At 42.9% G+C, this 71,491-nt stretch overlaps 5 protein-coding genes and 1 long non-coding RNA gene across 6 annotated transcripts in view; 2 read left to right on the top strand and 4 right to left on the bottom strand.

The window, feature by feature from the left end:
* LOC143517318 (AT-rich interactive domain-containing protein 1A-like) overlaps window positions 1-10,139 on the bottom strand; it is a 19,033-nt gene extending 8,894 nt beyond the window's left edge. The window contains exon 1 of the mRNA XM_077009697.1: window positions 8,900-10,139. Within this exon, the coding sequence (XP_076865812.1) occupies window positions 8,900-9,805 (906 nt within the window). The 5' untranslated portion in view covers window positions 9,806-10,139. The remainder of the gene's footprint in view (window positions 1-8,899) is intronic.
* Window positions 10,140-39,605: 29,466 nt separating this feature from the next.
* Window positions 39,606-42,914, top strand: tbxta (T-box transcription factor Ta). The gene is made up of 8 exons (XM_077009694.1): window positions 39,606-39,919; window positions 40,264-40,528; window positions 40,646-40,780; window positions 40,890-40,951; window positions 41,071-41,132; window positions 41,279-41,452; window positions 41,651-41,774; window positions 42,001-42,914. The coding sequence occupies exons 1-8, from the start codon at window positions 39,735-39,737 to the stop codon at window positions 42,263-42,265; spliced, it is 1,272 nt and encodes a 423-aa protein (XP_076865809.1). The 5' UTR covers window positions 39,606-39,734; the 3' UTR covers window positions 42,266-42,914.
* Window positions 42,915-48,073: 5,159 nt separating this feature from the next.
* On the bottom strand, window positions 48,074-54,796 carry nudc (nudC nuclear distribution protein). The gene is made up of 10 exons (XM_077009693.1): window positions 54,733-54,796; window positions 54,571-54,645; window positions 54,188-54,265; window positions 53,831-54,046; window positions 53,432-53,500; window positions 53,166-53,279; window positions 52,306-52,500; window positions 51,869-51,952; window positions 51,563-51,681; window positions 48,074-48,382 (listed from the first exon to the last, which is right to left on the bottom strand). Exons 2-10 carry the CDS (start codon window positions 54,643-54,645, stop codon window positions 48,331-48,333), a joined length of 1,002 nt encoding a protein of 333 aa, XP_076865808.1. The 5' UTR covers window positions 54,733-54,796; the 3' UTR covers window positions 48,074-48,330.
* A 1,479-nt stretch (window positions 54,797-56,275) lies between these two features.
* On the top strand, window positions 56,276-57,832 carry nr0b2b (nuclear receptor subfamily 0, group B, member 2b). Its single transcript, XM_077007827.1, has 2 exons — window positions 56,276-57,358; window positions 57,519-57,832. Exons 1-2 carry the CDS (start codon window positions 56,800-56,802, stop codon window positions 57,755-57,757), a joined length of 798 nt encoding a protein of 265 aa, XP_076863942.1. The 5' UTR covers window positions 56,276-56,799; the 3' UTR covers window positions 57,758-57,832.
* A 3,670-nt stretch (window positions 57,833-61,502) lies between these two features.
* On the bottom strand, window positions 61,503-65,627 carry kdf1b (keratinocyte differentiation factor 1b). The gene is made up of 5 exons (XM_077009692.1): window positions 65,417-65,627; window positions 65,199-65,270; window positions 63,532-64,451; window positions 63,085-63,153; window positions 61,503-62,398 (listed from the first exon to the last, which is right to left on the bottom strand). The coding sequence occupies exons 3-5, from the start codon at window positions 64,430-64,432 to the stop codon at window positions 62,295-62,297; spliced, it is 1,074 nt and encodes a 357-aa protein (XP_076865807.1). The 5' UTR covers window positions 64,433-64,451; window positions 65,199-65,270; window positions 65,417-65,627; the 3' UTR covers window positions 61,503-62,294.
* Window positions 65,628-66,750: 1,123 nt separating this feature from the next.
* Window positions 66,751-69,043, bottom strand: LOC143517312 (uncharacterized). Its single transcript, XR_013131918.1, has 3 exons — window positions 68,915-69,043; window positions 68,786-68,841; window positions 66,751-68,657 (listed from the first exon to the last, which is right to left on the bottom strand). It is a non-coding gene; the product is annotated as an uncharacterized LOC143517312 (long non-coding RNA).
* Between the last annotated feature and the right edge of the window lie 2,448 nt (window positions 69,044-71,491).

Genomic DNA, 71,491 nt, shown 5'->3' with positions numbered 1-71,491 from the left:
GCTGTGTGAGGGGGCGTGGCCGCCGTCCTGGACGCCCACCACAGGCTGTGTGAGGGGGCGTGGCCGCCGTCCTGGACGCCCACCACAGGCTGTGTGAGGGGGCGTGGCCGCCGTCCTGGACGCCCACCACAGGCTGTGTGAGGGGGCGTGGCCGCCGTCCTGGACGCCCACCACAGGCTGTGTGAGGGGGCGTGGCCGCCGTCCTGGACGCCCACCACAGGCTGCAGTTTAGTTCCTGTACATCTACATCTAATTTCAGGTGCCACTGTACAACCTGGTTACAACTGGATCAGGTGGGCTGGATTACATAAGTCTGTAGATTCCCAAAACCCTAGAGCCTGACAACACAAAAAAATACACTCTCTCTTTTTGAAACAATGACATTACTAAGCAGAACTTGCTTTTTTTTTTTATATTTGCCATTTTACAGGCATTTGACAGTCACATGGATACACAGAGATGTGTTGTAGCCCATATGTAGATTGGAAGTAGGGAAACATTTATAGACACCAGAGTTAACATTAACCACACAACAGGGTTTGCACTGGAGTGAGAAGGTCTTTCAAACTCTGGACTTTTTGCCAGAACAGCATAAAGATCTGAATCTCCTAGTTCTGTCTTTAAATGTAGTTTTACCACCCTCTGGCCCAATGAGAGTGAAATGAATTAGGTATGGGTGTATAGGAATGAGTACGTCTTGGCCCTCCTTAAATACATTTTAGAAGAGCTTTAGTATGAACGATTACATATTATTACATCATTTCCTAGCCAAAGTATACCAGCCGTTTATGAACATATTGCATCAAGGTTATTGCTCTTGACAATATGGAGTCAAATCTTAAACAATCTCCCAAGATTCAGATTAACTAGGTCATGTTTGCTGAGAAACAATGCAACATGAACCAAGATAAGATGAACAAAACCCAGGACAAGATATTCTACCACAGTGTCAAGACACTCATGATACAAATCACAAGTTAACAGACTTCACCATTACAGTTCGTCTGAATGTACTGTGAACAGGGCAGGCAGGAGGAATATGGGCTTCACATAATGTGTAAGAAACAAAAACAGCTTCATAAAATTAACTAAATATCATTAAGAAAAATACAGGATCTGAGGCTTGAGGAGACTGTTTTACCTACCAGTCCTGGACAAGAAAAAAACTTTGCTACATGCTTTGATTATAGAAAAACAGAGAACAATATTGCTGTTCTACATTTTCCAAAGGGAAAACACAATTTCACCAGAAACTAACGAATTTAAACTTGGCACACAGCATATAGCAAAACATTCCAAAAAGCACAGCGAGTAAAGTAGTGGAATACCACAATTTTCACTTTGTACTTGTACAATCGTAAATGTTCAAACACGACCAAGGCGCTACAGCTGGGGCTTCATATTCACGCTACCTTCCACGTTCAGCCGCGCTCCTCATGCCGTTCTCGCTAGGGCCCCGTTTAAAGGTTAATACCATTTCCCCCAAAACACACACGTTATGGAAATTAAATCTACAGATGCGGCCCAAAAGTTTAGAGAAGGAAATTACTATGCTAATCTGGTGCGTTTTGAAAGTAAATGTCAAAAGAAAAGAAAATATATTACCCTCATTTTTAAAATGCATCTTAAACCTGACATTTCTTCAAATCACTGGTAGGGTAGCAAAAACTTAATCTTTTTTTTTTTTTACCTGGTCAAATAGGCCAAACCTAAGGGAGTCAACTGCTGCATCCACAAACGGTGCGTTTCTCTTCCTCTCGAGGATCCAACGCAACTCTTGAACGGATGGCGATTAGCTACCGAGAGTCATGATGCATTGTAGAGTAGGAACAGCCCAACTTCCATCCAAGGCTTTCACTGCCTGACACACCCAGGATAGGCTACACATGACAGTCCTTTGATCTTTAACACAACCTGGAGACTACAGACGTGATGTGAGGAGAGAGAGAGATACGTGAACTGAACAGAGAGAGTGAAGGAAAACACCAGAATGAGAGAAGCTCTCCGGTTACAGAGAAAACTAAATGCAAATATAAGAATTAAGGATTTAAAGAAGTTTTAAAACGCTGAATATAATGCTTATTATAGATGGCAAATAGCTGAAAGTCAGTCAAAAGAGATTAAAAGGAAAGAGTTAGCCCATGTACAAGAATGTAGAAATAAAGGAAATAAACGGATGAAGATTTAGAGTCAGTGGAAGATGCAGTGTGGCATCAGAGCGAATGAGCAGGGGCCCCCGACGAGCAGGGGCCCCCGTGTGTGAGGAGGCAGCAGGCTCAGAACAGTGGTCTGAGCTGGGACCTTGGCCACTTCCGAGGAGACAGAGTGCCAGTGGCACGTGGAGCACGAGCAGGTCAGAACGGCTCCTCAGGCGTTCGCCGGAAACACAGACGCACACACCGTCCCAGACACCCACATACACAGCTGTCACCACCAGACAGCAAAAGGATGATCCACAACAAACCCCGCACATACCTCCAAAAAGCCAGACACGCACAAGCGCTCTCTCTCTCTCTCTCTCTCTCTCTCTCTCTCTCTCTCTCACACACACACACACACACACACACACACACACACACACACACACGACAGCATGTTAGGAATCATTACTCAGCAGTGCAGTCAGCACACTGTGGTGGCAGAGGCAGACAAACCTTCACCAATCACCCTAAAGCCCAATGAGCTAAAGCCGCCTACATTAAGGCCAGGAATTCCCTTCATGGCCACTGTTTCCAGTGAGGCGCGCGCACAGACAGAACAGCAGAAGCTCCAGCTCCCGCACTTTCCTTCTCAGACTCATCAAGTGCCTTCTTGGCAGGTGTTTATATAATAAATGTATTTTATATGGAGCATAGACGGAGAGCAAGCAAAGCAAAGGAGTGTGTGTCGAGTCCTGCGTCCGGCCCCACAGTCGGACACACCGCGTAAGCCGCAAAAACGTCGAACCTCGGGTTCAAAGAGCGGCGTGGCTGTCGGCCGACCCCTCCGACACACCCAATATCTGTGGGAACGCTCCACCATCGTGGAGAGGTTTCATGCTCTGGCATTCTAATCTATTTTAAGTAATAAATAAACAAAACCGTTAAAACAACAGTTACATTTAAATAATCCATCGAGCCAGACCCGTCAACTGCTCATCCATGTTAACCACGTCACAAGCCCAGCCAGCTAGTTTATGTATCGTTTGAACAGTAAACAGCACTTTGTTTCCCTCCTTTGTCACAGCATGTGTTTTAACGAGACAATTACAGATCACTGTAAGGCAAAACACACTGGCCACGCCCCTCCTCACTGGCCACACCCCTCATCACTCAATCAGGGTGCATAACGGTAACAAATAAGACCGTTGAGGAATAATGCATGTGTGAAACCTTGAAGAAATAATTCCTAGTGTTTCAAAAGTGAACTCCACCAAAACAACTGTATTCCCAACCTGATGCGAATACTAAACTGTCCGGTAATTCAAAAAGCCGATTAAAGATTTGGACAAGTGGGAAAATGATTGTCAAGCATTAGACTGCAGAAGTTCAACTAATACAGAGCAGGCCCAAAGCCCAAATCAATTTTAATATCGGAGTCCTTGGTCTTGATTTGGGCTTTGCCCTATTTGCAGCAATTTCAAGAGGGGCAAATGATCAGACCTTTTCAAGAAACAATTATCAAATAAAAGAACCAATAAAAGTTACAGTTAAATTAACAACTGTCAAATGAAGCATGTTTTTAAAAAGTAATAAAATTCTATAAGTTCTATACACAAAGGATATTTGTTTTGGTCTTTAAAATGATGTGATGCCTTACCAATCAGACTTAACAAGATCTGACTACAGAGCAGAATGAGGGGAAAAACATTTTATATTTCTCTCATGGCTTTTTGACCATTTCCCTAGTCATAAACACTGATGCTTTTTACAAATGCGCATAACACAACTACAGCAAAGTTTTGCTCCACACTATCCTAGCCCGCACCACCCACCCCTCACACTGGTTCTACATGGGACACCAAAAGTGTGCACAACCAAGTGATCAGTGTGAGGACACACACACACACACACACACACACACACACACACACACAAACAGGAGGGGACCAAGGGCACTTCAGTCTCACACAGGCAAATAACGCAGAGTGGACACTACAGGACTTCCAACATCTCGGATTCATCCCACTGCAGGACATGTAGTGCCTGGGGCTGGTGTACAGCAGCACAGTACACAAGTGACCACAGACCAGGCCCAAACGTTCCAAGACCTGTCAACTGTGGAGATCCCAAAAGAGCACCTGATCCGTAAACATCGCCTTATGCACTTCAGGAGTCTATATCGGAACGGGGCCTTAAAACGTAACAATACTGGTCATTTATACTGGCATTTGACACAGAAATTAAAAAAAATTTAGAAGAAGAGAAAGGAAACTGTGGACAAGAGCTGGGAGACATGACCAGCCGGGAGACATGACCAGCCGACGATTCGTCAAACATAGCTGGAGGTACAGTGCAACAGAACACCGTAAAACGGCTTAACTGATTGAATCAGATTCATTTTCAAAGTTTCAAAAACTGTGTTTCGCGTGTCTCGTCCTCAATAGCGCTAGCGATATCAGCAATGGTTATGCATTTTCTGCAAACAAGACAGCTCCGTTTGAAACAAAAACGCATCCATTCTCACCTATCGCTAAATAACCTAATGTCTAACTTTGTTTTTGAAAGACATTATATAACTTCACTCATTCATTTGAATATCCGTACATTTACTCCGAGGTTTACAGAAGCGTAAACTCTACTGCATTCTATTACAAATGATGTCTATTAGGTCAAGTCCATTTTACACAGTGCTCAACTGTTGATGAGAATTAAGACAAAAACTAAGGAGCTGGAATAGCAGAAGCCAGCTGTTCCCTTTAGCTTTTCGCAACGTATAAACAAGTATAAGACACATATAATCAGAATTCTTGTACGCAGAAGAGGCAGTGGCACGATCATTCCAACAGACTTCTCTCTCACATTCTGACTGGCGGTTGCTCATCTTCTGCCCGACACAGAAATACTCGCGCGAGGTTTAACATGATTCATCGGTGAGAATTTCAAACGTGTTCGAAAATACCGGAGGGTCTGCGGGCGGCGCATGGAGTGGGCGGAGCATGTGGATGAACCTTTCACACTACACCAGCATCGTCATGGCTTCACGCAGCCATTTGTCGCCGAGCCTAAAAATTCACCTGTGACAGCGAAATCGGGGCTAAACCTCGGAAGTGTGCACCTTAGCTCAAGTCCAAATCAACTCAACACATTTAAAAAAAAAGTTAAATAGGTGTAATTAAGACTTGCATTTAGTAGCAATATCCAGAAAGCACTTAAGTTACCTAGTCTGCTACAATGCATTTTAGCCAACTGTAGGTGGCTAAAATAATTCCATAACGGTTTTAATGAAACACCGATTTGCCTTAGTCTTTTAGCTTTGGGAAATTGTAACAATAATGAATGCTATCGTAAAAGCCATTCTATTTCTTTTACAGGTTAAGTGAAGTTTGGTATAATTTTGCCGAGAGATCGAGTCAACATAACCGTAGGATTCAGCAGCAGAATATGTCCAGAAGGCATCATGATCTCAGACTGTAGCGGAAAATGTCAGAATACAGTTTGTGTAAAATGTGATTAAATACATAATAGCTAAAATTCAAATTGGCTTTTACACCATCTTGGCTATAAATGCTAGTGGATGCATCATTGTTTCCTCTGCTAGCCAGTTACTTTAGAAACTTGACTGTCTAGCAAATGTTTCCTGTATAGCTCGTATTAACAGTATTCTGAGCAGGGATTTCAATGTAGGATCAATAAGATTTAATATACAATCTGAATGAAAGAGTACAAAACCTGAAAGATGCAGTTATGAAAGCATATCTGGACCATATCTCCCATTGGCAAATGCTTCACTGTTAAAAGTCTGTTCCTATTCCAAATTCTAGGTTTCCTTCATAGTGTGGCTCAGTCTCAAGGTGAGGGCGTTTAAGCTGGGTTGAGAAGACACGGCTGCTTCCCATCTACAGCTGCTCAAGAATCCTAACTGATGCTTGAAGATTATAAAAAAAAGAATTTAAAAAAAATTATATACTAAACTCATTTTGAAAAAAATGAAGAAAAAAAATGTGTGCCCGTCCAAAAACAGTCAAAATACAGCCTGTCAAATATCTGCAATACAGCGATGTATGAAATGAAGTCCTAAACTAGGGAATTTACATTCTTGTTTTGCTGCTTAGGCACAGCAAAAATATTCTATTTGTTAGCAACTCTTCATGTAGACTACACTTTAGTGTCTAATCCGAGTGGTTACAGGCAGATAAAGACTAGCTTAATCCCAAAATATCCATAATAGTCATATTTATATACTCACATTTCAAACATCACGTTTCACATCTCATTTCATACAAGACAAGGGAAAAAAAGGGGTTTTAACACAGGTGAAGAGTCAATGCTAGCTACTGTTTTAGTCAGATAATCATATTAAATCTATCTAGCTCAGGTAGATTTCATAAAACTGCCCTTTAGCAAGTTAAAAAAGCTTGAGTGTACTGCCTGTTATAACAATGCTAATAAGATCAAATATATGTAGATATCTGACATTTTGATGAGAAAGTGTAAGCGACTCCATTAACCCCCCCCCCCCCCAAGTACTGTGCATTATACAAGCTTGCAACTGTACAAATAAAACATCACGAAACCACAACAGCGCAGGAGTAGAATGAATTAGAAAAACACCACCACCTTCAGATCAAATTAACATGGAGTGCATCAATGTCCACTCCACCAAACACAGGCTTGCCCATTTAAAACATAAAATGGCCTGGATTTGATGTTTTAATGTGCATATGCATTTACACATGACAGTCACTTTGTATTTAGTTTCTCAAACCAGAGTGACTACCAGAGTGAGCTGTACAATTCCAGTACCTTATCAGTGTATGTGCAGAGAGCCGCCTTTTAGAAAGATGATGTCACAAAGTTGTCACAAATTGCAGAGCATTTTAAGCCCTGGCTTCAAGTTGTCCCCTACACACAGCAAGAAAAACCCAGACATGACACTGGTGCACTGACTATGGCAGGAGGCGTTTTTTTTTATCGTTAACATCTCCAAAATCACAAATGACTTTGCATGATATCAGTTTAAAAATAAACCGGGCAATATATATCCAACAAGAAGCAAAACTGCTAACAATATGCATAAATACTACTTGGACTATTTCGAGAGCATGCCTGGCTACAAGCTTATTAGTGTTGACATGGTTACACGTTCAGAATGAGAATGCATAAGAAGCACAAAGAAGTGACACTTGGCTGACATCCACATGGCTTGTAAACACAGCCTCAGTTTGTCAGGACGACACTTTCATAAAGTAAACTGTTCTTGGATCAGTATGTTGCGTAAAATGGAACTGCCACACCTAGTGCATCTACTGACATGATCAGAAGTGAAAGCTTTGTTCAAATCAGTAAAACATATCTAGGACCTGAAATCAGTATAATGTTTTGGAAAGATGGCTTGGGTGTAGTTAAAAAAAAAACATTTGAAGTAGGCCTTACTTATTAAAATGAAGCTCAGCCCTGTTATTATAACACAAGGGAAGCTTATGCACACTATATTTCAGTTGCTACTGTAAACAGTGCTTTACTAAATCTCTCAACAGGGCAAAACTGCAGTATTGCAATAACTGTCCACATCATGTTCAAATGCACATTTAGACACACCAAAGTGAATGCAGATCATAATGTGATCAGATAAAGCGCAGATATTCATCATATATACGTTTTATGCACAGACACCAAATATGTACACGCATGCGCTCTCTCCCTCCCTCCCTCCCTCTCCCTCACACACACACAGTAGGTAAATAACTCAATAAAATACAAATTTTGTTAACATAATATAAACTGACATTTTAATAAGATCTGTATGTGTCTTATGCACATCCAAAACGCCAACGTTTGGACCAGTACCTTTGGAGCAGTAGCGGCAGCTCGTCAGCAGGGCTCTTTGCGGCATTACATTAGATGCAATTATAAATGGCCAAGAGCAGGAGATGGGAGCCAATCAGATTTCAGCTCGCATGTCAACCCAAGACCAACTGTCTCCTGGCTTTGACAGAAGGATTTTACCTCCATAATTCAAATCCCAAAGCAAAGCAGGCTGCATTTACTCAAATCATCGGCCGTGTTTACCGGGCGACACAACAGCGCTACATTACGGCGTACACTGCCGAAACAACAATACTCAAAAGAATTAATAATGCCTACTTAAAATCAACAGATGCTCAAGTCTACTAGCGAAAATGTTATGAACATTTCGGATATCAAAGCGTATTTTCTACAAGAAATACTTTGGCCATTTTGAGAATCTCAGCAATGGCCACGCGTATGAAATAATTCGCCTTTATCAAACATATCGAAACAGACATATACTGGCACTCATGTTACTTTATACAGCCTAAGGAGCGTTTGTTTCTGAACGATGAACCCCACAGCCTTATTCTTCAATACTGACCATAAGAAAGAAAGCGTTTGCGCAGCCTTTTTTGGTGCATTCGAGTGCCTCTGCTTCACAAAAATTACCATTTCTGCTCAATTTCCATAAGCAAAGTCATGCCCCCTCGCACCCAGTCCATGCAATACCACGATCGGTCAACGCATGCATCCAGAAGTGGAGACGTACAGTAAAATTACACTCTGTTTTAGCACATAAAAGCTCCTCACACAGATTGTTAGAAGGAAAACACAGGCAGCCATTTTAGAGAAGACACACAGAGAAACAATGGCAGGGCCACAGCAGCTCTGTGCAGCAGTGCAGGTCCCTGTAAACTCACTGGTCTGAACCTGAGGGGGGGAGAAGTACTCAGCCTGACAAAGTTTACCTGGTTTCTGTTGAGCGGTTGTCCAGTGTTTCCCGGGCTCATGGGGGGTGGATGGTGGCTTCTTTGTGGCCAACCCGGATGGCCCCCACCATACTGATTACTGCTGCCCATGTCCCCTGCTCCCTTGCTAGCCCCATCCTGATTGTTATAGTCATTTGGTGGGTAATTCTGGTAGGTTCTGGTGGGGCTCGGAGACGTCAGGAGCTGATTTAAAGTTGGGGTTGAAGTTGGCTGAGCGTTTCCCATGTTATACCTCTGGTTGTTGTAAGAACCGACCATTGCTGTAGTTCCTCCTGGTGTCTGCTGCTGCTGCTTGCCTGGTTGTCCCCCAGCCGGCGGAGGCTGGTTGTTTCGCGGGGAACTCATGCCGTATCCTTGACCCGGATACGGCGTCCGGTTCGGGAATGGACTATAGTTGTTATAGTGGTTGGGGAAGCCGTGGTCGTGAGAGTTGGGCGGGTAGGGGTCCATCATGCTCCCCGGCTGCACCGCCGGCCCCGCTGCAGCTGCCATGCCAGGGCTTTGTTGTCCGCCATGTTGATGAAAAGGGGCCCGGTTGTAGTGCTGGTAGCCGTACGGAGGTGGAGGGAAGGAACCCGAGTGGTGGTGAGCCATCCCGGGATGGTTATTACCTTCGGCTCCCCCGGAATCATTCTGGTTATTATTATTGTTCACCCTGGACGAATTCCCGTTGCCGTTCTTCATGTCAGGCTCCCCTCCTCCCCCTGCATTTCCGACATCGAGCCCGTCCTGCAGCTCCTTCTGCCCCGGAGATCCACCGTCTGCTCGCGACTCCTTATTTTCCTGCTGCTTCTCTCCTGGTACCGACTCCTCTTGTGGGTCCCGATCCGGCTTTTTAAGTTCGGCGGGCGGGCTTGTGTTGAGAGTGGCGACCTGAGCGGCCATGATATCCCTCTCTCTCTCTCTCTCTCTCTCTCTTTCAAAGCGAGTCAGTCACAATCAAGCTCCCAACAGCATTGAATATAAATACAATTATTTATAACAATGTGCCCGTGTCCCGGATCATGCCCCCTACCTCCAGACCGGATCCGGTCTCGTCTGCAGTTTCGGAGTAAAAAAGTTACTTGAAGAATATAAATAAAGGTCCCGGGAATTAATTTAACCGACAAAAATGTGGGGGGGCCTCTGTTACAGAACGACAGTGTGAGCGAGAAACCGATCAAACCAGCACGAGGCTCCGCGAGACACAGCCATTTTACCGAGGCGCGCGGTCACGTGTAATACACGGAGTGGAGCACAGCAGCGGATCCGGAGTGGGGAAGGAACATGGCTCAGAAACGTAGAGCTAGCGTAGTTTCACTTCGAATATTGTAAAATGAATAAACACTACGTTTATACAGGACAATATTTGAAAACATTAAGACTGAGTAACCTACGAAAACAATACCGAATCATTTGTTGTTATATTTTCTTACGTGCGTGACACGTTTTATATAAATAGGTGATTCATAATGAACAGGAGGAAAAACAATAAAATCATTGTAGATTATATCTAGGTGCTTGCTGTAGGCTCACTTATCCCTTTAAGCTGGCTAAAAGTGTACTTTTACATGTGCAGACAGTAAATTTGGGGGCTAATAACTGCAGCATAAAGCTTGATCTGTGGAGAGGAAAGCATGAAATTACAGCCAGCGTGCGCTTCTGAGAGAGAGAGAGAGAGAGAGAGAGAGAGAGAGAGAGATGATAGAAAGGGAAGGAGGATGGGGGATGGACTGAGAGCAGGAAGTGAAAATGAAAAAAGTGAAATGCAGTGCAAAGACGGACGGAAAAAAACTACTTATGCCTCAGCAACCAAATCTGCCATACTACGTCTACGCAGTAAAATAAATGTTCAAATCACAATGTGTTTAAATACACAAATAACTGGTTAGTTCGAATAAAGCAAACAACCAAACGAGAGCAGCCATGGTGCCCCCCACCCCCCCACTCTTCCAATGCGCTCTCTCGCTTCTCTCAGTCTCTACCCACCCCCTCTCATTCTCTGCCTGCCTGCCTGCCTCGCGCGCTCTCTAGCTCGCTCGCTCGCGCTCTCGGCAGCGCAGCCTCAGTGCTTGCAAAAGCAGCAGAACTTTGCTATCGGAGTGTGGGGGATGGGCAGCGAAGCACACAGCTCGGGCGTAGCAGCGCTTTTTCCCCTTCACAATGCAGAGTCTCTTCTGCTACATTCGCCAAACAACCTGACCTTGCTCTCTGCACAGAAACAGGAATCCCCCTCAGTTTAAGTTTTTACTTTTGTTTAATAAAACAGGAAAGGATGCATTGGTCGCAATAGTCAGTGACAAATACAGTGTGTGTGTGTGTGTGTGTGTGTGTGTGTGTGTGTGTGTGTGTGTTACTCCTTTTTTGTATGTGTAGGAGGAGGTCAGCTGTTGACTGTAGCCTATCAGCAGAACTATGAGCACTGGACACAGAGTAGAGAGGAGATAACAGGAGAAATCTCAGTCTTATGAATGTTATGTTTATTTATCTGCTTAATTAAATACTATAAGACTTACTTCTGAACAGTCGAGTCGAAGATATTTACCAACAGAAATACGGAATGAAATAGCTTTCATTTGTAAATTCATAGAATTTTCATATTATTTAAAAGCAGGATTAAAGCATTAAATCAATACTAAAGCACATACTTGTGAATGAGGAATGATTCAAGTTGAATGCTAAGAATCCCACACAAAGACCATTAGAGCAGGAGCCCACTGAATGCCATTGACTTTGGGAGGCACTCTCCTTTGAACAGACTGGTTTAGGCTGAATCTGGGCCTTTACACTGGGAAACAAAGTTGTATAGCAACAGAAATGCTTGTCCGAGGCCCTCTCCACTAGGAGTGGATGAATCACACTCACACCTACATGCCCACATTTTCAGATTTGCATTGCTTTTCTTGGTCAGTCTGTGCACAGTGATAGATGGAGATGCAGGACATGATAGCTTTCAGCTCTGGTTTTTGAAACCCTTCTAGTTCGGTGAAGAGGAAGCAAGACTTCTGAGCGCCGGCGAGTGTGTGTGCCTAGGTCGCCCACCTGGGTGAGCTGCTTATGTGGGGAGCGGGACACACCCTGTCTGTGGCAGTGGCTTGATTTAAAGCTGTTTACTTTGTCCCTCTCCACCACCTCCCCACAGACCTGACCATGATGCATCACCCACAGCCTGCAGCCGTGGGTCTCCCCGTCGTCACAACGACAAGCCTGGAAGTCAGCCAGCAGGGATCTGGCCCAAAGTCAGCTTTATTCTCAAGATTTACACCCTTACTTAAATATCGAGAACCATTGCATGCAAGGGTGGTAGGTAGAGGCAATATATCACTAGGACCTGTTGATAGCATTTGAGCATCTACCTGTTAGCATAGAGAAACTCTTTTTTGTTCATTGCCTCTAGAGGAATAAGTCTGTTTTTGTAATGGCGCTCATGCAACAACAATGCAAACCTGTTGTAATTTGCTCAACCACTTAGCTAACATTACAACAGGTGCCATTTAAATGCCAAAAAAGCCACCTTGTATTTGGTGGTGTTTGCCACAGTGGTGTGGTGATACTTTTTTGCTGCAGCTCATCCCAAATAATGACTAACTGCGATGCAGTGGTCACATTTAAAGCTCTCCTGTGATGTGCAGAGTCTGTGTCTTCGGGTATCCTGATGCACGACACTATAACATGCTTTTATGCTGGATGTCTTTTTAAGCTGGATGTCATTTTATGCTGGATGTCATTTTAAGCTGGATGTCTTTTTAAAGTTGGATGTCTGTTTTAAGGTGGATGCCTTCATATGCACCAAATGTTCACCACCAGGTGAAAAGTCCATCAACATTATTTTATGCAGTTCTATCAAGCCCCACTGGTTACCTGAGTATGTTTACAAGGAACATAAACATGACCTACTTATACAAGTCAGCCTCAAATCTGACTAAACCCTCAAGTGCTCTCCCAGGTTGTTCTCAGGGCATTCCTGGGAATGACTCGCTGCATTTTACTCTGGAGCACATTTTTGATGAAAGCTCACCAAATAGACACATAAAGCCAGGCTGTTTGCCCATTGCTATGAGGTTGAACCGCATATTTAAGTTCACAGCCGAAATGAAGTATCCTGAAGTTGCGGGCTGGCCTCCATCGGCCTAGTTAACCGCACAAGGGTGCAGGCCCACTACAATCGTAGTTTCTCCTTCAACTGTAAGTTGAAAAAGTTCACAGAGCTGGCTTGTTTAACCACAGTGAGGTTTTTCTGGTCAGTGACAAATGGTAAAAAAATAATGAATGGTAATATTTGACATAGTCAACCTATGGTGAGTGTGTCAATCCGAGCAAAAGTTCATTGATGACAGTTCACTCTTTTTTAAATCTCATGGGAACCAGTCTGGGACCTGAGCCATTCAATCGCCAAGACAACCCAGTAATGTGGAATGGAATTTCCTAACGAGAGTGGAGTCAGGTTTGGCACAACAGGAACACACACACACACACACACACACACACACACACACACACACACACACACACACACACACACACACACACACACACACACACACACACACACACACACACACATACACACCTACACACATATTTGAGAGCCTAGCTCAAAAGCTATCCCCTCCCTCTCTCCAGACACATACACACACATAGCATAGACACACACACACACACACCTCGAATTTCATTCATGCCATTAGGCAACATGCTGTCTTAGTCGTGCCAGCTCACAGGAACCACTGAGGACACACCCCCATGGGAACTTCCATGCACATGTGCACACTCAAATGCATACACACACACACACACACACACACACACACATGGTTGGGCTCCTTCCAGCAGGTTGCTGGGCAGCTGTGAAACACATAGTCTGGAGTGTGCTCAGGAAGGAAGTGCCACTTTGAGAACTGCAATAGAACCTCAACTCATTCCCAGACAGATAATCAGCACAGTCAAGCAGCAGATATACCTGTTCTAACACACACACACACACACACATGCAAATGTCTAAGCAACGTTCTAAGCAGAGAGATCTCTTTTCCTTGGAAGTTTTTGGATCATTATGCAGTATGTGGGGTATTATGGTGTAACCAACAGATAACAAGAAGACCGTTAAGCATTTGGTAAATACACATCCCAAATTTGCATTATAACTGACCTTTCAGCTCTGGAGCCATAAAGATCATTTTGCACTGATCTTCCAACAAAGTGCTTTAAAAAAATGAAATCATCTAATCAACTAAAACGCAATTGAAGTACCTTAATTATCATAAAAGAAAATACATGATTATATTGAATGTCATTGTATTATGGCAAGGCATACGGAATCTCTGTAGGATGTCAATAGCATTCCTATACCTGTCAGATATTTAAAATAGCATTGAAAATAACCAATAGTATCTTTACAACAGTCATATCCCAGACAGTGCTATCAGCAGCAGACTCAAGCACAGCTCACTTAAAAAAAAGTAAAGTAAAACCCCGCACAGTTCCCAATGCCACCCTGACAGCTTTATCGCTAAATGCTAAGTGGCCATTAAATCTCCTTTCATAGACACAGTGTGATCCCGATGTGCCACATCTCCCCAGACGAAATCCTCTTCACTCCAAAGGTGAAAATAGTCCAGTGGAGAGTGTAACACCCAGCCTGGTACGCTTTCAAACCAGGCTAACAGGACAGACTCGGGTGCAGAGGAGCACGGGCTCCACCAGTTCCTGTTCCTTTCAGGAAAAAAAGTCTTTTTGCTCTTTTTTTTCTTTTATCTGCAGCTGCAATTTGCCTAGGGCATTTTCCCTGACATTCTTGAAAATCCCTCATTTTATGAAATCCACAGCAAAGAACACATTTCCAAACACTGCCGGTTTCTCTTCGGCAGAATGAGGGAGCGTAGGAACCTGTGAAGGGACTTTGTGGCATCAATAAAGCCCTGCAAGGTTAAGAGCACTCACACAGGCCTGGTGGCGCCGTCTCTTTCATCCCAAGCCCTGCAAAGTGCACTGCTCTCGTCACCAAGACGGAAAAAATATATACGTCTGTGTGGTCATGAAAGATGGTATGGGCTTTATAGTCCACTCTCCTCTATGTGAAAGCTACACTCACCTGTCTTCTTTCTGATCTTATTTGCACCCACAGCATTCTGCCAGTCCGTATTAAGCACCACTTATTCATTTGATTTCAGTAAAACACAAGAAAGCTGAATTATTCACTTTTCATTCTATGTAGGGGAGACAAACTTTTAAATGATATACATTACATACCAAGTTAATATTTTTTGTATATAAGAAGTTTTTGTCTCCTAGGAATTAATCTTAAGAACCTTTAAGCAGTGATCACAGTGATAATGTTACAGTTTGTTTGTGTGTGTGTGTGTGTGTGTGTGTGTGTGTGTGTGTGTGTGTGTGTGTGTGTGTTCTTCTCCCTTTCACTTTCCCTCTCTGATCTGACTGGCAGATGAGAGAGAATGGCTGGGTCAGGCGTGAGGTAACGAATGGGACAGGTAGTGCCAACAGCCTTCAAGCGTGGCTACCATGTCCAGGCCAGAACTGAACCTTCCATGGGGACGGCAGACACATGGGGGTAGATTGAATGATTAAGCTGCCAAAGGCTGAGCATCGGCCCTGAATGGCCTGTATCAATCAGCAGCCTGACAGTGTGTGAAGACGAATGCAGTAGACAAAAAAGAGGTCCGTCCGACAGCAGGCGGCCCGTTTTCCCAGTGGAAGATCCTTATTGGTAATCGAGGACATAACAAGCACACACTCACTGGCCACTTTATTAGGTACACCTGTCCAACTGCTCATTAACGTAAATGTCAAACCAGCCAATCACATGGCAGCAACTCTATGCATTTAGGCATGTACACATGGTCAAGATGATCTGCAGTTCAAAACGAGTATCAGAATGGGGAAGAAATGTGATTTAAGTGACTTTGAACATGGCATGGTTGTTGGTGCCAGACGGGCTGGTATTTCAGAAACTGCTGATCTACTGGGATTTTCACACACAACCATCTCTAGGGTTTATAGAGAGTGGTCCGAAAAAGAGAAAATATCCAGTGAGTGGCAGTTCAGTGGGCACAAATGCCATGTTGATGCCAGAGGTCAGAGGAGATTGGCCAGACTGGTTCAAGCTTATAGATCGGCAACAGTAACTCAAATAACCAGTCGTTACAACCGAGGTATGCAGAAGAGCATCTCTGAATGCACAACACGTTGAACCTTGAGGTGGATGGGCTACAGCAGCAGAAGACCACACCAGGTGCCACTCCTGTCAGCTAAGAACAGTAAACTGAGGCTACAATTCGCACAGGCTCACAAAATTGGACAATAGAAGTCTGGAAAAACGTTGCCTGATCTGATGAATCTCGATTTCTGCTGCAACATTCCTATGGTAGGGTCAGAATTTGGCATCAACAACATGAAAGCATGGATCCATCCTGCCTTGTATCAACAGTTCAGGCTGGTGGTGGTGGTGCAATGGTGTGGGGGATATTTTTCTGGCACACTTCGAGCCCATTAGTACCAATTGAGCATCGTGTCAGCCTACCTGAGTATTGTTGCTGACCATGTCCACAGTGTACCCATCTTCTGATGGCTAATTCCAGCAGGATAACGCACCATGTCATAAAGCACGAATCGTCTCAGACTGGTTTCTTGAACACGTCAACGAGTCCACTGTACTCGAATGGCCTCCACAGATCTCACCAGATCTCAATCCAATAGATCACCTTTGGGATGTGGTGGAACAGGAGATTCACATCAGGGATGTGCAGCCGACAAATCTGCAGCAACTGTGTGATGCTATCATGTCAATATGGACCAGACTATCTGAGGAATGCTTCCAGTACCTTGTTGAATCTATGCCACAAAGGATAAAGACAGTTCAGGATGCAAAAGGGGGTCCAACCCAGTACTAGCAAGGTGTATCTAATAAAGTGGCCAGGGAGTGTATATCATCATTTAGAAGTTTCAGGATGGCAGTGATGGTAGGACTGCTTGACAGTAAGGTTTTTAAGGTTAAATACAACCCCACACAGTAAAAAAAAGACCCACACTGAGCTAAACATGATCGTGTTAGATTCAGGTCATCCAAATAAGACCACGAGGGTTCCACCACCCACAAAAAAATCCTGGCTCGGGCTCCACCACAGACAATCACACACAGTCGCACACAATCGCACACAATCGCACATAGTCGCACATAATCGCGCACCGTCGCTGCTCAGTGTGAAAGCGCAGTGGTGTGTAGACGGGCCTTTGTGTCCTGGGCCGCAGAAAAGGTCCCACTTTAAACTTTATCTTGTTTGCCATGTAAGCAGTGCCGTTCACAAAAGCTGAGCTGAAGGCAAAATTCAAATCCAAGGCATATATTAGCTGCTCGGTTTGGCCTGTGTGTGAGGGAGACAGGGAGAGGGAGAGAAGCACGACACTAGTGGGAAATCAAGAAAGATATCACAGAGCACAGGGATCAAAGACAAGAGATGAGGGGAGAAAAGAAAAGAGTAATAAGAAATGTGAGAACACTGGGAAGGCTTCACACTTCTCTGTGCGTGCCTCTACACAGCGATATGTGAGCAGGTGGTCCTCATCATTTCTTCTGTTTAATCGAAACTTTATTTTACTAGGTAATTCCAACAAGACCGACCTCTTTTAGCACGAGGTAAATTAACCCTAAAGACTTTTCCTCAGACATAAGAGAGACAACAAACAAAAATGAGTTTCACAAAGATAAAGGGAAGGAGCTATCAAACAGTACAAGAATACACATACAATACAACACATCGTTGGGTTACCGATGCCAACAGCGCCCCGAGCACAGCCGGTCTTCAGCACAGGCGGCCCCACTGTACCTGCGCCACGACGACCTGTTGCCCGGCACGAGGTGGCACACTTCAGACGTGACCCCTTGACTGCTGCGCTCGGGAATCTTACACCACCCACCAGTCAACTGTGAAAACAAAGCTGGGCCGGGCTTTGTGGCAGGCCTTCAGGGAGGCCGTCGGGCTCCTTGAGGGGTTTGGGGGGTGGCGGGTGGGAAAGGGCTATTACGGTGCTAGATTATTGCCCCAGGGACAAGGCTGGACAAGGTGAGGGGTGGGGGCAGTGGCGGTTAGGGGTAGGGTTTCTAATACCGCTCATTGAAATGTTGATGAAAGCTTTGGGAGGCGATTGCCTCTTTCACTGCTGTGGAACCACCACGCCTCCTTGCTTCTTGTGTCTGTATGGGATAGGCAGCGCTGGCCAGTTGAGGGTAAACTAACCTCCAGATTTTATAATGTCAGGGACACCCTGTAGTTATTCTGATTCTCAGAATTTTTTATATAGCCATGGACTGAATTTATTATCTGTACAATGAAAAGTCATAACTGACAGGGAACTTAGCTGCCAGGTATTCAAATCCTCCCTGTGCATTATTTAACACACAAATCTGCTGAATTTGGCTTCATGCGAGGACTAAACGGTGGGCCCAGACCTCAGACATATGTTATTTTTGGAATTTGGAACACTCGAGCTTTGGAAACCATTCACATACATTTGGAGTGGACACTAGAATTGGAACCTTGGGAGACACTACTGGGCGGAGCATTGCTCCGGCCTAATCAGGCATTAACTCAGTGCTGGCACCCAACCGTCAAACACGGAGCCCGGCGAAGGGCATGATGCCCACTCCGAAGTGCCAACCAAGGGGTTGCTTGGCATGTGTCACTGTGGCATGCCATGCTTGCTACTCATTTTCACAAAAACGATGAACAAGGACGCCTCAACGGCGCCGACGACCCGATGGGGCCGACGACCCGATGGCCAGGTACGAGCGCTGTCCCGCGTGACGTGTAGGACTACAGGTCGAGGGGGTGAACAACACGTAAATGACACATTAAATGTGCTACATGTTGTGTTTTTTCAGGACCGTCCTGGTAAAACACGGGACAGTCCCGCCATATATATACGATCACAGGTCTCCATAGACAAAGAGACCAGGCCGCTGAGCTCATCCTCTCTTTCTTGTTAAAAAATTTTAAATGAAGGACACAGAATTTTTTGATATCTGCTCTCTTTGATAGCAGCGGGTGCCACAAATGCAATCTGCAGTGAAGCTGTAACAATAAAAAGTGTTGTGAGAACACAGCCAGGAACAACAGCAGGTTTCAGAGTGTTTCAGTGTTCCGCGGTGCATATTCACAGAAACACTTCACCTCCCTGCAGTTAGGGGCCAGGCAGCACACAGGACATACACTCCACTGGCTTAAAATAAAAGTGTTTTCCTTGTTTATTCAAAGCAGGTCTATTTACTCTACTAAAAGGCTTGTCTTAAGAGATTATTTGAAACAGAACAATATATCTGATGAAAATATATGATGTTTACAATTTATTGCTAAAATAATGAAAAGTGGCATGATCTAAGAGCATTTTAACAAATGATTTTTGCTTTTTATCCATGAGGTTATTGTTTTGGCTGAGAAACTTGTCATGCACAAATACAGGGAGAAGCTTGCTGAGGCTGGATTTGCCTGTATAAGGCACTTGCTCCATGAGAGAAGAGCAGAGCAGAGAGAGAGAGAGCGAGAGAAGGAGAGAGAGAGAGAGAGAGAGAGAGAGAGAGAGAGAGAGAGAGAGAGAGAGAGAGAGAGGCCCAACAGCCTAGAAAAAACACTAGAGGCCCTGGTTATGCAGAAACACAGATTTAATGTAAGGCTTGGCTCCCTGTTATGGGTGGGAGAGAGAGAGAAAAGCCGGCCTGGATCTAAGCACAAGGCAAGGCACATGGGGAGATGATGGGAGCAAGAAAGGAAAAGGCTCCCGTCTCCACACATGTAAGATGGCTGTGAATTCAGCACCACTGTTTATCTCAGCCATCTCTCCCTCTCTGACGCCTCGGCTGCGGTCCCGAGGCAGAGATGCTGCTCTACTTCTGGAAAGGTATCTTGTCTCTCTCTGTTCTTTCCATACTCCTGTGGTGTGGGTATACAACGCCACACTGCATTAAATTAACAACCCACGCCCAGGGGAAATCAGGGACCCTTGCTATAAATTGACAATGCTCCCGGCCTCGTGCTCCCATTTTTTTTATAGTTTCTAGCTCAATAACCTTGTTATTAAGGCATGTTTACTAGAAGCACATGTACATCCTTGTTGTAGACGCGGAAGCTTTTCAAAGGCTACCATCTGCCATGCAAGGAAAGATGCACAGCAATTCGGAAAAAAAGGCAGCAAACAAATGAAACAAAGACCTCCGCTGAATTGCTAGAATTGACTTTCATCATCACAGAGGTGTATCAACGTATCTAAGGCAGTACGCTATCTAAAATGCATGATCATTTGAGATTTAGCTATCTGAAGGATGTGGTGTGAGACAACTGATCATTTGTAACCTAATATAGCATGTAAAGAAAACAGTAATGATGTGCTTGCGACCAGTAACTATCAGACAGAGTAAATGTCTGGACTTGAATCCTTCTTGAGGTAACATGTGGATTTCCTTAGTAGATCATGGATCTACTTAGCATGTGTCCAAACAGGGTTTGCTGAATATTTTTGATGAAGCAAGCTAAACCCAGGACTTAGCAGCAGACTTTTCCCTACCCATGAAAAAGTCTAATAGGTAGTGATTGTAAGTCAGTATTGTTTACACCACAGGCCTTCTAGAGTGAACACAGCAGAACACCCTTAGCATTATAATAGTCTCACCTGTCAGGTACTATCTTGACAACATCTCTCATGTTACCTGCAAAACAAGACAACTTCAAATTCACAACAAAGGTGCCAGGGACTAAAAGACAGGGATGCAATGAATCCTGACGTAGCAGACAGCAGAAGTGTGCGTGGCAGGCTGAACCATCACTCTGCGTTGCATTATCTTCCGAGACGAAACGAAAACAAGCCCGGAAACTAGCCCAACGTGCTCCTGCTGGGTCTCCCGCCCCCTTTAATGTGACCAAGACATTTAAGCGCAAAGACAAGCAAAGCGGACCCAAACAAATCACCGAAAGAAAGCAAGTGTGGAAAAAGCCCAACAGGAGGCTGTTCGCCTGCCTGGCCTTCAGCTCCGCGTCGGCGTGGGGGGGCTTCTCTTGCGTTTGGCGTGGCTGAGGATCAGGTAGAGACCCCTTCACGGGGGCTTCTCACCCGCCGTTTAATCTCGCCCACAATCGTGGTCGGTGACAGGCGCACAAAGCCTGCCGCCGAGACCGACAAGGTCTCGCTATTATGTAACCGCCGACAGCTGGGCGAGCAGAGGAAGGGGCCGGGCCCCCACAGCACCAGCACCGCACGTCAACCAGACGTGACAAGCAGGAAGAGGCTATGGATGGGTGGGTGGAGGGGTCGCTTGAGTTGCTGGAGGGGGTGGGGTCTGGAGGGTGGGGGTGGGGTCTGGGGAGGGGAGGGCGGGGCGTGGATAAACAGCGATTGATGCGACTCATGCTAATATGCTCAGGATCAAAACAACGCAGCATGAGCGTCGGTTGACCTTTCAATCAGAAGCACGATGTACGTACTGAGGCCTTGAGTGTTAGTCTGACATTTGTGTGCGGTGATAAGAGGGGCCCTGTGATACGTGATGGCGATGAGGCATAGGTTTGGATTCGCTACACATAAGATAGCACATTTTCTGTACTCTGAATTGCTTAATATGTCTTCTCTTTGAAACAGTGGCATGCTGGCATGGAACACAGAGGCCCCCCAATGTTTGATTGAATTCCCCTCTGATTCCTCACGGAGGAGGCCTTTCTCTAGAGTCTGTCTGACTGGACCGCATCGCCAGAGGGGCGTGTCACTGGCAGACACTCATGGAGCCAGAATAGCAGGAGCCAGTCAACAGGAGACTGCAAGATTTGGCAGGGAATCCCAGATACCTGACAAATATTAATGTGAGTAATCCCTTGCATAGTCCTGGCTTCCAATGAGCTTGGCGGGAGGGACCTGTGCCTCCACGACAGTGCAGACTCATGAATAGTAACTGATTATCAGCAGTAGTGCTCTGTGCAGTAAGCTCAAAAATGTGACAACTTTTTTCATGTTTTTTAAAAATTAAAACAACATCATATATACAATAAACCGTGATGCTTTTATCTAAAACGTCAAAAAGTGTTATGTGACTTACTTTAATGTAACATGTAGAGTCGGTAAATAACGTGTTTTGTGTGAGATTGAGGGGCTATCACCCTCATCCCCGTTACATTACCAGAACTATCAAGTGTGTGTAGAGGTCAGGGTAGCGGATCCGGCTCCCAGCAGGCGCCAGTAGGCTGCTCGGACTGAACATAGGGAAAGACGGGGTAAATGACTTCTGTGGACCTTGAAATCAAATCGTAAAATTTACTTTGTTAGATCAGTATTAAGTGACTCCGGAATGGCAACTAACACAACACATTAGCATCTGTGTTTTATTTTATGTGAGGTTTTCTTACTTGATAACATCATAATCCACTCCGGGTTTTCGAGACGATTCTCGCTTCAATTTACTGTGTGTGCTTTCAGAGACAAAGCACAGACCGACAACCTTATGGATTCCTCCGCGGATCACTTGTGTGTATGTGTGAGTGTATTTTATTTTTTTCAGGAAAATCGGTCGACACTCAGTCCCTATACTTTTAATCATTCCTCAGTTAAATATTAATTGGTTTGTTATTTAACAGCTCGATGCATGTTTTCACAAAAAACAATGTAGGACAAATTTTAATTAACTTAAGTACTATTTCGCCTGTCTGCCCTGTCTCCCTAATACATACAATGCATTCCTGTGTTGGTCCGCGCGTGATGTGGCCTGCCTGCCTGCTGTTCCTGTAAACTCCCGCCTTAACTAAAGGAGAAGGAGAGAGAAACGCGCTAAAGCCACGATGAAGTATTGAAAGTGAACGTAATTCTTACTCAGTTACTGGGGCATTCATTTTAATTTTGATTATTTTACCCCAGCACCTGTACTTAAAAGCATTGTTATATTAGGAATATTAGATTATTTCTAATTCTAATATTGGTTAATACTAAAAACAGGCAAAATTGAAAGGTTATAAGGAAATTATGTTAGCTTGCTTGATACTGAATATAGAACTACACTAGTTCATTAATTTGCCCTGTAGTAGGCCTGTGGTTGCATTCTACCATTATATACCCTCCTTCGTGACCATTACTAAATATTAATACAAAAATAAATCAATAAGAAAAGTTACTCGTTTATATCATGAATTAATTAAAAAATGAACAATTTCTCTGTTGAAGTGGGGTCCGTCGGCATAATAACCTGGTGTGAATGAACTGACAGCTCGGAGCTGTTTTGCATGGGTGAGCCTCACTGAGCAGCAGCAGTACTTTAGTATGAGGATAGACTGACGTTTTCACAGTTGGGGTTGTTGGCAATACGAGATTCCACCAGCCCTAAGTGACAGTTTATGGTCTCTGATTTGGTTTTGGGGAGAGATTGCCAGGCAACAAAACCAGCCAGAGTCCCGAATTAAACAGCCATCTGTTATGCGGCCTGGTAAAACTGAATTAATTTCATATAATCCAGGAATTCAGGCTAGATTGATGTCTCAAGCTTTTTACAAAAGTATTTTCTGGAGCCCTCATCCTATGCAATCTTCAAACATGCACTTATTTTGTCATTTCATTATCCTCATATGTATTGTTATAGAAATAAGATGCTGTCATTTTTCATGTCTTTTCATATCTTTTCTTTGGATTCCTGAGAGATGCAACATGTTAATAAAACCCAGGCTAGACACCCAGATGCAAGTACATTTCACACACACACAGAAAGAGAGGCCCTGTTTGTCTGTGGTGTAAATCAGGTCATACCAGACTAATCCCTTTGTGTGCAGTGTCATGTTATGTGTGTGTCATCCATCTTTCCCTTCTGATTCCAAAAGGCACAGAAAACTTGTAATTGAATATTTTGGCTTGTATGGGCTTAAAGGGGGAATATACAATGTGAATTCTGAAAAGGGCCATGGGTCAAAAAACAGGCCAATTAGCAAAATATAAAAGCCCCCAAAAAGAGTGAACTGTGCTGTGAACATAGTACATTTGGACGAAATTCACAAATCTGCTATTTTATTCAGTTAGGAATGCATGTATACGTCCCAGATCACACAGGTTACCACACAGGTCTCGCGGCCCAGTCATGCAGAGAATGTGCACTTCACCTGTCACCATGCTGCTTTGACCTGCTGGTGTCAAAGGTCAGGAGCCTTGGCCATGGCAACCTTCAACATTTCCTGTGGTAAGACTTGTAGTGTCATGGCTGTTAAAGCAGAGAGGAGCTCAAAGCCCGATTCACCGTGGTGGCATTGAAGTACTCCCACACAATGGCGGCTGAAAGGGAGAGGTCAGAGCCTTACCAGGGCCAAAGATGTGCTGAGGCATTGAGTAGAACCAGACTGATACAAATCCTACAACTGTCACTGAGTCACCAGAAGAGCAGCAAATAATTTACTATAAATGAGAAGCAGAGTACTCCTTCACAATGTCAAAACCTTTTACCAATTGCAACACTTCATGTCCCGACACACAAGGAAACTGTTTTGTTTCCCGCTGTTTTGGATGAGGGGTCAGTAGCGTGGCTTTTGCATGCTGAATGATAACCAAAAAAGGTGCCGTTGTATCTCACCACAGCACCACTGCCTCGTCTTACGAGGCACGTTACGAAACACAAAACACACATGCATGCTATTAAATACTCTCTTAACGCAAAGAGCAGTTTGGTCGCCCAGCTTGTTCAATACAAGGAGGACTGTTGTCATTTATTCTTGCTTTGTTCTTCCTCCTAATAATAATAATAATAGGCATTATCTTTTGGCACAATGAATTAAAAGGGAATAGTAGGAAGAGAAGAGAACCCAAGACAGTGGTTGGTCAGGAGGGACGAGGCTGCTATTCTGAGCGCCGGTGTTGCCACAGAATAGTAAATTAATTAGGAAGAGGCTCTCTAATTTAGAAATGCTTTGACAGCAGTACAGAAACCTCTATCAGGAACAATGCAGCGACAGTGGTCCATAAAGACTTCCAGACAACAGCAAACTCTTTCATCACCAAAGTAATTAAACGAGGCAATGACGAAAAAAAGGGGGGGGGGATACATTGAGCACATATGCGACGTGATAGTGCCATCTAGTGATTGCAAAGGTGTAACACGCCATGACGATCCGCTGTAGTACAACGTATCTACGGTACACAGTCAAGTCGCCTGTTAACATACAACGTAAATACACAACAGCAAATGTAGAGGGTGTTGCAACTCCGACGCGGCCACTACTGCGAGAGCTGTTTCTGTTTCCTTTAGGAGTCGCCGGAAAAGAGCACTTATTGAATTGCCTGAAGGAGCACTCTGCTCGTTAAAGTCACCAGGGTGAGATTTATGGACGCCACACGCGTTCCCTCTTTCTCCCTTCCTGCTAACAGGCATGCAGACGGATGAAGTGTCAAACTACTGGAAGTTTTCCCTGATGTAAAGGGGAGAGAGAGAGAGAGAGAGAGAGAGAGAGAGAGAGAGAGAGAGAGAGAGAGAGAGGGAGAGAGAGAGAGAGAATCATATGATATCTACGTGAACCTTTTATTTACTCAGGACTGCTGTGCTGTAACTGTGACGCAGTGATTAATGAAACGGTAAAAAAAACTGAATACCGTGCGTAATAATTTGTTTTAGCACAGATTGTTGGATAGGTTCAGTGACCAGGTTGCGTCACTTTTCACCTTTTGTCATCTATAACTATTTGTCTTCTCCTACTTTTCTTGTCCTCTGATTTAAGTGTTTCAATGCATCCTTAATCATGGATCTATATTGTCTCTCCTAGGTCACAGCTAAGACACCAGGATTTGTCTCTGCTGACAATAAGCTATGCACACTAATTTACTCATTAAAATTAATATGATTGACATTTTCCCCCTTCTCCTTTGTCTCTTCCCCGCTGACCACGTGATTGACTGAGGACTGCTTTAATCACTGACAGGCTCATTAAGACACTGCATGCAATTATGTCTCTAATTATAGAGCTTCTTTTTAATTTTCTACTATAAACTTGTCAATCCTAAAACACAAACCTGTGTTAGAGTAGATATTTGCTTATCTCAGATGCAGGTGTTTTGAAAGTCTCCATTGGTGCATGAGAATCATTTTACACAATTGCATGCAATACCAGGGTAATCCTACAATGTTTTTAATGAACCAAAAAATTGATTAGGTAATATATTAGATTATATTAGATTAAAAAATAAATTAGTACATTATTTGGGCAAGGGAGTATCATCAATGCCATTCTCATCTTTACCGTTACATATATTGCTAACATTGTTTAATGTTTGCTGTGTTATGGTCTTTTTCACTGTTCCATTATCTTACATCAGCGGTTTCACCAGCCTATGAGGCCCCCCACCCCTCCTGTTGTCTCAAAATGGTGATCACACAAGGGAGGACATGGCACAGCTAGGACTCAAACCACAACTTCAGTTGTCAGGCCTCTGCACCACGGTGCCTTTTCCTTGGAGTAAATGCCACTACAGGAAATGGTGATCACACCTCCATTGAAAAATGGATTTAGGTAGAGTCCTTCAAGCATCAATCAGTCTCAAGAATCTCTCGAAACCACTGTGATTGGAGTCGTGAGGTTAAAAGTGGGTCTGAGAGGGGAAAGAAAACCAGTTCAGTGGAGTGATGCCGAGACAATAGAAGGGAACCCCTGGCAATTGAGGGAAACCTTCTCAATGTTGTGGCAAGTCAGTGTGTAGCACCCCCGGCCCCCCCCCCTCCCAATCGCTCCTACTTAGCACCCCACTCTCCGCTGGCAATTCAATTACTGGCCGTGAAAATTACAGGCGCTGTCATTTAGAAAACGCAGCCGAGGCGACTCATAAGGACCCTCTCTCCCCCGATCGTCCCCAATTAGCTTACTAATGCCACGGTTTGTCATGGTTTGGAGCCACTGAAAGGGAGTGTGAAGAATGGAGCAGTGCTTTTGGGGGTGGGAAGATGACACCAAACCAATTGGGTGGGGTGTGTGCAGATGATGAAGGGGGAGATGGTTGAGAGGAGCCCGTTCAGTGAAGCTCTCGCTGTGCGCCGGGTGTAGTGAGCAGGAAAAAATGTTTTTAACACATGGTTCAAATGGTCTTTTATCAGAAGATGCCAAAGTCTGCACACTTGAGTGACTGAACTGTCTCAGCAGTGCATGGGCTTTTAGTATTCAGAATCTGCAGTTTATTTCAACCGATCAAATCATTCATACTTACACTAACGTACCTAAACTACTAGGACTCTCCCTAACTGCAAATGAAGCACATTTAAAAATATGACAGTTGGTTTCACATAAAAGAAGATCGTTGTGTTTGCCAGGGGGTAATTCCCATTATGACAGCAGAAAATGTCACGAGGTAACTTGATTGAAGGGGTGATTGTAGGTTGCCATTTTGGCCAAATGTCAGTACTTGCCATTGCAGTGCAACTGAAAAAATCTGAAGTGGTGTTTTGCGGTACAGGAAGGTTACTGTGCCTGAGGGGAGGTCTCCCGCCTCTGAAAGCATCAGAGACTACAGGAGAGCCGAGATTTAGTGCACTTCTGCAGTGCATCAGTGCAATATTTGGGCAACAACCGGAACTACAAAGCATTACGTTTTGCACAGCAAGCATGTTTTCACTGAGCTGTTTTTGGTAGGGCAATGTATATGGGGGTAAACATGTAGTCACATGACCCGCTTGAGACGATGAGAGCAGGAAGCTCATTTCATAACAGAGAAAATGGAATCTGTGCTCCACACAGGAAAATATGTAATGCTAGTATAACCAACGTGAAGAATGATCCCAATCTCTGTGTTTTCATTTATATGACGCCCATTAAAGGACCAGTGGCCAGCATACACACAGTGCATGTGTGTGTGTGTGTGTGTGTGTGTGTGTGTAGTGGGGTTTTTTTTTTTTGTTATTGGAAAATGTAGCTCCAGTATTCATGAATAAAATATGTCGAATGCAATCTAGAGGCTGGATTGCATTCATTCATTCATGGGCAGCTCTGCTGTTCATCCAAATCTTGTTGTTTATATTCAGCACTATTAGTACAGCAGGAGTGATGGTGAATTCTCGTGAACTGTGCTATTTAATAGAAAACAAACTAAAGACAGAAAATGAAGGGGATTAAACCCAGGACTGCATGTTGGGTGCCCAGTTGACAACACATGCACTGAGTATCTTTCTGCTCCATGACTACATGGTTTCTAGCCGCCCCCCCCCCCCCCCCCCCCCCAAATGTTCTAGTGTTCTATTGCAAACATACATGTGTTTAGTGTAGGGTGTTCGATAGTGAACACACACACTTGTTCTAGTCTGGAGTGTTCTAGTGTAAACACCCATACCTAGGGTTGCCACCTGTCCCGGTTTTCCTGGGCTGTCCCGGTTTGTCCCGGTTTTCCTTCCTTTTAATATTCGGTCCCGGCAAAAACAAAAAAATCCTTTAATGTCCTGGTTTTCGCTAGGTTAGTTGAAACGACTATTTAGACTGTTTCTGCACACTTTAAATCCGTCTTTTTTTTTCTCGGTGTGTCCATTTTACACCCTCCAGTAACATTTTCCGTTTGATAACCCCCCCCCCCCCCCCCCCGTCAACAATTCACATTCGCCACCCCCCCCTCCCCATCAACAATTTACACTCGCCGCCACCCCCACCCTGTGTCAGTATGACAGTGTCCTTGTTTTTTGTCAGACCTAGGTGGCAACCCTACCCATACCTTTTTTACTGTAGTGTTCTATTGCAAACATGTGTGTGTTCTAGTGTAGAACTCTCTAACGTAGAATACCCTAGTATAAAACTAGTGTGTAGTGTTCTAGTGTAGAACTCTCTGGTGTAGAATGTTCTAGTGTAGAACTTCCTAATGTTTAGTGCTCTAGTGTAGAGTGCTCTAGTGTAGAACTTCCTAATGTTTAGTGCTCTAGTGTAGATTTCTAGTGTAGAGTGTTCTAGTGTAGAACTTCCTAATGTTTAGTGTTCTAGTATAGAACTCTCTAGTGTAGTGCTCTAGTGTAGAACTTCCTAATGTTTAGTGCTCTAGTGTAGAACTCTCTAGTGTAGTGTTCTAGTGTAGAACTTCCTAATGTTTAGTGCTCTAGTGTAGATCTCTAGTGTAGAGTGTTCTAGTGTAGAACTTCCTAATGTTTAGTGCTCTAGTGTAGAACTCTCTGGTGTAGTGTTCTAGTGTAGAACTTCCTAATGTTTAGTGCTCTAGTGTAGAACTCTCTGGTGTAGAGTGTTCCAGTGTAGAACATTCCAGTGTGGAACTTCACTAATGCAATGACAAGAGTTGCCCTGGCTACTATGTTTAAGAAGGTTTGCTGTACCTTGTGTTGATGTATTGATTCAGTGAGAACAGTTTCATGGTTCATGGTTTTGAGAAGAAAGCTGTTTTAAGAATTAGAAGTGTACTAATTAATGTTTGGTGCATCAAATGACATGTTGATGGGTAATGTGTCTGTCAAGTATAATTTCTATCTACCTATGGGTAAGAGTGAATCAACCCTCTGACAGACAGGAGCAAAATCTCTGTAATATGCTATTTAAAACCTCCACCAGCAGAGGGAGCACCTACACTGCTGCTCTCTTTAGTTTTGGGCAGGTTACTGTCCAAGTTCAGCTGCTCTTACCAGGATTTGCCTGTTTTCTGAGTCAGCATAGAGAGCTGAAACTAAAGGTCTTATTCTAGATCACATTACTGTGAATTACTGACACACATTACAGTGACACACATTACTGTGACACACATTACAGTGACACACATTACAGTGTTTAAAGTGGTGATATTTATACAAAGGGCAGACTAACGTAAAGCAACGTAAAGTACTGTGGCAGATGAATAAACACTTTTGCTAAATTTCTAGACTGAAGTATCACGGAAGGACAAAAACAACAAATAAGCAAACGAATAAATCAAACACGACACAAGCTGAATCGTGTGCAATCCTGCAAAAGTCATCAAAGAGGGCTGCTTCCAAAGTGTGCTTTAAACACAGGACAAAGACTTCAAAGCAGCGATCAAACGAGCTGTTTCGGCCCCGTTTGCTCCAGGAGTGAGGGCACACGTTAGTCTGCTGATTTAGTTCAGATCTAGGAAGGTCAAGCCCATTAAAACCTTTAATCTCTTCCTCATTTGGACAGATGTGTTTGGCAGGCTTTAATTCTGTTAGGCACACCCAGGAGGGATCAATGGAGGTGTCACCAAACGCTGAAAAGGCCCCACAGCTGTACATCTGACACACAGACCTGAGCAGACCTCGTGCCTCTGCGTACTCACACACCCTGGTCAAAGATGCCGCTGAATGCTTGTGTGCGCACGCAGGAAAGCTGTACCCAAAGAGGCCGGTATTCGCAGCAAATGATTCATGCACCCATTTGGAACGGATGATGAGTGGCGGCCATAAATCGCAACGGGTATTAGACGCTGAGGTGGGAAGTGGATCTGTGGGTTAGGGTTAGAGAGTTAGTGGCGCGAGTCTCTTGGGACACTCGGGACAGGCTGGGGTCCACAAATGCAAGGAGACTTACACCAAGGTGCTTTTTATCTACTTTTGAAACTGTTTGGTTTTACATAACACTTGTCGTTTTATTGTTTTGGACATTCAATTTATAGATAATTAGTTAATTACACATTGTATAGTTAAAAAAAAAACCTCAAGCTGCTCTGACCTAGATCTCTGAAGACTGAGGCCTACTCAGACCTAGCCCTGCTGGCTTTTCCATAACAATAGACCAGACGCAAGACACAACCTACTGTTATTGTACCTGTCCACATGGGGCCAGTGTAATAGGTAAGGCAGCTAAACTCACTCTAACCACCCCCCCCCCCCCCCCACACACACGCACACACACACACACACACACACACACACACACATACATACACAGCGTAGACAAAGATTCATGATTATGAGTAGACACAGTACTGTTATAACACAAATAGCAAGTTGAAAACAGATGAGCAACTCGTGTAGTGCTGTACCTGCTGTAATGTTTGTATGCTTACCACAGGAGCTGTGTTCCGAACTTTAGTAAATTTAGAAATTTAGCTCTTTAGAGAGCCAATGCTTTTTGTAGCAGCCAGCAATATGTCATTTATTTTCATCAATTTCGTAATTATTATAAAGCTGTGTGTTGGAAGAAACAGGAATCCTACATTCTAATTCTAAAATAAAAATAAAAAATAGTAAAAAAGAAATAGTTGGTGCTTGTGATGAGGTTCATGGGTATCTCTGGATATCGTCACACGCTGCACTCTCATGATTACTCTCTGTAACTCATACTGCTCGACGATTAGGGATCACAACTTAGCAACACTTTGCAGGTGCTGACAGGAAAAGGGCCACATTAGGGCAGGCTGGGGCTGTGTTTACCCACCTGGCTGGGCGGCAGGGTCCCCAGGGAGCGGGGGGCCCGGGGGGCCCGGGGAGCGTGCTCAGCTCGGTGTGTGTGCATGCGCGCATGCCGTGAGCTTGATGGGATTAGGGGGCTGGCAGCCGTTCTCTCCGCATAGTCCCAAAGGCCGCCGGCCCCTCCGCGTGGCTCTTCTCACGCTCCCAGTTCAAAGGGAAGCCAAGGCAGCTGTTTACAGTGCCGGGGCGGAGAGCGAGTCTCTCACTTCCTGCTCTTCTCCACGCGGCACCGTCGGCTCTTCCTGCTAGCGGCTCACCGCCCCGGGGTCTCGCCGGCTGCCCAGGACCAGCGAGCGTAGCGTCTTCCCATGGTGAAGCTAAAACCTGATCTGATTGGTCAGATCTGACATCAGAGATTACAAATTCTGGGTTAAAAAATAGAGTTGATTGTGTCATCAGTGTCAGCTGCTTGAGTACCAAAGCAACACAGCGTTCGCATGCACTATACCAAAAAACTGTTAACACACGCTGTCTAGGCCATAGTTGCTGTGGAGATACGTGTTGGACAATGTGTAATACAGTAATGTGTCATCTGATTTCACTTTCACTCACATTCTTGTTAATGTGCTTTGACAAATTCCAACTTTGTGTTCTCACTGATCCTAATGTGGGTGCAGGAGAGCGAGCGTGTACTGACTCATTAACGGCTCTGCACAGTCACCGTACAGCTCTGGGAGGCAAAGACAACTTACTGACTCATTAGCCAGTACACAGCTAAGGGTCAAGTAGGAAATCTCTTTTTCATTTATGCTCTCTCTCTCTCTCTCTCTCTCTCTCTCTCTCTCTCTCTCTCTCTCTCTCTCTCTCTCTCTCTCACTCTCTCTCTCTCTGACACTGGTCTTGGGTCTCATTAACCCAGTCTGGCATGTTAGCAAAGCAACAGTCACGTCCTCTGCTTCTTGCCTGCTCTTCCTGGCTGTGTGAGTCCTGTTATAGAGAATAACTCTGAAGAACAACTCTGAAGAAATTCAGAGAAATTACTGTATCTGTACTTTACCCTGAGGTTTAAGGTTAATACGAACTGCGTTAACATCATTTTATGCCATACACGTCTTTGGAATAAAAGGAAATGTTAAACTGTTAATCTGCAAGTGCTGTAATGGTGTCAGTCTCAAACAGAATATAACACACTGAATATGCCACACTCCTATATGGAATCACACACTCCTAGATGGAGAACCCCACACAACCAACTTTAAAAAAAGCACAAAACGAATTTGAAGAGGTTTGTGAGCTAAAAGCCAGGAATGTTGCCCTAGCTTGACTGCAAGTGTAATCAAAGCAGCGACACCTGTAACTGTTACATCGAGTCTTGTGCAGGACATGAACAGGGGACGTAGGAGAGCGTGTGGGGACAGAGAAAAAGACAGGGGACAAGGAGCTGGGTCTGAAGATGAAGGGACATCAGAAGAAAAGGTGCAATTACAGCTCCTTTCTTATGGAAATGCTGATGAAGTAGCAGAGAGGGTCACAGACAATGAGGGACACAGGCAGGCTAAGCGTCACCATGTAAACAGCTTCCTGCCAAGAAGCCATTTAGCCCTCACTTTTACTGACTAACAAGCGATCTCTACGCCAACTACAAAGAGCCAGCCTCCATCAAAGACTGCCCAAGACCGCGGAGGGGCGGCCAGGCCGGGCCAGAGCTCCGCTTTCCCAGGGTTCTCAGCTAATGATGGGATAGGCTCTCAGAGCTGTGCTTTCCACATTATATTTAATGCCCCCCCCCCCCCCCCCCAAAAAAAAAGGATACGCTTGGACAATCTTTTGAAAACTGAGTCATTTCTAATGTTGTTAGTATCAGAATATTTCCAAGAAAAGAGTTTTCCAATTTGGGATGACATCTACAAGGAGTTACTGAGGATCAATTATTTGCACCTAGGAAAACATGTCTAGTAAGAAATGTTGTACACTAGCTATAATAAAGTCTATGATGGCATTACCTTGAAATTGTTTTTATTTCCTACCTGTGCCTCAAGGATGTTTTCTGACTGTGATGGTAACTGGATAGCAAGTTCCAGATAGTCATAAATAATAAACCTTTAGTACAACTATAGTAACACGCACACGCTTACACACACTTATATGAGAGATTAATTCATGCACCTATTTGGGATAAATTATGAGTCACACTTATATGTGATCAAACTCTTGTACAAATCAGACCATCTGAGTCACGAGGACTTCATTCATTATCAGGTGTATCATTTCCACCTGCTCCATTCAGTTGATGAACCCTGATATATTTTCCACAATAGACACCTCTGTGTGAAGAGTACACTGCAGCTAAATTCTACCAGCATCACAAATGCCAATGTCACGGCTGCTTTCTGAGAACCGTCGTTTCTGAGAATCTCCATGGTTGAATTGGAATACTTTTAATAAAACAGGGGAGGCTTAGCCCACAGACATGTGTTAGTGGTTTCTTAATGGCTTTAATGTATTTATTGAGTAATTCAAGTGCCTCACATGAACATTAAGGTTAAAAAAACATTCAAACTGCAACACACTCAGTCAGCACCTACTGCATCTCCAGTTCATCAACCACTAGGGGCAGCGTTCCAGTCCTCCCTGACTGACCCGACCAGACGCAATAGCTGACCTAACCTACAGGTGGCATTGCATCTGGTACGGGGCGAAGAGATGGGGGGGGGCATACGGCTGTGGTAAAAGATCCGGGATTAGGGGGGCTGTATCTATTGTGCTTTAATGAGCAGCTTTGATCAGCGTTTAGTGTTTGTACACCTGGACCATAGCGTTGCTGGTGCAGGGTCTGGCTCTGGCTGCAGGAGAGGGTGCTGCTGGGTAATGGGGGTGGGGTGGGGTGGCATGAAGCTCACGTGGGAGCTGCGGCGTGGTGCAGGTAACACGTCCCGGTGAGCCGCTGCCACTGCTGGTGGGACGGCAGTAGAAGGAACTCTCCTTGGGGCTCTGCCTCCTTTGTTTGTCCTTGGTTTTACAGTCTGTTCTCCAGCTCCACCACCACAAGCACTGGACTCAAGACGCAGCAGACGTCTTCACAACCCCCTCGATGAGCAAAGAGAAGCATCTAAGGTCCAGGATCAGCTGCAGTGGTCATTTCCTACCTGTAATGCAGCTAAATGAAGAGGCGTTCCGGGGAAGAGTCTGATACATTTTAAAATACGAAATCAGATTTTAAAAAGTGACTTTAAAGCAACGATGCTGTGTACAAACACTCTACCTGTTATTTGAGTTTTTTAGCCATGGGACCCTGTGTAAACTGTGGAAGATGGAGGAGCATATAATATTGAATGCATATTGAATATGAGGAGCATATAATAACTGAAGCAGAGGATAGTGAGTCAGTGGAGGTGTGTGGGGTGACTTCCTCTTATCACCTTATTATCAAACTGACATTTGAAGAGTTGAAGAGTGCATATCTAGTTTACATATACACTATGTTACAGGTAGCCTACTAATTCAACATATACAACTCTTCATGATAATAAGCGAGAGAAGTATTTAGTTCATGGGTTTCCTTGCAAAGAAAGAACAATATTTTCATTAAAAAGGCCCCTCAAGCTGCATATGTTCTGCTCAGATTTTCAGTTGACTTGATTTTATAAATTAAAATCAGCTAGATAATGCTGTAGATAATTTTATTGTTATTGAATGGAAAACGTTATTGCCTCCTAAGCTAAAAACATTTGTTATTATTCCTGTAAAATATATTTCTATTAACTATAAAGTGTCCCAATAAATGTGAGTGCTGAAACCAGTGTTGTATTGTTGTATCTGGTGGGACGTCTTAGCATCTGTGCTACTACGGTATGGCTGGTGACTTTGGGGGAGGGATTTAATCATGTTTCTTCACACAGTGGTGAGTGCTGACCTCAGCTGTACATATTTACACCAGAAAACATGAAACTTGCAAAAGGACACACACAACTGGATCACCAGGACAAGGTTTCACTAATGCTAAAGTTACGCTTACGCTAACACATTCTATTAATACAGAATGTAATTTATTGGATTGATCTGAAATTTCCATATTTTTTCATATATTCAATATTAGATATTTGCACAATAGATTCATGTGGAACAAAGTACTTAATGAAATGGGCACTTTAAATATGACAGAGATGATAAACCATCCTCATGAACAAAATGGAAAAAAAAACCTCATCAGTGTTACACACTGGAAAAATGTAATGCTAAGATTTTTTCTGCATCCCTCAAAAACAAACCCTCACAATTAATCACCTCTCATTAATCACCTACATTTACAATGATCTATACTGTAGGCTACTAACCAAGCATAAATAGCTTAGATCCAACTGAACCATGTCACACAATGTATAAGTCATTCTCTGACCTTAACACAATTTAAAGCACATAATGTACTATTTATTATTAACATCGCTATTATTATTATTGTCTTCTGCACCATGTATTATTGTTGAATGTAGAAGTATATGCATATTAATTGTTTTATGTTCTATAGGCTCTCTCTATATAGGTCACCTGCAATATCTATTAACAATTACAAGAACATACAAAAATATAATATTTTCATTATGAAATGTATTTTATTCATGTGTGTTAACCTTGGTCTTGAAAACTTTAATAAAGTGTCCAGATTACATGGACTTAAGATGATTGTAATATCATATCTATCATCTATTATACTTTGTTAACAGATCAGTTAAAGTGGTATGAGGGGAACAGGGAATAATTTAGAGAACAATTCAGAGGTTCATACGTTATACATATATTTATAAGTTATTTGCAATACACAATCCTAAATATTAGTAGATATGTAGTTTTTAAAAAGAAGGTATTAAAGAATGTTTTTTTTCATATTTTTCTTTCTTTTCCTCATTAATTAAAAACAAATTATTGAAACTTATTGCTATAATTGTTTATTCCTATAAGTGTTTATGCTATTGTCTCAGCCATATGTTATATGCATTTCCTTCCCTCAGAATAATTACTTTATCTTAGTGCTTCTGTTGCTGGGCAACCTAAATTTGAAACAACTGTAAATCATCGTGTGACCCTCTCTGTCTGCCCCGGCCTCTCCTGACACCTTTACCACCAGAGTGAGATCAACAAATTTGTAACTACAGCAATGGGTTTAAATCCTCCCTAAATTAAGAACAAAGAACTATTTTATTCAAATGAAGCAACCCATAAGTATCATGTCTGCGTCAGAGCACACAACATACAACATAGTGTTTTCCTGGATAGGTGTTTCTGATCATAAAGTTACAATCACAAGCAATGCCAAATCATTCATCGGAAAACAATATGACATGATAGTAACTGCATTATTAGTACAGTAAGATCACTCTTTGTTCTGTCTGCTGTGTCCTCACTCCTCAGGATAAATTTGATCATAACACTCGAAGTGAGACCCACGGTTCCCCTCGTTAGCATCCCAAAGGCCCTGGCACTATTGTGGGGGGCCGGGGCCACGAAGGGAGGGTGGGGGGAACAATCACCCCCCCTGCTATTTCTTTTCATCCCTTTCAAAGAGCAGGGTGATTAGGAGAGGAAAGTTTAGATTTCCTGAACTTGAAGTGGAAACGTAGCAGTGACAGACGAATCTCTGAGTTCAATCCACATCTGATGGGGGAGCCTGCATGAGCAAATGAGTGAGGTGTGTGTGTGTGTGTGTGTGTGTGTGTGTGTGTGTGTGTGTGTGTGTGTGTGTGTGTAGGAATAAGAAGAGAACTAAGGATACACTAAAATGACACACAGTACCCACATGTCTGTCCTTTTCTCTTCTCTACACTGCAGTACCACCTCGTCATTCAGTCACAAAGACACATTAGAATACAATACAACCAGTGCAACCGAAACCAACTTTCACACAATCGGAAACACAGTCTGAGACCACAATAAAGCATTCGACTGGGAAAACCATCATACTGAAAAGTGACAAAGACTAAGTCTAATAAAGTCTAAGGAAATGCTTCATAAACTATCACAATTTCAGTACAGTCTGATAGTCCAGATGGCTGCAAGCCTGTATAGGATGAATGGTTGTTTTTATCATCTAAAGAGCAGCAATGTCTATCAAATGTGACATTCTGATATATCCTGGCAACTGTAAAATTTGCTCTTTATACTGAACTCTTGGGTAAAGATGCTTCTGCTCGGTGTGTTCCTGTATATGTATGTGCGTTTGTGAGTGTGTGTGTCTCCTTTTCCCAGGCCTGACTCATCCGCCTCCCTGTTTACTTATTTAGGCCAGCAAGGAGAGCACTGTGGAAAATATGCATGGTCCCTTATAACTGTTCCTTTGTGGAGCACCAGTCCTCTGTAATATTTCTCACCCAGGTGAGAGTGTGCGTATGCCAGGGAGAACCGGCATCTCTTAACCCTACGCACACTGAGCGGTGCAGATCCTCTCCTTCCCACCCAGATCAGGCAAGCACAGCGTATGTGCAATGCAGCACCGTCAACGTAAGTCACACAAAACATGTTTGGGATTTAAACTCAAGCAGACACCACTGCAAACTTGCACTGCAGGCAGTTTCAGACCTTTGTATGTAGTAATCTGCCAGTTCAGCTAGCCCTTCTTTAAAGTTGAACACTGCATAAACTGTGTGCCAAATATTATTTCTACAGAGCATTTTACCAAGTGAGTGTAACCTACAAAATTTGATTTCCACAGATTTGCACAGATGAAGATCCTAACAATGTTTGGTAAATAACTAGATAATTTTCATCAGCCCAAATTAATTCAAAATCAGCGCTAAAAGAAACACTGGTAGCCATTTAAACCCATCTACTCATTGAAGGTGCTGTCAGTTCAGTTACCATTCTCCACCATATTAACAAAAGTCAGTTTTCAAACTTCTCATTCTTAACTTTACATTTTCTCTCCTATCTTTGTAACTGCAGGTAAGGCCTGGGATAGTGAGGGAGGGTTTTGCTGGGGGTCGCCACACCAGCTCCGACCGAAGGTGAGCAGGCCGGACACGGTGGGCGTGAGGCAAACACAGAAAACAAAAGCTGGACTCAGTTAGGCGAATCTGTGGGATGGAAAGGTGTGAGGGAGCTCTTTGCATTTATGGCCTCTGTGGAGTGCTGTAGGAAGTGGCGTAGTAAAGGAGTTACACTCCACAGATCCCTTCTCAGACCCCTGCATTCAATGCAATGTCCATGAGAGGACGGGGGTGGGGGGTGTGAGAGGGGGACCTCCTTCCTCACAATGCTAAAATTATTTCTGCAGGTCAGGTAGTATATGCGCATTCATGGCCAGCTGTCACATTGGTGAACTGGGTAATATGTAAGTCAAAATAAAAGGGGAAAAACTGCTAATATTCTAGCTTCAGCTGGCGACACTGGAATGTGCTTGCTTGGTATTTCTGTAAATATATCTTTTTAAAAGTTAGGGCCCAATCAACTTTTAGAAAAATCAGATTTTATAAGAAAAAATGACAAGAAATCATTTTAATTTTTTAACTAAAGTCACCGATATATAAAATGTTGCTTAAACAAAAAGCAATAATAGCTAATACATCTTAGTTAAAACTTTCCCAGGGCTCTTATTAAAAAGGCTCACGCCTCATCTGTAATATCTTAAGCGCAGTTAGGCTGAACACCCCAGTCGGGCGGGCCCATTAAGGAAATCCACCTCTCACCTCGGAGCCATCCACACTTCGTCAAGTAGAGGCATACGAGACTCGTCCGCCGTTACCTAATTGTCCGTCCGTAGTAAATACAAGAATTCCCACGTGTGTATTTGGGCCAACAAAAGATTAACATTACTCACAAATATACAACAGGGTTCAAAGACAGTGGGGGCTGCAGACGTTTCTTCCTTCCTTTGTTTTAATAAAGATGAGCCTTTTCAAGCATGAAAGAAGGCTCTTGCTTATTTAGCCCAAATCATATATTAAATGTAACGTTTATGGAAAAACAACACGAAAGCCAACACATTTTAAAATAACGAGTAGTTAATATTTCCAGTCAACGGCCAAATTTCGTAGCCTTTAAACTGAAAAAATGAATAGTGTCGACTACGTTTCGCACACAGATTTTACAGGCTAAGGGTGAGTTTCCCAAAACGTTCTTAGCACTAAGTAGGCTACTTCTTAACCTCGTACGTAAGAACTAAATCTGTAGTAACGGTGTTAATGCAGCACACAGGGCTAACGAATTATTATTATTATTACATCCATGTTCAACGTTTCAGATTTGCTTGTTTCCTAAACGGCCGCTGAACCTTCAGGCGAGGCGACCTGTTCCTTCATTTGTTGTTGCTACAAATGATGGGGGCCATTACGGCGGGGCCCATTACGGCGCACCCCCCCCCCCCCCCCCGCGGAACCGCCCCCACCCGCGGCCCGCTCGCCTTTTAAAAACCCGCCGGTGGCGTGAACACGGCAGAACGCCGTCAGAGCTACGGGACCACACCGGAGTCTGGTGCAGGCCCAGCGACACTAGGATTTACACCGACACCTTTCTGGAGATATGAGTTCGGCCAATCCCGATCAGCGGCTGGAGCATCTGCTCAGCGCCGTGGAGAGCGAGTTCCAGAAGGGCAGCGAGAAGGGCGACGCGTCCGAGCGGGATATTAAACTCAGCCTGGACGACGCGGAGCTGTGGAGCAAGTTTAAAGAGTTGACCAACGAGATGATCGTCACGAAAACGGGGAGGTGGGTTGTAGAAACGCCACCGTTTGAAACTCGTTTCTGTGCTCAGCGGGCTAAAGTGAGGGGTTTGAATGCTCTCATTTATGAAATATTAGTTAATTCCAATTTCATTAGAAACAGAGTCGCTTATAAACTAGTCTTTGTTTGATGTTTTTGTTATCTTGTAATGTGGTTTCAAAATAAAATAACACTCCCTTATAAATTACCGCTGTATGCTATATACATTTAGCACAACTAGCACATAACGGTATACTGTATTAAACTAAATCCAAATGTAACATTTTGTTTGATACATTTTGACTGAGATGTATAATACATTTGTTATATTATTACTATTTTGTTTCTAGACGTATGTTCCCCGTGCTAAGAGCAAGCGTTACCGGTCTGGACCCAAACGCCATGTATTCGGTCCTCCTGGACTTCGTGGCGGCAGACAACAACCGTTGGAAGTACGTGAACGGCGAATGGGTCCCGGGGGGCAAGCCGGAGCCCCAGAGCCCCAGCTGCGTCTACATCCACCCAGACTCACCAAACTTCGGCGCTCACTGGATGAAAGCACCGGTCTCCTTTAGCAAAGTCAAACTCTCCAATAAACTCAACGGTGGTGGACAGGTACGGCTGGATTTTTACAATTCCTAACTACATGATCACATATTGCAAGTTAAAAGTTCAATAACTATTTTTTCCTCATTGTTCATAAAGTTACTTTCAGACATTTTCTTTGTGCAGATTATGTTGAACTCCTTGCACAAGTATGAGCCCAGGATACACATTGTGAAAGTTGGTGGCATTCAGAAGATGATCAGTAGTCAGTCCTTCCCTGAGACTCAGTTCATAGCAGTCACTGCCTACCAGAATGAGGAGGTGAGTGTCACTGAATAGCATCAATATTGTGTCAGCAGTAGCGTTTCATCAATAGTGTCATCAAGTGTCATCAAGAAAATTACTTAAATAACCTTTACTACTTCTTTAGATCACGGCCCTGAAAATTAAACACAACCCTTTTGCTAAAGCTTTCCTGGATGCTAAAGAGAGGTATGAGTTTAAATACAATTGATTCATTTTAAATTAACATGCTTTACTTACTGTAGTATACTAACTGATGTATTAGAGGATATATTCAGGATTTAATGAGGTTTAACACTTTTTTTCAGGAGTGACCACAAGGAAGTCCAAGATCATAGCAGTGACAATCAGCAGTCCGGTTACTCACAACGTAAGCAGCCTTGGGTTCTCTTAGCTCTAGCCCACTACAGAACCACTGCAGTGTGGACTCCCTTAGCTCAAGACACTTTCTGTTCTTGCTTCACTCTTCATGGGGCTATAAACCAGATCCTCACAACTTCCTTCCTGTCTCTGTAGTCGGTGGCTGGTTCCTACCCAACAACGGCCCCATCTGCCCCAGCAGCAGCCCCCCACAGTTCAGTGGCACCCCGGCCCACTCGTCCAGCTCGTACTGTGAGCGCTACTCCGGTCTGCGGGGTCACCGGGCGTCCCCTTACCCAAGCCACTACCCTCACCGGGGCACCAGCAACAGTAAGAGCACCAGCACTTCTGCCCCACACGGGGCTTTTGAATGGTCACCAATACCAATAGTTTCAGCACTGAACATACTGAACTAATTGTTACATGTAAGTTAAGAAGTAAACACAAAAGTGAAGGACTTTGGTATAATTGTACAATTGCTTACTTTCTTGCTTGTTTATTCATTTATTTGTTTGCTTATTTATTTAGACAACTATATGGACAACTCTTCAGGAACTATTCCTACCCATGACAGCTGGTCAGCCCTGCAAATCCCCAACTCTAGTGGAATGGGCACCCTTGCTCACACTACTAACACCACCTCTAATACCAGGTCAGTGGACACACAAACACACTCACACTCACATAGACGTACACATGCATACACTGTTTCAAATCTAGAAAGTCATTTAGTCATGTTAGTTGATTCAGTTCTTTCATTTCACTCAAATTCTTTCATTTCACTTTTATCCTGAAATATCAGTGATTACCTCACTAACGTTTCACGTTTTGTGTGTGTGTGTGTGTGTGTGTGTGTGTGTGTGTGTGTGTGTCCACAGCCAGTATCCCAGCTTGTGGTCTGTTGCTGGGACGACCCTCACTCCCTCTGGATCCGCTTCTGGCTCCATCGCTGGGGGCCTGACCTCCCAGTTCCTCCGGGGCTCCTCGGTCTCCTACTCAGGTCTGACCTCCTCTCTGCCTGTCTCCTCTCCATCATCCATGTATGACCCAGGCCTGGGAGAGGTGGGAGTAGGCGATGCCCAGTTCGAGAGCTCCATTGCTAGGCTGACAGCTTCCTGGGCACCTGTGGCACAAAGCTACTGAGAACTGACTACGGCAGCCACCCCTCAACCATTGGAGAGCCAGGAAGCTCATTGCTGCCATTCGGAAGATTGGAGAGATGGATGATGGTGCCTTGAGAGCCATGGGCTAAGATTCAGATCCTCTGAAAGTGGTTGAAAGACGCTGCCTAAGGCTCATCACTAGAGGAGCAAATGAAGATCAGGCAAAGACTTCTAGTTAGACTCTGGGTAAGATCCTATAGAACGTTAGAGAGGCAGAACAAGCATTTTAACTGATGATAGACAGTCACCTGACCTTGTACGTGTCTATATCCTACATACATGACAGCCACCCAAAATGACTTATGGGGCCAAAATGTAACAAATATTAATAAGACCAAAGTTTGTTGTTGCCTGAATAAATGTAAATGTGTGTAAATAAATTTAAGTTAACGTTCATTCTCATTGTTGGTCGTATAAGAATATACATGTAAAATCTTCAGAAACTTATGTGTGCTTAAGAAGACCCACAAGTGCCTTGTACTGTCCCCACAGTTAATATGGTGATGTGAGATGGGAAGGTCTGAACCTTGTAATGTGCCTACACAAGTTTCATGTACATACGTATCTATCTGTTTGTATGTTTCACCTATTGTGAACTTTATTTATGTCATTTTAATAATAAATTAATTTTCTTTGTCAAAAATGTTAGATTTATTGTTTCATGCCCATCAAAAATAAAAATAAAAAAATTGGCAAAATGAAAATGTATTACTTTCACTTTCTATGAGAATGCTGTATAGAGGTTTTGTTTCTTAACATTTCTGACCACTGAGCAATCTAGCCTCTCTATATATAATGTGACAGAGCTATGCAAGTTTAATGTGTAAAATTCAAATAAATAAAAATTCAATGTTAAAAAGTGATGCATTCAGGCAAAGCAATTTTACTCTGAAAAGGTAAAATACTGAAAGCTACACGACAAACACTAATATAACAAAAACATTTTTACACTAATAACAAAACATTACTTTTACACTAGAGTTTAACTTTGCAGTCATCAGTTTTGATATATTGGGAATTTTTAATTATGTTTAACTATTCGGATACTAAAACAGAATGGATAGGACTCACTCTGAATCTTTATTCACTGACAGGTCTTGAATTAGATGGAAGATAAAATTAATTTTTTTTAGATTACCCATACTTTGTGTTTTTTACTGTACATAATTTCATTATAAAAAGTGGATCTCCGTAATGTTGGCAGACCACTGAACACTGAAGAGACTGGATCCTGAAGTCTATCCATTTAGGAGTGCATCTGTGCATATTTTATCTTTATTTATAAATGTCTAATATACATTTGTTGTAAACTTAAATTGTTTTGCCCATGATACCATATGAAGCCATTGTAGTTTTAGATCTTGATCCAATTTGTTTTTCTCAATTACTTTACTGAAACACTTCCAAACACAAGCCCGAATACACACCCATACAAGAAGAGTAAAGAACCCACACAATTCCAGCACCATTCCAGTCAAGGGCATCTTCTCTTCCATTTAAATCAGATATTGTCTTAAATGAACATAAAGACCAATAGATATGCACACATGAGAGATGAATGGCTTATATAAAATCCTTTTACTACAAAGAATCAAGCAATCAAGCACAATGTTTGGGAAGAACATTGTTTTTTTTATTTTATTTTAGGAAATATTGCGTACTATTTCAGAAAATGTGTCTAAGCTAAAAGCTTGGTGAAAGAGTAATAAAATCAGAGAATTAATTTCTGAATTTCGTAAAATAAGTAAGATAACAATAGCACATCACTGGTAGTCGGTGCATCACTGGCAATGTGAGGCAAAGGCTTAGTCCATTACTGTGAAGTACCATGAACGTCAGATACAAATGTTCTTCCTCCTTTCCCACCACTAACAGTCATACTGTTTACCTCAGATAATAAAACCACCCAAACACCTAATATAATAATCTTTAAACTATGAAGAGCTGAGCCAGGTATGGTTTTCTGTAATGTTGAAGAATGCAGCCAGGCTCCACAAATAAAAAGGAAAACAAACAAATGTTGTGTTTTTATGGCAGTGATGTCTTTGGGAGCAGTTTTTAGATGTGTTTGTCAGTATTTTTCTAAGTGAGATTCTAGATTATCACTCCTATCCTAATAGTTTTGCTATTTGTAATTTTGAATCATACACCATTTCTATAAGACAAGTCAGTTATGTATTTACGTATTTATTTGCATTTTCCTTAAACTTTAATTTTTGAAAATTTCTGACTGTAAAAAAAAAAGAACTATAGAACTATCTAACATTTAGAACTAGGACATTAAAGTCTAACCAGTTCCTTCTTATAACAATCTGACTCTTTAAATATGGACAGGTGCCATGGTTTTCTATGGGTGTAATAACTGCATGGAGGCATCACAGCTCTGCTAAGTGAACTCTGGGCTTTGTAGGTTGTGTAATGAAGGAATGGTGAGAGCTGCAGGACTAACGCTGCTTCAGGAGTCCCGGAGCGGCCAGAGGACTTTTCTCTCTCTCTCACGCTGTTTCGTTAGAATCTGCAGCTTACTGTGACACCAGGCCTGCACAGTTAAGAGTCTGTGTCATTCAGGAAAAGGTGAAGAAAAAACATGGAGTATTAAACAATGTTCCTGACTAAATAACTCCAGAGATGGAATTAAACCTTGCTGAACTGCACTGTTGTAGAGTCCCCCCCGTTTCATCTTTCACATCTAACGTGCAGCTGCTGCACGTTTCTCCTTCTCTCACAGAACGTTTCAGTCTGTCTTCTAAAATGTGCACATACTGAAAATGGGATAAATGTTGTAGTTTGGTGCATATAAACAATAGGAGAAAATATATTTATATATTTAATACAACAGCCATCTGATGTTGCTGCCCTCTATTAAAATTATGTTTCATTGAAATGTCAAAAATATTGCCCCACACGCATGGGTGGGTGTATTCTAGAGCACTGCGTTAGACTTCATTGCATTAAAATTTTCCACTTTGTCTCAGCATAAATCCAAACAGTCTGGCATGCATGAGATGGACTGTGACAGGAGTACAGATTGGACTCGGTGGCTGTGATTGAAGAGTCCACACTGGGGTGCAAATGAAGACTGCAGGGTTACAGGGCCACAGGCAAACAGCACTGATAGAGAAATATAACAGCCAGCTGGCAAAGGGGAACCCATGTGTATGTGTACGGAGCCCCAGAGCAAAACACACCCCATAAATACACACTCTTACAAAATATCTCCGTCCTTACTGTAATAAAGCCTTCATATTGAATGCATCACTGTTTAAGACGAAAGTTTACATTTTAATATTTGCATGGCTATTAAATATATTTTAAAAACTGTATATGATTCACGTTAAAGACATCTACTACATTTATCATGAAGCTAATATAACTGGGTAATCAGCAGTCCATCAATGGGCTGGTGTATGTGAACAGATCTAAAACATGTTTTATTCAATAAAAAATGCACAGTATCGTCATGATGAGACGCGTGACAAAGGACACCCTGCTATTTTCATGCTTGCGTGTTCATGGCTGCTACATTACGTGCAGAAGTGAGACGATTGTTAAAGGACTAACACTCATTCATTCCTTGCTCAAACTCGACACACAAACCCTTGTCAAATGTAGGACACAGAAGTGAGCTCTGCAGGTGGGTTACAGCCCACGCGCGGTTATGGCCACAGACCTATCTCAGATTGTACAATCAGTGGGCAGCGAAGCCAGGCCGTTCTAAAAACACAAATACAATCTCACAGAAGTCTGCTGTCTGTGTTGATCCTTGTTAGTGATTTGCTTTACCGGGCTTTCACTCTTCCCCTCCCCATGAAGTGTGTGTTTTAAATACACTTTACAGAGTGTGCTTGACAGACCGGTGACGAGAGGGGTGGCCATGTTTGACCCTTTGCTTATAATATACACAAAATCTCTCCATCTTAGACATTACTGATCAGACTATGGCTACTGCATGCTTTTGACCAATCAGACCAGGGAGGAATAGACACTGAAGATGTTTTTTGGTTTTTCTTGTGGTTTCCTTTATAGTGTGCATAATAAATATTACTCTCAGTGCATTTTCATACTAAAATCAACCGGTCATATGCTAGGAGGCACCTCAATGGTCTTGAACTTATGTTAGTATCTTCCCATTTCTTGGCATATGAATCTTCTCAGTCTGGCCGTAGATGGGAACACAGACCTGTATAAACACCCTGCTCATAATGGTGAGTCAGAGAGCAAGGGCTTGTCGGTGATTTATGGAACCCTTCTGCCAAAAACAAGTCGTCAAGTCTGGTCCGGCCCGTCACCGAAGCGGAGTGTGTTTGCCCATCGCCCTCCCTCCATCCACCCCCACACACAAACCCACCTTGCCCTCTGATGTCTGTGTGCCTTTGTTAATGAAGAAATTCTCATACCTGGGTGAGACATTGCTCTTAGCTGAGGAGACTCTGGCTCTCTGGACCACACGCTCACCCTGGGCCTGCTCAGTGCTGCAGAAGCCAGCCCCACGCCTACCACACCCCAGCCAATCACGGAGTCTGACAACCTGCTGATGACTTGGCTTAGGAGAAGTGGATATGGACTAATTTTGGATCCACAGATTCCAGTAGCACAGTGCTATTGATGACCAATAGAAATTAGCTTCATCTTTTTCCGAGGAAAATCTCATGGTCTGAATGCAAGTATGTTTTACATGAAATCATCTTGTCCCATTGTGATCATCTGCTAATTCTCAGTGGTCAAATGGGCCTAACCTGGTTACTGTGTTCTAAGCCCAGGATTAAATGCCTGGTCCAATATATAGCAAGTCCAATAAAGATTATACAGCACTGTCAGAACATTACTGAGCGAGTAATTAGGTTTTAGGAAACGCATGTGCCATTTCACATACAAGGAGAACGCACTAGCTGGCACAAGCTAATGTCCACAACAGCCACCAGTAAGCTGGTAACAGACACTCTCACCATCATGACAAGGTTCACTACTGTAGCTGTAGACAGCTTCAGTGTTGAAAAGAGCTGTAAACAAACTGCCCCACGCACTCTAGACCATTAGCATAGAAAACTGCCCCATCAGCCCTGAGCACGGACTCAGCCATCAGCTCTCAAGGAGTAAGGAGAAAGAAACCAAAGCAAACATCCTTTACTCCTAGTCCATTATTTTCATCTCTTATTGGCAGATTCACATTCCAAAAAAACTAAAACATGTAAGCAATTCTATTAATATCTTACTTAATTAGCTAGATTAATTACACATGAACACAGCACCCAGAGGCCCAGAAAAGCTACTCACTGGTGAGGAAGATGTGTATATAAAAACCAGCAGGTGCACAATGTCATAGCATGACTCACTGGCTCCCTCCTGTGGGCACATAGTGCACAAACTCCACAAACGAATGGAACATTTCTACATTACAGACTGGACTAGATCACATTTAGCATACGGAAGGACATATAATAGTACTATGATCACACTCTAAAATACTGAAACACTGTTCTCAAGAGCTAGATGGTTCATGAAAAAAAAAAAAAAAGCTTTAGAAAGTTCTTTTGACTGTTTAGATCCAGAGCATAGTAGCCACTTAACGTCATTACAAAACAGAAAAAAGGGCCTTTGGGCTCCGAGCTGATCCAAAAACAACACAAAGGAGCAATGACCCAGAGATCCAGTGGACCAGGCCCTTCCCCTGGCCTTCAACTCAGCCTGCAGCCCTGCAACCTTACTGGAGTGGGGACAGGAGCATTAGAACACCTAAACTTTTATGATGTGTCCCTTTACCACCAGACACCACTCACACAGTTTCAGGTAACCAGGTGGTGGGTTATGAATTTATTTGTAAAACAAACAAACGACAAATAAAAATGCTTTAAATATTATGAAAACAGTTACATCTGTAACAGGAGTCAGACTAGATGAGCACACAGTCTTCTACTTCTCTACATGCGAAAAGAAACCGTGAACAGAAAACAGGGAGGACAGGCAGGAGAACGGCAGAGGCCTGGGTTCCGATACACGACACATGGCGGCCTGCGGTTCAAACCTCTCGTCCGCACGACAGAGATCTCAGCTGAACTTGGCTTTGGAGAAGTCCATCTCAGGATGCTGCTCCATGAACCTGCCCACACACACACACACACACACACACACACACACACACACACACACACACACACACACACACACACACACACACACACACACACACACCTCATTAGTCTATTCCGCAAATGTACATGTGGAACAACATTACAGAGATTTACAGTAGAGTTTTAAAAAGGTATCCGGGGAAAAAAAATTGTGTTCTATTTTTTACTGGACATGACACCACAAGTTAAATCGCCAATGCTTCTCTGTGACGTCTCTGCAGATGACTGAGGTCAGGAACAGTTCATGCTGTAAATGTAAATATTTAGTAAACGGAAATGCGTAAATGTGCTTAGTAAATGTGCTACTGAGAGAATACGGTTTGTCTCAGTAGCACATTTAAGTGTGAACTCAATGGCACCAATCTGGGCCTCTGGGCATTTATCTGCTGAGTAGAGTCGCCTCACTACACCCACGGACCCCTTCACTGAACCACATTCAGCACTTCTCTCCAACACCAGAACACTGGTTCCCTCTGGTGGATATGCGACAAATTACAGCCCAAGAGCAACTCCTGGACTTTGACATACCAATTACCATATATATAGATATTATATATATACATATACACAATAACATATATATATATACACACACATATACACACATATACACACACACACACACATATATACACACACACACATATATATTAAAAGTCCTCACCAGGATTTTGCTCAGGCTTCTTGGATTGTGTTGATTCCACTAATTTTACCTGGATTGCTAATTAGAAAATCTAGCAAGCTTGAGCAAAATCCTGGTGAGGACTTTTAATCGCGGCACTTGGAATTGACAGCACTAATATATATATATATACACACACATATACACACACACACACAAAGTCAAAGTAAATACACAGCGCAAGCCTCTTAAATGAAATGTTACATTTGTTTGCCTTTTCCACTATATCCCAGTATCCTGAATTAGTTAGACATTCATGTACTCATTAATGAAAACCAGTCCAGTCATGGGACACACCTTACTAAATGAATTGTATAATCTTAGCCATTTTGATTGAAAGCTTAAATTTAAAAACGCTTAAAAAGCTGATGTCTTTGAATTTGTAGTGCTCACTCAGCATATTTAATCCATGCTTACACCATCAGGTGGCATCATCTTAGAGATAGCCGAGAAAGCATCAGGAATGTGTAATCTAATCTAACACACGTGATCCTGTTAATGAAAGCTTTCAGTAACATCTGATTACATCTGACTATTAGAGCCAGGTATGTAGGAACTAACCTCCAGGACTGGAGATGCAGTATCAGTCATTTATATCTGTAAACATGCTCTTCTTCAAGCTTTGACTCTTGAAAGTGCCGAGTTATGCACGTGCTGCATGGACGGAGACGTGCTACGAGCCTGCGTGGGCAGAGACGTGCTACAAGCCTGCGTGGACGGAGACGTGCTACAAGCCTGCGTGGACGGAGACGTGCTACAAGCCTGCGTGGACGGAGACGTGCTAAGAGCCTGCGTGGACGGAGACGTGCTAAGAGCCTGCGTGGACGGAGACGTGCTAAGAGCCTGCGTGGACGGAGACGTATCACAAGTCTGCGTGGATGGAGACATGCTATGAGGCTGTGGGGCAGACCCAGTAGCACACTTCCTTATGAAGTTCATCACAGGCTTAAGAAAGCTAGAAGCGATAAGTGGTGTAACCCGTGTCTGTCTCTAACTGCTCCTTATTACCTCCACACACACACACACACACACACACACACACACACACACACCCCTCGCTCTTATCAAATGTCAGTGCCAAATACAAGTGACTCGTCAATCTCTCCGCTTCCCTTGACATTTCACCTACATTACCTTAAATGGAAAAACTGCCTACCTTCGCTAAACTAAAGAAGGGTTTTCTTTTTGCAATGACACTTTTTAAAAGTGAACAGTAAATCACTACAAAAATAAAGCAATATAGACCCGCAGAAAATAAGTTTATGCACTTTTTTTCAGTTTATGCATCTGAACCCTTATTATAATCAGCGTGTGAACAGTGTCCAAGATCCAGACCGCGTAACTTCACAGCCCAACACAGGCTGGCACCAACACTCACAATTACTTTACGACCGTTATTAAGGCACCTGGCCTGTCCTTGACTGCAACAGTAGGAGTTGGGCCTCCACGGCACTTTCGTTGAGCTCGTATAATTTCATGTGCTTTTCTATGGTGGCAATCCTGGCTGCCGGCTCTATAAAACCCCCAGCAAAAGTTCCTTGACCCCAGAACTACAACGCATGAGCAGTAGCGTCGACATCGGAGCGGCCAGGTGAACGTGTGCTCCATGAACATCCTGTGTCGCTCACGCAATTGACGAGGCAAGATTGTAGTTAATAAATTATGAGAAAATCACACATTACACAATAACTGCCAGGAATGTTTACAACATAAACAAAATTCAGGATATTCTGAACACCAGAAACAAATAGTGCACTGTCAATATTGTACTCGGTTGTGTCAGTAACAGATGAACAGGTCCAGCTCGTTCACTTGTACAAATAAAACTTGGGCCTGAATCCGTGACCAGAGGGGCCAAGCACAATCAGTACTGTGATTCCTTACATCAAAGAGAGTCCGGTGAAGACCTCACTAACTGGAAACCAGTCAACACTAACTAATGGTCCTGGAAGAATATTAAAACAATATAAACATCAATCGTGATATTCATGATGAAAGTGACATCCCTATCCTGACCACATGTCGACCTAAATACGAAGGACATATGACGTGGCCCCCAGAACACACACTTCTATGTAAGGTCCTGGTCTGCAGGTAACAAAGTTCAGTTAGTCATCAGAGTAGCAGTTGCTTTCCACCCCCTTAATCTCCCAGTGCTGTGTGAACGGAGTGAACACCTGTCCTCTGGCACAGGGCCAGCCGACTACAGACGCCCACGCCAGGTTGCTGCACTCTCATCTTGAGCGAGCAACCCACTGACTGCTGAAATTCTAGCTTCTTGTATTGCCCTCAAGAACACCACGCAGGTCTCCCTGGTTTGTAACCGAGCTGAAAATACCTTCTACCATTTTCTAAAGCGTTCCAATAACACCCAAAACCATCTAACATTTATTCCGGCTTCTGTGCTGTAAGTGTATGTCCGGCTGCTACGGATGCCTTGTGAGTCGCTAGATTGTATGTCCCCTACTTTTTCAAGATGTCCTGCTTCTTCTGTTCCTCGGAGGTGGGCAGGCCCATGGACTTCTGTCTCTGGTCATACATCATCTTTTCAACCATGCTGCGTGTCTCACCATCCAAGTCAGACAGCTGCACAGAGAGAACAGACATAACGATGTAGGGGATCATTCAGTTAGAAGGGGTCATTCAGGTCTTATTTCAACTGATCATATTTAAAGAATGTCTCCATACACATGACATGTAGTATTGATGCAGGTAGTTTGATGTATGGAAAAATATTTTTTAACGGAAATAAATGTTTTCAAGCTTCTGTTACCTTAGAGTTCTCTGGACATATTTTCTTGGTGTTGATTTCAGGATCAGTGGTCACCAACTTGTTCCACCACTCCATTTTATTAATCTGGAAACAAGATAAAAATTTATTCATGTATTCATTAAAAACGTGCATTTCCAATTACATGCTAATTCACAATTTTAATCAGTGTTATAGGGAAATGCAACATAATGGTAATAGCGCAAACCTAGAAAGGTCATTTACAATTACATTCATATAATACTTATATAATATTACTAATAATAGGTCTTGCCCATATCCTTGGTTATATTCCACACATTGTTTTGAATGTGTGTGCACTTCACTGTCCAAGCCAAAACACACATGTTAAAAAATAAATAATAATAAACCTCACTAAATAATGAGGTACAAATAATTCACCCAGCTGGTCCACCCGATCTCCCCAGACGTCTCCTCACCTTCTCTAGGTGAACGGTCACTATCTTTCCATCGTCGATAAGCCAGGAGCTCTCTTCTACCTTCACCTCGTTACACAGCTGCGCATCGACCACAGGTGGGTGACCCTTCAACCCCACCTTGAGAGAACGCCTCTGAACATCCACCACAACGTCCTTGCCCTTCAGACGGAACTTCACGTCGAAAGGCACTATGAGCTGGAGCAGGAATGAAAGACGGAGCATGATCACCACGGACGTGACATCACTGCTGTCACGGCACAGACGTAGAACTTCTCAGCTCTGCGCATTTCACGAGGGCGTGAAATACGTGACGAGGCCGCAAGCCAAGAAAGCACATTTTCTAAACAGAGCAAAACCATTAGCTGAGTGTCTGGGCACTGAGTGCATTGTGTGTGAACATTTTAACCTAAATTTCCCTGGTTTCAGAAGAACTGGTTTAAATTACATGTTAAAGGTTTCAGATACTTGTGGATACTTTCTTCTATATGCACGCACACACAACATGAAACATACTGGAGGGGATGTCTGTACATGCAAACATGCACGGCTGAAGTCTCCTCCTCATTTAAAGTTATTAAACATCAGCAGAAGACAGATAAACATTTACCAACATTTCCCCCTCACATTTATGCATATTCAACATTTACATATATTACCAATTCATTTTAGTTTGGGAAACTTTACATGCATTTAGTATACTGAACTATGATTAATGTAGTGAATGAACTATCTAAATGTTTAAATTGTTCAGGCCAGCCCTAGGGTTTCAGTCTCGGAGTGGAAATATACAGGTGGTTATAGTTTTCCATCCTTTTCAATTTGAGAGAAATACATATTAAAACCCTCCCCGGAAGACTCACATCTACTTCAGACAGCGTCTGAGTCCACCTGTAGTGGGGCAGGTCTGCTCCATTCCCACCGTTGGGCTTCATTTTGCCCTTGTCCTTCTCATCCTCTTCTCCCTCAGAGTCAGACTAAACGGGACAGCATGCAGCAACATTCATTAACCTACATTTCATCAAAGGCTGAATGCGGTCGTAATCTGTTCACATGACATGTTTTTAACTGTATTTAGTAGAACTGAGAAAGGGTTTAGATCAGAGGTGTTGCATGAACATCATCTCACCCCCTTCTCTGCTTTATCTTTATCTGCAGTGCTGCTCTCAAGGGTCCCTTTCTCCTCCTTTTCTTTCTTCTGTTGAGTAGTGAAAAAAAAGCACAGAAACCATTTGCTGTTGTGTACCAAAGATGGTATCTTATAGATCAAATAGAACAGATAGGTGGTACAGAGTACCAAGAACCAAGCTTTTAGGAGTCCCTTTATTCCTCTGATGAATTCCTGATGAGTTACACTTCCTTAGAATTTACCTTTGCAATTCAATTGTAATGTTACACTTATTGTATTTTTCCATTGAGAACCTTTCTTTCTGTATAGGTTGCTGTAGACTGTGTACGTAGTGTGTTGCGAAGGCGAAGGCAAATCCGAGGAGTTACATAACTCAGTTTGTGTTTGTTTCATTTTCACCTCATCTATTTCGGTCTGCAGCCTTTCTGCTTCTTCATCTGTAAGTTCTTTGATTTTGGGCTCAGTTTCTGCTTCTTTCTTTTTTCTCTCTTCTTCAGCCTTCAGCTTGGCGGATCTATCGGCTTTCTCCTTCTTCTCCTTCTCCTGCCTGGACTGTTTCTCCTTCTGGGCCTTGAGGGCCAGCTGGCTGTGATGAGCAAACGCCTCTTTCACCAACTGATGAGGAGAGGTAGAGTGTCAATAAAACTGCCGTCAAAAGGATAATATGCAGCACCAACATCCTATCACCCTGTATGGTTTACGGCACATGATGCCAACTGGACATATAACGTGTGGGAACCACAGACATCAGCCCACCTTCTCAGGAGCTCCTGGATCCCCTCCGATAAAGAAGTCAGTTTTTCGTCGTAGAAAGCTGAAGAATGTATTCACCAACTGTTAAGAGAGAAGAGAGCGCAGTGAACACATGCAAGAACATTTACTATGCTACACACAGCGCTGGTGGACCAAGGCCCAAACACATACAGTTGTGCCCGTTAGCCAAGTAACTAGGAAACTCGCTATCTAGCCAGAGCTATCAGTCATCTATCATAGCTAAATTAGATACAGTATGGTGTAATAATGATCTTATATCAAAACATCACCTGTAAATATGATGTGGCTGTGCCACCATTAGCGAGCTCGCCTAACTAGCTAGCCTGCCACTCATGTTCATGTAGCTAGCAGGCTAAAGGTTTTACCTCTTGTACTCCGCCTTCGTGTTGCTGCGCCATAACGAGCAGCATCCCATCATACTTCTCTTCGTCGTCACCCATCTTAAGAAGTTTCAACAATAAATATTTATTATGAAGCTCAACAAACAGGACAATATAGGTAGTGGTAGTCACGTTCTTTTGGTGTACCGTTCACTTCCTAGATACAAGCGCTGCCCGGAGAGAGCCAATGAAATGCGTCTTTAGTTAAAGATCGGAGCAGAGAGCCAATAGCAGGTCCCGTTTTTTAAACGTCACTCCTGTAGCGCATGTTCAAGTACGCAATAGAACGGGTGGAAGAAACGTCCAGAATGTGAACTGGCACCCACTCAATGTTCTCATTCAGTTATGTTACTGTTGGTTTATGGCATAACCAGACCTCGTGTTTTCATTTTGCTGTCAGGACCGAACCTGAAGCTTTTCCTAATACTTTGTCAGCCGAGCCTTTAAAACCTAACCCGATGCCACCTATTTTATGGCACAAACGTCTTGTATACTTGTGGAAGAACTCCATACTGGTTAGCTACTCATCTCTCTCTGAGTGTTAGAATTAAATTAATGCCTTGCAAGTCAACTTTTTATGAAGGCTGCACACGTGCTACATGTCTTCAACTGGTCTTACTCTGGCCTGCAGTTATGCCTCAGAGAAAATGAAACTTCTTAATTGTTTAAAAATTATGACAGCATAAATAAAACAGATGAAGGAGTGGTCTTAGGTCTCACAGAGTCTCGAAAGGATAGATACCATCAGTTTTGGGTTTCATCCATAAAACAGGCTAATGCATAGTCTGGATTTCAAAATTAATAATTCTGTTTAATTGAAGTTTAGAATAGTATAACAGACTTGGTACTCTGATAGAAAAAGTGACTCATGACCAGGTGCACTGTAAACAGGCTGAAGTGTGACTGAATTGTGCTTGAGCTGGTACAATGCAGTGACTCAAATATTAAATATTTAGGTTTTATTTCATGCTGCCTTTTTGAGCACTTGACAAAATCAGTTGTTTCCTATTGCTAGTGTTTTGTAACTTAAATCAAAAAGGTACAATATATGCTAAAATAAGAATTACTGTGCATGTAACTGACAGCCTTCTAAATGATTTTTGCATTTAGTGGTAAGTATTCAGACCTTTTTTTCTATTGCCTTTTCCAAATTGTGTTTCACAGTGTAACACTGCACTGCCCTTACATTATTACACAATATTTATGTCTTTGTACACTAGTCAAATGCAATTGTGATCAATATCTATCCATTCTGTAAGACTTTTCTCCTGCAATTAATGCTACTCTCCACAGTGTCACAGATATAATCTCTTATCATTATTTGTTTTAAAAATACAACTATTTTAATAAAACAATGCTAAAACACTAATAAATACTAATAAAAATATCACCCTTAAATTAACTGCTGAAAATAACCTGAACCTTGACTGCAAATTATCTGTGTCACAGGTTAACACATTTGTGGTAGCTTTATCAACCAAACATTTACCTCAGAATTTATGGTCCAAATTTATGGTCAATGCTATGCTATTGCTACAATTAGCTTGTCAAATGTTACCGTCTTAAAGAAAAGTAGCATACCCATTTTTACACATCTGAAAATGAAAACTTCATAATTTTAACTTCAACCCCCCCCCCCCAAAAAAACCCCCAAAAACACAAATGCTTGAAAATGATAAATAAGGTATTTGTGTGCAATGTGATCCCTCATAATGACATTAGCCTGATTAGCTGTTATGATTAGATAACAATGCTCTCAGTCTTATGCAGTTAGTCTTATCCACTGCTGTGGACACTGTTGGCCCTAAGCCCAAGTCTATAACCTATGTAATGGTTCTCTCAGTCCTTGGTGGCCTGGTACAGACAGAGTGAATGGCTTGTAAACATGATAAATGTCATTTACCCCTCTCTCCGCACTCTTGCCCGTGCTTCCCCAGTCCCGCCACTACTGAAGCTTACCCGAATAAGCCTTATCGCCTCCACGTGGCGGAGACACAACCCACTGCACGCGGTCCAGGGTCATATTGTTTTGCTCACAAGTCACAGCTCAGGGCGGTGATAGAGGTCAAGGTTGACAATTCGTCAGAGTTTGAGGCTCACACTATAAATGAGACCATTCCCAGTCTCCTGAAGTGGTGCATGGAGAAGCATTTACACTAGGATTTGCCAGAAGGAATCCAGTTTTCCCCTTTTAAGTCTTTTTTTTTGTCAAAAATGTATTCATCGGAGGAAAACAAAAGAGACTGTTACTGTACTGAATTTAGGGACCGGCATCCCCATGCCATCCTCTTTAGCATTCTCAACCGTAAAGACAGCTGTCATCTGGGAGACGACAACCGGAATTATTGTGGGATGCACAATTGCCACTGCGAGCAACGGAAACTTGTTTGCTTGAGGAACTCGGAGAGAACGTGCCAGGCTGCGTCTGAAGTGCTGGTGAAAACCATTCATTTTATGAAGAGCCTTCCCTCCTTCCATCACCTACCACGTGTAGATCAAGTCTCGCTTCTTCGGGGGTGCTGGGCACCACTTTTCGTCCTGGGCCTGGCACAAGAGCGCATGGTTTTCGAGGTAACAGACATACCCACAGCCAGTATCCTCCGAAACATTCTGCTGAACAACCAAAAGAGAGCCAAAGAGCAGGAACCAGGTGATTCTCCACCGACCTTAGAAGCTGCACATAACCTCAGTTTCTGCTTAAACAAACTCTGGAGCCTCGATCTCACTCCTAAGGAGTATGCATATCTCAAGGGTGCAATATTATTCAATCCAGGTAACATTTTATTGACTAACCTATTGAATTCTTGTTTTATCTATGTGGACAAATGTTAATTAACAAAGATGAAAACCCCTATTTTATCTAGAAGACCAGCATAAAGTAGGTTTGGTGTAATGGAACTACATAAGGAGCCTACATGTGTGCTGTTTTCCAGATGCCCCTGGTCTAATGAGCAGCAGGCAGATTGAGGGGCTTCAACTGGAGTCTCACCGAGTTCTCCATGAAGTCATCCAGACACTTCACCCAAATGACCATGGCCGATTCACATGCATCCGGCTTGCTGCATCTTCTCTGCAGACAGTGGCCCAAAGCTTTGTAACAGAACTGTTTTTTAGACCTGTCATTGGCCAAACAGACCTTCTAGACCTACTGACTGAAATTCTCTTCAGCTAACAGGAATTTCTAACCTGTTGTTTGAAGAAGCTGATTTTATTTTGTATATACATCAGTTACTGTACTTAGGTTTTTGTTTCAGCAATTTTTACAGACGTTGAATAATCTTTGACAGAAGTAGTCTACTCTGCTATTTTGCTTCAGTATTGGTTACTTGTTAATTTTATTAGACATGCACATTTAAGGAAAAAAACAAACTTTGCAATAACCTTTTAGGATATAGATGTGAATACTCATTACTGTCTGTGAGACAACAATTTAACTGTTGATTTAAGCTGCTATCAATTAATGTCACTCATGCATAGGTAAAATTATTAGCATTACTAAACGCTCTTATAATGAGGTTAATTATATTGAGGTGGCATCTGCTTGATTTTAATTTTTTTAGGTAAGTAATAAAATGTTTTAAATATTGATAAGCAACAATGTCTTTCTCAACACGCTCTACTCGAGTCAAGGCGCTTAACCTACGTCGCTGTGATTTGTCTCCCTCTTGCGGTTATTTTTTATCATAACTGAAGAATTGAATTCTGAATATCGCCCTGACTAACCCAAAGATATAAATTATCATGCAGGGTTGCCAACTCTCACGCATTGAGCGTGAGACACACGCATTTGACCGTCTTCACACGCTCTCACGCCACACTTCCGATTTCTCACGCCGAAAAAAAATTCTAGTTTATTTACCTCTGATCCATATCTATGATTCAATGAGTTACTAGTTCGCTCTGGCGCCAACTTAATTTGTGTCCATTTTACTCCGCCACAATCCCCCCTCCCCCGTCAACAATTTACACTCGCCACATCCTCCAGGTTCAAATCTCACTCCAAGCGAACTTGATAAGTTGGCAACCCTGTATTATGTCAAATGTGAAATACGAGTGGCATTAAATACTGAAGATCAACTAATCTAAAAAGTAAAGAACTGGTGCATCAAAAGCATTCTTAGTTTGACAAAGCTTGTAAATACTGTAAATGGATAGAAAGTTCAAGAAAAATGCTCTAGGAAACCCGCTCTGCCATGCAGCGCAATGATATTAGGTATCAGCAGGGGCGGACTGGGGAGAAAAAGTGGCCCGGGAGTTCCTGACAGTTCCTGATATATATATATATATATATATATATATATATATATATATATATATATATATAGTGTGTGTGTGTGTATATACTATATATATATATATATATATATATATATATATATATATATATATATATATATATATATATATATATATATATATATATGTGTGTGTGTGTGTGTGTGTGTATACACATGAATCTATACATGGCAAGTAGTGTATATGACGGCGTTTATTGTCATATGGACAATATTAATTCCAGCAATAATATGATTACAAAGACTTTTAAATAGTCCACCATAAGACCACCAAACAAGTTGTTTTACGCAAAGTGCATCCTAAAGAACAACCTACAACTCTAACGTGGGTATTTCTTCCTCTTACCTATTTGTGGTGGTTAGTTTTAATCTAAGAATTTCAATAGCTTAAAAAAAACAGTGCACAGTGCTCTGGAACCTTTAAGAGCGCCAATTGCGTCCGTGTTAACCGTGTTAACGTAATTTGTACATGGTGATTTAGACGTTGCAGAGGCGACAGCAGTACATTTAAAATAACATGTTATCTACAATTTAAACTGCTGTATGTTTTCGTAGTCCGGCCCGGATTTTCTGGGACAAGTTGGTTTTTTTCTGATCTCCGCTGCATAGGCTACTGTCAGCCCGCATCAGCTGGCCCAGTCCGCGGCCGCGGTCCAACTCGTTCATGTGTTTACAGGCTCAGTCCGCGGCCGCGCTGAGCAGGTTTGCCTGACTGGAGCGGGGGAGGTAATAACACCGTTAACAGCAGCGTGACTACGGGCCGGGGCCGCAGTGCGCGGCAGTGGCTCCTCCACGGGCTGGGTTAAACCACCGGCGGCCCACCGGCCCACTAACCCATCGGCCCACCGGGGAAATCCCCGGTAGCAATGTATGCCAGTCCGCCCCTGGGTATCAGCCCAAAGCAACCTGACAACCCCTTATACACACACACACACACACGCACGCACGCACGCACGCACGCAAGTCTTTACCAAGTATCCAAAAGGTTACCTCTTAAATGCTTACATTTCCCATCAGCAGACCTGGTCAAACCAGTTGTGCTTTATTTACATTTTCACTCAGACACACTCTTCAGTTAACAGTAAATATGATGTAGTTTCTCTAATTACTTTTGCTGTTTTATTTAATCTCCCTTTCTGCAAATAAAAGTAAGAACTGAAGTGTTTTGTCCCAAAAGTATGAAATACATGTGAGAACTTTTTCTAATGTCCCCTTACATTTAGAAACATAACATGAGTGTGGCCCCTGTAAGGATCGTGCTCACTGAATACAGTGCTGGAGGCAAAATACTTTCCACCTCAGTATCAACTCCCCACCAGCAGGTATAAGAAGGTTCAGTAGTTTCAACAGTAACGGAACAAACACATGTATTCACTGCACAATGCCTCCGGGAACATCCTGGATGTGCTAACACCAACGTAGATCTCTATTTAAAACAAGGAAACGCACTGTATAAACATGGGTGTATAAGAGTGAGTGGACTTGGTAATGTCGAGTATGACAGCGTGATGTAGGCTGGGCTTCTCACGTCTTGAGGACCAGACCGGAGGAGCTGTCTGTATCATGCCTTAGTGACATGGCTTTGGTCCAGAGAATCGAGCAAATTCAAAATGAAGGCTGAACTCTGAGAAATCTGGGAAATCACAAACACCTACTGAATGTGTTCAATGTGTAATTAAGATTATAGGTGCACTTAAAATTGTTTAAAGCAGCTCTGTAGGATATATTGTGCTATAAATGTTCTGGACCTGTGATTCCACAACAGGAAAAGAAAAACACCAGCAACAGGAGACCTGCACCCTCTCCTAGTGTTGTGCATGCGGTCAGCATGCTTCTGTGCAGCCCTTTTGTAACCATGAGAGCTGGAGGTAACGCACTCCATGACGGGTGAGACTGAGCTATAGATGAGACAGTAGTCCAGGACGGGCGAGACCGAGCAGTAGATGAGACAGCAGTCCAGGACAGGTGAGACTGAGCTATAGATGAGACAGCAGTCCAGGACGGGTGAGACTGAGCAGTAGGCGAGACATCACTCCAGGACGGCTGAGAACGAGCCTGTAGGTAGGGCAGTGTAATATCATACACAGCCAGTTTGTGACAATGGTTCAGGTTTAACCTCAATTCTCACGTGACACTATAACGAGGCCTTACTTGCATTCCACAGACTCTGCACGCAAAAATGCTGCAGACCATGTTTTGCAGATACGGAGGTATAAATAGCTACATAAACCCTACATAAACCTTACACGAGCATACATATCACACAATCAACATGCTGGATGTTTATATAATAACGTAGATACGAGAGTAGGAGCTCACACCATTTGCTCCTCTGGGTGTTTTTGTTCTTTCTTTTACTAAAGATGCGTTCCCTAACCACAGAAGCTGGTAATATGGCTTCCACTGTGGAAACTGTAAGAGCAGGTTTACCGGTTACTGCTCCTTCATACTGAGCTCATGCAAAACATCCCCAATATATTTGAATGTTGGTTTTACAGTACTGATTTTCCTGTTCGTGTCCTCATCTCAGACTATTTACAAACGGCTTCCTATGTAACACTGAAAATTTAAACATGTCCGATCTTCAGAATAATTTCCACATAATTTTTCACATCAAACAAATCACATTCATACAAAGTTTATTTAGAGCAAAGGGACCTAAAATATTATTGCTCACTCTTGAACATTTTCCATCTGAGAGGAAGCCCTGTCCCCACCAGCAGCATCATTTACACTAGGACTATGCAGGCACACGGCAACACATCTACTGATAGCACACAAAAGGTCTTCCTGGACATCCTTCAGTGTGACAATATTACATTTGAAATATACATTATAATTCAAAATTACACAAAATCAACTTCCTAAGGCCATCTACATGCTGGACATTAGCATGAAGAGGAGCTGACGTACATCACGTTGAGGTGCTTCTGTCCTTCACATCAACAGGTTTTATAGAACTACGAGGAGAAAGAGCTGAGAATTCATCCTTCAGTGAACAGTTCAAAGTGCAACAGTGGTTCTTCCAACTAATACAATAAAAAGGATCTAAACTCGTGTCCAACTGGTGTCAGCTGTGCAGTCGAACGTTTGAGTGTTATTACCACTTCCTTAAAGGTTTCACCAATCTTACTAGGTTCGGTTATCCCGGACAGACAGTGATGAAACGAACTCCAAGCAGAAACATCAGCGGACACCAAAGCCACAAATCAAGCAACTGTTCTACATGCAAACAAACGTCTAATACCCAGCTGGGTTACACAACCTGACAGCAACCCATCTGTATGGGTCATGCACACATTCTTCCTTCATTAGTTACTTCATTAGATTCCAGGTTGTCAGGAAGTCAGGGGTCTTTGGAATTCATTAGATTCCAGGTTGTCAGGGCTCTTCGGAACAGTCCAACGCACCAGCTCAGGCCCGCCCACTGTACGGGAGCAGGGGAGTGTCCGAGGTGACCGGTGTGATGGTGCCCTGGTAGCTCGGAGAGCGTGGCACAGGAGAGCTCGGAGAGTACGCTGGGGTGGGGGGTGGGGGTAGATCCCGGGGGGGAGAGAGGGAGGGAGAGAACAAGTGAGCAGAAAGGAAAAGATAATAAACAAAATGTGACTTCATGGACTGTGTGAATCATAAACATTTTCATCTGGCTTATAGCTGGCATAAGCCAGATGAATTAGCATAAATTTACAGCAAAAAATATATGTTTATTACAGTTACGTGAAAAAGGCAACTAAATATGCCTTTGAGTATATGCCTTTGAGTATATAGGCACTTTCTAGTGAGTACGGGAAAGACATTTAAATTGAGAATCGTGCGATTGGACAGCCCCCAAACAAGAGTGCCTTGTAGGACACAAAGGCGCGTTATTGAACACCTTCCATGATCTGCAGATGGGAGGGGAGCTGGTCTTGCTCCTCTCTCTCTCAGCCCAGGCAGCGACTGGCTCAGTGAGACGAGCAGTCAACAGCCTTTATTATGAACCACTGGGGGCTGCTCCTTCAAACTGGCGCATTACTGGTGTATTAAAATGAGGTCGGGATGATTGCAGCACTGGGTACTGGGTCTCCTCTAAGCAGAACGATGGGACCCATAGACACAATGTCTGCTTAAGCAGCAACAATCACATATTCAGTTGCTAACTGGATTGATTAATCAAAAGCACCAGATCTGGGTTAGATGTCTCGAACTACCAGGTCCAGCTTACATTGGTTGCTGTTGTTTCTCAGCTTTCTGGCTTCTATGTCATCTGATCTCTCCTCTGAGATTTTCAGGCCTGAAAAAAAGGAAGAAAAAAAAAAGCAAAACACGACGATGTTCTGTTATAGTATAGTACTGATTAAGTAGTGATTATTGTTAACCCCACTGCATAAGCATACTGAATGCATTCACAAAAATAAACAAAAACCTAATGATCTTTATTATTACCAACACAAACCTGATGACCTTGAATCCTAACTTGCACTAAACAGCATTTTCCCTTCAAAACAGGTACTTAAAAGGGCATGTCCTTCACCTCTCTGTAGCAGAAGTCAAGTTATCACCATTCAGCTTTACCCTCACAGATGTAACTCCATAAATAAAAGGCCACGAGTGAAGACAGGACACGCTCAGCTTTGGCACGACCCATTTAAGACGGCAAGACGCCACTTACTCCCGTTACTGACGGAGTTCAAGCTGCTCTTCTTGCTGCTCTTCTTGCTGCTTCTCCAGGTGTCGTTGCCGCTGTCTCTCTGGGGCTCCTGCTGTCTGGGCGGCGGCTTCTTCTTGCTCTTGCGCGTGCTGATACGGATGATCTCACGCACCAGCCGGCACTCTGCCTCCTGCTCCCTGATGTTGTGCTCCTGGACGAGGTCGGAGATGAGCTGGCTGATCTCCTGGGAGCGCTTCAGGAACATGGAGTCCGAGGTACACTTTGCGAGCTCGTTAATCTCGAACTCCGAGAACACCTCCAGGAGCTTGCGCGTGATTAACGAGTCCACGTCCTCGTCAGCCCCTTCGTAAATAAAGTGCTCGTCTCGTAGGCTGCTCGGATAGGTTGGGCTGTCCAACTGCATCTTAGAAGGGCTAAACGAGGCCTGCTCCTGGTCCTCCTCTATAACGGATGTGTCCACCTTAATCCCGCGAATATGAAGATCTGGATAGAAGCCGTCTTTACCTGGCCCAGCCTCTGCCTTCACGGCTTCCTGGTCGTCCCCAGAGTTCTCCCCAGCCATCAGACATGGCAAACGCCTGCACACCCGGTACAGTCCACACGTTAGCACAGTACACACAGATGTCCTACAACTGTTCACAGACGCACAGGGAGCACATGCACAGGGACCTGATGCAGGTTCTGCTTTGGCAGGTAAAAACTTGACTGATTCTGGCTCAGTGGCTTTGCCATTAGCTTCCATGTGGCGGATCGTACTGCCTGCTCCAGGGCAGTGGGTCTCAGGCTTGACTGGGTCAACACAGCGCTCTTGGTATGGCCTGTTTTTATGGTGCATGGGCAGAGCTTCAGGACCTCCAACGCCCTCCCACCTACGGGAGCCACTTCTGCCGCTCCCTGACATGATTGAGTAAGGTCACGGTCTGGTAAAAACAAAAAAGGACAGGAAATCAGGTTAGTTTGGATTTCATGTCATGGATTGTTTTGCATGTCATTTCAGGTTTAGATTGCAGCGCAGATCTCTGCCCCACCAAAGGGATCTAAACAAACCAGTTTGGTACCTTTATCACTTTATCAACATTATCAACACATGGCTCCCACAGCAGAAGGTTTTTACATATCAGCTCCACCTCAAAATAGGCTGCTTTGTGTTAATTGCCATAATTTATAACCTAATATCTCAGAAACATTTAGCAAACACAGAAATACAAAACACATGGAAAAACACGACCTAATTTTGAAATAGTAAATGTTGAGTCTGTTTTGTTTATGAAGCAACCTTTAGTCTTAAATTGAACACGAAAGTTTGAACCCAACCGAGTTACTTCAGAATCTTTATTATAGTCATCAGCAGACACATCACATTTGAGCAGAAACTAGCAAATTTAAACGAAGGCCGGTGGTAATGTCATAAATTAAGCGTGTTTTCCAAACTCGCAACGTTCAAGATATATACGCCTATATGTTTACAGCCGGTGATGTTGACTACACGTCAACCTCCTTCACCGAAAGACCAAGAAAATGGCAGAGATTACATAAATGTCCACTGTCCTGCAGTCTGGGAGTTTGAGAAAACCTGATCACGGTTATTAAAACTGGTAACCGCAATATTTATTTATTAGGAACAATATAAATAACACCTTTCACTTCAATAACAGACGTTTACTTACGGCATATGGAGGAAACGTCGCAGTCAATTGTGTTCGTGAAAGATTTCCGGAAGTCCAATGTTTCCCCCCCTCCTGGATTTTGAAGGTTATTTCAAAAATAGTGTGCGTGCAGTCATAGTACTTTATTGATACACTTCAAACGACACTGATGTTTAAGAATAATATTCTACAATCGTCTTCTCCTTTATACTTCTCTACCGATCGTTAATTTAACTTACCTGTAGCAACAGGTAGATTCCCAACTCAACGCTTCCACTACTGGTGACGTAACGTGACGCATTAATAACGTTAAAGTATTTTAAACCTGTGACAAAACGCCAAACTTAAATCCCACAACCTTTTTATGCTGCGTGAAACGTTTACAAGACAAGCAAATAGACCTTTGAACCGAGAGAGAGAGAGAGAGAGAGAGAGAGAGAGAGAGAGCGCTAAAGCGAGTTTGAGCGAGAGACCAGCAGATGGCACTAACGCGCCTCCGTTACAATACCAAAAGGTTTTTTTTTTTGTTGTTGTGTCAAATCAAGTCTCAAGTGCTAGATGTACATTTGGGCAAGTTTAAATGATCATAACCAGATCAACTTTGTACCTAGGAACAGACTGCATATAAAGTTAAATGTTAACATGTAATAAATAAAAGCATACAAGTTAACCTTGGCCAGTTCCAATATACATGAGGCCCACAGTATTAATCTAAAGAGTTAAACCTCATAGCACAGCACCCAATTCTATTGGACCGGGAGCATCCAGACTGCTTAAACTGATCAAACCACATCCATCAGATGCAGAAGGATTTACCACAAACTACCCAAATTGCTCCAGAACTGGATACAAAGAGACTAGGTGGTGTAAAATAACTTCTAGAAGGTTTTTTTGTCTAAAGATAGCTTTATATTCACTTTTATTATCTGAAGAGGAAACAAGAGCTTCCCTCTGGAATGTGCTTAAGGTAGTGGTGCCTGGCCAGATTTTTCTAGAACTTTGAATTGAGAAGATCCATGAGGATTAGAAGGTCTTGGTTCAGTCCTAGTACCATAAACAGGACGTTGTTTACCACCACCGGAAGGATCACTTGGGTCCCCTTGAGAATGTTCTTGTTTTATAATGATCCCCCCAGAACTGACAATGGAAGGTTTAGCAATGTTGGTTCTGGACTGACTTGAATGTGACTTCATAGTCTCAGAGCTGTATTGGAGCCCATGGGCAAGTTTACATTTACTGCATTTAGCAGACACTCTTATCCAGAGCGACTTACAAAGTGCTTTGCTTCTGATCACAGAATACATCCTAGGAAATAGTACAGAAAGGCCACAATTCAAGACACCATTGAGTCAGACTACTACTAAACTACAGGAGTCAGTATCATTACCTAGTGTTTTGCAAGTTTAAATGATCATAATCAGAAACTTTTAACTTTAGATGCAGCCTGTTCCTAGGTACAAGGTTACCATGTAATAAATAAAAATATACATAAGGCCCTCAGTATTAATCTAAAAGAGTTAAACCTCATATTATTAAGGCTAAAATGGTTAGCAATAAACAAAGGGATCAAACATTAAAGCATCAAAACTTTATTTGCCTTGTCCTGTAGCAGTTCACATCAAAGATTAAATGTACACTTGACCTACACCAAGTACTTTCAGCAGTCAGTGTTGGACTCCATACCACAGACATGTCATGGCTCCCTGGAGAAAGGACAGTCCAATTGGCAGGTGAACTCACTACAGTCCGAAGTGCTTCCTGTACAGAACTCCTCCCATAAGCATTCCATTTCAGGTGCCCTTAGTTGTATGTTCTTCGTTGCTCCACCACCAAGGAAAGAAAATGTTGTCTATGGAAAACTGCTTCAGAGGCAACAGGTTCAAGAATGCCTTCTTGTAGTGATTTTTTTTTTTTACTCAAAAGCACCCTCAACACTCTAAGCACTCCTCTCTGGGGTGTTCCATGGTACATTTTCAAGTCAAAGTTGTATGTAGCATCTTCAATTAACCCTCTACTCTGAACTGGATTTTGACAGACATCAAGTTGAAGCCATTATGACTTAAAACAATTTTCTCCGTTCCAAGGTCAAAGGTACAGCGCTGCCTGGAGCCGGTACACTTCCACGCCCTTCACATCTCGTCTGTGTACTGGACTGGGGTGAGCCTACACCTGGAAGGTATACATTATTACTGCTTGGTAGAGCAGGCATACTTAATCTCTGGTCTGGGGCATGGGCATTCACACTAGATGAAGAAACGGTTACTCTTCGGAAAGAGTCTTGGCTCTGGAGGATTTGTTTCCCAGTTCCAAATTTGGTCACATGTGAGCTCAGCATAGAGGGGTTAGGATTCTCTACTGCAAGTGGTCGTGTTGCATCAGGGACAATATCTGAACTACCCGCTAACATTTTCCGACTTAAAATTTCCGGCATCAGAGTTTTTAAAGTGGAATCAGTGGAGCCTTGATTTTGGTGTAAATCTTGGTTGCTGCTGCCGCCATGTATAGGACATCTTCGGATGGAACCTTGGCCATAATTAGATGGAATATGAAGAACACATTTAGAATTTGAAGTGCCATCGTGAATGCCAGATACTTTTCTTCCCGTCGGCAGGGACACATGTTGAGCTGGGCTTCCAAAACGTGTTTGTTCAGCTTGTCTTGCGTTTTGGACAGGTTGTCCCGACTTAAAGCCATATGTAATTTCAGAGGAAGCACCCAATTCTTTTGGACTGGGAGCATCCAGACTGCTTAACGTAATCAAACCACGTCCATCAGATGCAGAAGGATTTACCACATCAACTAGGCGAATTGCTCCAGAACTGGCTACAAAGTGATTGGGTGGTGTAAAATAACTTCTAGAAGGTTTTTTTTGTCTAAAGTTACGTTTATATTCACTTTTCTGATCTGAAGAGGAAACAAGAGTTTCCCTCTGGAATGTGCTTAAGGTAGTGGTGCCTGGCCAGATTTTTCTAGAACTTTGACTGAATTGAGAAGATCCATGAGGATTAGAAGGTCTTGGTTCAGTCCTTGTACCATAAACAGGATGTTTACCACCACCAGAAGGATCGCTTGGTTCCCCTTGAGAATGTTCTTGTTTTATAATGATCCCCCCAGAACTGACAATGGAAGGTTTAGCAATGTTGGTTCTGGACTGACTTGAATGTGACTTCATAGTCTCAGAGCTGTATTGGAGCCCATGTGCAGAGAATTCAGAACCTGCTGTCCTAAATAACGTGGAGCTGGTGCTGGCTGGCCAGACACCTTTGGAACGACTTGATGTTTGGTAGGAGAAAGTGTGTCCACTAGGCAAGAGCTGAGAAAGGCCAGGTGCTACCAAGCTGCTGTGGGGGCCTTGACTTTGGCTTGAACTGGAAGGATGAGTCTGCAGATTTTGAAAGAAATCTTGATGCAAGACATCCCGTGGTCTTACACTACTGCCCATATTGGACTTAACATTTTGATACTTTCTTGCAGTTCCATCTGAAGAAAGACAAAACAATACAAGCTTAGCCAGGCACTATATGAATGTCATTCACAGGCACCAAAAAAATAGCAAATTCTCATTTGTTTAGATATTCATTTGTTTAGAGTTCAGCATGTTGTCTTACCCTCAATATTTCCATAACATCTCAGATGAGGTAAAAACACCAAACCAAGTAACATCCTGTTAAAAAGTAACAGGTGGAGTTAAACCAAATCAGAACACCAGCAGCAGACCTCTTTAATATGAGACTTACCCAAAAAGGATCCCAGAATACATCTTGGCACTCACAGACCAAAAAAAAAAAAACCCTCTATCCACAAATCGTCATACCCTTGCCAGAAATCTTATTTGTACCACACGACCCTTACCCAAACTTTTAAAACAACTCGGAAATTTAAGTTAGTGAGTTGTACGTCCGGTAGATGCAGCTGATAATCATTATCATTAACGATCTGTAATTAGGTGGCCGGTATCACGTGACACGTGACTCTGAACCAGTAACTCCAATTTCCAATCAAATCTCAAAAACAAAGCTGTCAGGACTGTCGTTTATGTCGGCAGGTGTCAGGATACTTGAGCAAACTTCCATTTAGGAAATCTTCCAATACAGATGTGACGAGAAATATGTAAATAAATAAGAAGCGGTTCCAAAAACTTACTAGGAAATTCCAATGTAAATATATTTTTTTCCATGATTATGTAGTTTTTTGAGATATTGCTTCATTTTATTAAGTGCGTTCATTTTTTTGTTGTGCTTACCGCAACACGAAAACCGATCGCTGTCTGGCTCGGTACGCTGCATGACGATGTTTTGTCCAACTTGCTTCATTACCACGAGATGTGACGTCGTAATCGAGCTCGAGGGCGGCTGCAGATTTCAGAGTGAGTAGACGTTGTTGCACAAATCGGTCCACATGTACATGGTTTGATGAGTTTGTTGTAGAGTAACTCACAGCCCTGACCTCAAACCCCTGAACACATCTGGAATGATTGGAACATCGAATACAATCCAGGCCTTCTCATTAAAGCCCAAGGTCTGACCTTTGGACCGAATGGGTCCAAATTCCAACAGGTGCGCTATATTAATGCTTATGTTTTTATTTATTTATTTATTTTTTTCACAGATGTGTCCATATACATTTGGTCATAGAGTGCAACTCCCCAACAACACATGTCAGAAATCCTGGAGTAAAGTGAATAGACTTAAACACTGTCTTTGTAAATATTCTGACTAGACCATTCTGTTATATCTTTTAGGCCTTTCCTCCCAGTGTGATTAATGAACCTCCTCATACCTCCTAATAAAAGTGAGAGCAAAATCTTTGCTCCGCTGCACAACCTTGACCCAACCCTCATTATCTCATCTTTAATGAAACCATTTGAAAGACCATAAAGTGAATAAGATTGGGCCTTTCCCTAATATTTAGTCATCCTGTCACCTTGGAACCAAGTTATTTTCTGTTAATCAGCATTCCACCACCAAATCAGATTGTCCTTCCAAGATATTTCACAACAATGTTTCACAATCAGTGGCTGTAATGTTGGCCCATCTTTAATGTACTTTTTTGTCTACACACAAATACAACATTCAGATTACATACCTACCAAACCAACACACCACTGCTTCCATCACACACGACTCTCACAGTATTCCATCCCGGCTAGAGCACTCTTGATCGATAGGGATCATTAGTGTCTTCCTCACACACTCCAGAATGAGAGGAACCCGTCCATCTCCCCATGCCAGTGACGCCAGATGTAGAGAAGATCTGTCACTATGCCCTACTTTCCTTGGCAAGTCATTTCCCTCATTCTACGGCTCCTCTTCCATTCCACTAGCTCGTGGAGAAGCCAGGGTTTTGAAACAAGGTCCACCACATGAGATTGTACCAACAGGGACACTACTATTCTAGGGGCTTAGCATGGGTATTGTGAAATTAACATGCAGTTAAAATGACTTTTTCTGCAGACATTATACTTTAGGGAACATAGCATTGAGTTAGTGGCTATTATGCACCACTACTTTTAGAAGGTTGGATTTGTGTGTGTGTGTGTGTGTGTGTGTGTGTGAGAGAGAGAGAGAGGGAGAGAGAGATTGCAAAAAGGAGTGAAACGTGAGATTTCCTTTGCCAGCATCAGCAAAAGCTATTCCACAGACAGGAGCCATTTAATCAGGAGTCTCAGTGTGAGAATACAGAAAAGAAAAGGGCATTTCATAAATCAAAGTGAAAGCATATTTCATTAATCAGAGAAAATGACTCGTGCTTAGGAAAGCTCTCCTCATCAGTGATGTAAAAATCTGTAGCTGTTGTATAAATCTAACAATTCATCAGAATTTTTGAAAGAAATAGTGAAAGTGGGGAAAGTTAAATCTATTACCTTATGAACCCCACATCATGCGGAATGTGTGTAGGAAACATGCAAAGAGCAGTTTATGAACGATTATGAACGATTCTACATGTTATACGCTCTATAGTCGGCTACATTGTCAGGAAAATAAATTTCTTTGTGGAAATCAAAAACAAAGTCAAATCCGATTTCTTAAACCTACCAATAAGAAATAAAGACCATCAGTACAGCAGTCCAAGTCCTACAACTGCACTGAACGTTGGCCAAACCTGAAAGTCACCAGTAGCAAGTTTTACAAATAAGGACTCGCATGATTTAAAATCTGATTCTTGGAATGATTTACTAGTTAACCATACATTCAATGTTTCACAGTAACAATGAAATGACAATGTGGCTATTCTTCTTTTTAATTGTAAAACATACAAAATAAGTTAAAAACAAGGCAGTGGGGGACCCAGAAAGGTGTCCAGCAGCTCAGAAC

This window comes from Brachyhypopomus gauderio, chromosome 6 (assembly GCF_052324685.1).
Source record: "Brachyhypopomus gauderio isolate BG-103 chromosome 6, BGAUD_0.2, whole genome shotgun sequence".
In the NCBI taxonomy this organism is placed as follows: domain Eukaryota; kingdom Metazoa; phylum Chordata; class Actinopteri; order Gymnotiformes; family Hypopomidae; genus Brachyhypopomus; species Brachyhypopomus gauderio.
This window is presented reverse-complemented; position numbering and strand designations above follow the sequence as displayed.

What these genes read in the sequence shown, in the direction of transcription:
- kdf1b (XM_077009692.1), bottom strand. Translation starts at nt 64,432, where the DNA reads ATGTCAGGGAGCGGCAGAAGTGGCTCCCGTAGGTGGGAGGGCGTTGGA. An exon ending in GAACTCCGTCAGTAACGGGA is followed by an intron (nt 63,154 to 63,531) that starts GTAAGTGGCGTC and finishes CCTTTTTTTCAG; the next exon opens with GCCTGAAAATCTCAGAGGAG. An exon ending in GAGAAACAACAGCAACCAAT is followed by an intron (nt 62,399 to 63,084) that starts GTAAGCTGGACC and finishes CCCCCACCCCAG; the next exon opens with CGTACTCTCCGAGCTCTCCT.
- nudc (XM_077009693.1), bottom strand. Translation starts at nt 54,645, where the DNA reads ATGGGTGACGACGAAGAGAAGTATGATGGGATGCTGCTCGTTATGGCG. An exon ending in ACGAAGGCGGAGTACAAGAG is followed by an intron (nt 54,266 to 54,570) that starts GTAAAACCTTTA and finishes CTCTCTTAACAG; the next exon opens with TTGGTGAATACATTCTTCAG. An exon ending in TGCAGACCGAAATAGATGAG is followed by an intron (nt 53,501 to 53,830) that starts GTGAAAATGAAA and finishes ACTACTCAACAG; the next exon opens with AAGAAAGAAAAGGAGGAGAA.
- tbxta (XM_077009694.1), top strand. Translation starts at nt 39,735, where the DNA reads ATGAGTTCGGCCAATCCCGATCAGCGGCTGGAGCATCTGCTCAGCGCC. An exon ending in AACTCAACGGTGGTGGACAG is followed by an intron (nt 40,529 to 40,645) that starts GTACGGCTGGAT and finishes TTCTTTGTGCAG; the next exon opens with ATTATGTTGAACTCCTTGCA. An exon ending in GCAGTCCGGTTACTCACAAC is followed by an intron (nt 41,133 to 41,278) that starts GTAAGCAGCCTT and finishes CTGTCTCTGTAG; the next exon opens with TCGGTGGCTGGTTCCTACCC.
- nr0b2b (XM_077007827.1), top strand. Translation starts at nt 56,800, where the DNA reads ATGTATTCATCGGAGGAAAACAAAAGAGACTGTTACTGTACTGAATTT. An exon ending in TGCAATATTATTCAATCCAG is followed by an intron (nt 57,359 to 57,518) that starts GTAACATTTTAT and finishes GCTGTTTTCCAG; the next exon opens with ATGCCCCTGGTCTAATGAGC.